The 72,089-nt window shown below is 43.8% G+C and overlaps 2 long non-coding RNA genes across 3 annotated transcripts; one reads left to right on the forward strand and one right to left on the reverse strand.

Annotated features, from left to right (window-relative positions):
• Positions 1–4,631: 4,631 nt before the first annotated feature.
• LOC124249431 (uncharacterized) lies at positions 4,632–20,124 on the reverse strand. 2 transcript variants are annotated; one of them, XR_006891391.1, is made up of 3 exons: positions 19,655–20,124; positions 18,667–19,521; positions 4,632–7,183 (listed from the first exon to the last, which is right to left on the reverse strand). It is a non-coding gene; the product is annotated as an uncharacterized LOC124249431 (long non-coding RNA). The 2 variants fall into 2 exon arrangements; XR_006891390.1 differs by having other exon boundaries at positions 19,719–20,123.
• Positions 20,125–22,602: 2,478 nt separating this feature from the next.
• On the forward strand, positions 22,603–45,588 carry LOC124249432 (uncharacterized). Its single transcript, XR_006891392.1, has 5 exons — positions 22,603–22,680; positions 31,944–32,052; positions 36,926–37,123; positions 43,810–43,930; positions 45,357–45,588. It is a non-coding gene; the product is annotated as an uncharacterized LOC124249432 (long non-coding RNA).
• The last annotated feature ends 26,501 nt before the right edge of the window (positions 45,589–72,089 follow it).

The following is a 72,089-nucleotide window of genomic DNA, read 5'->3' on the forward strand; positions in this document are numbered from 1 at the left end:
TTGTAGTATTTCAAACTTTTTCATTGTTATTATATTTGTTATGGCAATCTGAGATCAGTGATCTTTGATGTTACTGTTGTAATCGTTTTGGGACACCATAAATCAAAACCATTGATAAATGTTGTATTCTGACTGCTTCACTGACTGGCTGTTCCCCATCTCTCCCTCTCCTTGGGCCTCCCTATTCCTGAGACACAACAATATTGAAATTAGGCCAATTAATAACTCTACAATGGCCTCTAATTGTTCAAATGAAAGGAAGAGCCGCACATCTCTCACTTTAAATCAAAAGCTAGAAATGATTAAGCTTAGTGAGGAAGGCATGTTGAAAGCTCAGGTGGGTCAAAAGCTAGGCCTTTTGTCCCAAAAGTTTTGAATACAAAGAAAAAGTTCCTGAAAGAAATTAAAAGTGCTAACCAGTGAACACAAGAATGATAAGAGAGTGAAACAGCCTTGTTGCTGATATGGGGAAAGTTGTAATGGTCTGGATGGAAGGTCAGGCCAGCCACAATATTCCCTTAAGCCAAAGCCTAATCCATAGCAAGGCCCCAACTCTCTTCAATTCTCTGAAGGCTGAGAGAGGGGAGGAAGCTGCAGAAGAAAAGTCTGAAGCTAGAGGAGTTTGGTTCATGAGGTTTAAGGAAAGAAGCAATCTCTATAACATAAAAGTGCAAGGTGAAGCAGCAAGTGCTCATGTAGAAGCTACACAAGATATCCAGAAGATCTAGCTAAGATAATTAACGAAGGGGCTACACTAAACAACAGATTTTCAATGTCGACAAAACAGCCTTCTATTGGAAGGCTGCCATCCAGGACTTTCACAGCTAGAGAGGAGAAGCCAATGCCTGGCTTCAAAGCTTCAAGGGCTGACTCTCTTGTTAGGGGCTGATACAGCTGGTGGCTTTGAGTTGAAGCTAATCCTCACTTACCATTCCGGAAATCCTAGGGCCCTTACGAATTATGCTAAATCTATTCCACCTGGGCTATATAAATGGACCAACAAAGCCTGGATGACAGCACACCACTTTACAACATGGTTTACTGAATATTCTAAGCCCACTGTTAAGACCTACTGCTCAGAAAAAAAATCCCTTTCAAAATATCGCTGCTCATGGACAATGCACCTGGTCACCCAAGAGCTCTGATGGAGATGCACAATGAGATCAATGTTGTTTTCATGCCTGCTAACACATCTATTCTGCAGCCCATGGATCAAGGAGTAATTTCGACTTTCCAGTCTTATTATTTAAGAAATACATTTCATAAGGCTATAGCTGCCATAGATAGTGAGTGATTCCTCTGATGGATCCGGGCAAAGTAAATTGAAAACCTTCTGGAAAAGATTCTCCATTCTAGACACCGTTAAGCACACTTGTGATTTATGGGAAGAGGTCAAAATATCAATGTTAACAGGAGTTTGGAAGAAGTTGATTCCAACCCTCAGGGATGACTTTGAGGGGTTCCAGGCCTCAGTGGAGGAAGTAACTGCAGATGTGGTGGAAATAGTGAGAATTAGAATCAGAAGTAGAGCTGAAGATGGGACTGAATTGCTGCCATCTCATGATAAAACTTGAACAGATGAGGAGCGGCTCCCCGTGGATGAGCAAAGAAAGTGTGTCCTTGTGATGGAAACTACTCCTCGTGAAGATGCTGTGCAGACTGTGGAAATGACAACAGAGGACTTAGAATATGACATGAACATAGTTGATAAAGTAGCAGCAGGGTTTGAGAGGACTGACTCCGATTTTGAAAAAAGTTCTAAAGAGCATAAAATGCTATCAAACAGCATCTCACACTACAGAGAAATCTTCATGAAAGGAAGAGTCAATTGATGTCTCAAGCTTAATTGCTGTCTTGTTTTAAGAAGTTGCTACAGCCACGCGAACCTTTAGCAACCACCACCCTGAGCAGTCAGCAGCCATGAACATCGAAGAAGGACCCTCCACCAGCAAAAAGATTACCGCTCACTGAAGGCTCAGATGATGGTTAGCATTTTTTAGTAATAAGTAATTTTTAATTAAAATATGTACATTGTTCTTTTAGACAATGCTATTGCACACTTAATAGACTATGTATAGTGTGAATATAACTTTTATATGCACTAGGAAACGAGAAGATTCATGTAACTCACTTCACTGTGATATTCACTTTATTGCGGTGATCTGGAACAAAACCCACAGTATCTCTGAAGTATGCCTGTATTCAAGCATGGAATACTATACAGCAAGAAAAAGGAACAAGCTACTAATACCTGCAATAACATGGATAAATCTCCAAACATGTTGACTTTAAAAATCTGGCACATGCAAAGGAGTACATATATTAAATGATTCCATTTATATGAAGTTCAAGAACAGGTTGTTCACTGTAAGGAAATTTTAACTCAACTTAAAAAAAATCATTTCTTGAGTATCAGCTATGTCCCTGGCACTCTTTTGAGGCCTGCTCTGGTAGCATTCCAGGGGTACAAGGGGATGCATTAGAGAACAAAACAAACAAGATACAGCCCTTGTGGTCCTTTATTCTTGCAGGTCAACCTGATATGTTCAATGCAAAGGACAAGCTGATAATTCTCCTCATTGAAGTTGTTGACCTCCTTCAAGGGCTTGTCAATGCCAGGACTGGTGAGTGCTCAAAACACTCGGCCAGGTGATTGGGATAGCATTGGAATTTGGTTAAGCGTACTGTGAAACATTCCAACGATGTTTGCCTTGCCTACTGATAAGCAGGTGCTTGGCACAGGGGATGGAGCACAAGGCTTGCTTTATCTCAGAACACAGACATCAGGGACTGTGAGAAAGAGTGCTCTGGAAGGAGGTCCCCTCCCTGGGGCCGGCCCTGTGCTGGGCATAGAGTGCAGACTCCATATCAAAGAAGGTTGAGTGGAGGAGGAGGGCCATGGTCCAGGCCTGTAGAAGAGATGGAGCGGATGGCCGCATCCCTTGGTCAGTCTCACCAGCAGCCAGAATCAGGCATCTAAAACAGAGTCATTTAGCAAGGCACTTTATGGAAGAGAGAGGCTGTAGTAGAAAACCAAAATTGCTCCAGAGTATCCAGAACAAGCTCATGTGGAAGAGGCCATTTTTCATAAACATATTCATTTAAATTGGGATGAGAAATTGAATTGGGAGCTTTGGGGTCAAATGCTTAGTATAAGAAATTTGGGGACATTTTGCAAAAGCATTGCAACTCTCCATGATTTACATTACTAGTAGTAAATTATCATTGCCAAACATGCAAAAGGAAGCTTTGTGGTGCTTGGGCTACAGTGCGTGTCACTTAAGGAAGTTATCATGCTCCTGATTTTGACAACTGATGAATGGCATAGGAACTGACCGGGTTACTCTAGTCTCAGGCAACAAAAGTAATGTGCGTCTGCTGACTTGTGCTCAGGCCAGCCCACACCAATCTCCCGGAGACTGTGCCCAAATCTTCCGTACGGTCTTCATCAGCCCTCACCCTCTCTTTATTAATGCCACACCGCAGCCAGCCTGATGAATGGGGGTAGGTTGGAGAATGTGGGTCATGGAACCCGGGACAAATCACACGCAACTCCTCACCTCTCTATAATTTTTATTCTCTAATGAAGGTCAACATACAAGGGAAAAATGAATGCAAGAAGGGCACCTTGAGTGTTAAGGGAGCATGATGGTGCTGATTGTGGGCTGTGTGAGCCATTAGTCTTCTCACGTCAGCCCTCGAAGAGCAGTTTCCTTCTTGCAACACCACAATGCCTCCTCACTCACCCCTACTTGGTAGTGAATACATGAAGAGGTACCATTTTTGTGGATTATGTTGTCCTTTATTATTAAAGTTTAGTTTCTAGCTATCTGATTTATTTTGGTCACCAAGTTATTTAGAGCATGGTGGCATGCAGGTCTTTAACCATTTTTATGCCTTTTCTAATACTGCATGTCAACGTGCCGAAGTAAGCATTTTAGAAAAACACTGCTTCAGAATTTGAGAGATCTCTGGAGTGGTTAATTAGTTCCAAGGATGTTTACTGTAGCTTTAAAATAGCCAAAGAATATGGGATGAATTAATTAAATAATAGAATGCCATACAAAGGGATGCAAATCAGTTATTGAAATAATGTTGTAGGTAAATATTTATTGGGATATTAAATGGAAAAAATAGGCTATTTGTACAATGTAATACTGAGTGTGTGTGTGTGTGTGTGTGTGTGTGCATATGCATGTATGTGTATAGATCTGAAAGGAAAATAAAACAAGTTATTAACTGGTTATCTTGAAGGGGTGAGATGATTAAGTTTTAAAATTTCACTGTTTTTGCCTATCTGTATTTTCTAAATGTTCTATAACGAATATCTGAGTTATATAGTAAAAAAAGTTACTTTAGAAAGAAAGTGAGGCTGGCCCAGAGGCATGCTGGTTAAGTTCAGCATGCTCTGCTTCAGCAGCCTAGGTTCATGGGTTGGGATCCCAGGTGCGGTCCTACACTGCACTCATCAAGCTATGCTGTGGCAGTGACCCACGTACAAAATAGAAGAAGTCTTGGCACAGACATTACCTCAGGGCTAACCTTCCTCAAGCAAAAAGAGGAAGATTGGCAACAGATGTTAGCTCAGGGCCAATCTCCTGCACCAAAAAAAAAAAAAATTAAATTAAATTAAAAAATAAAAAGAAAGTAACCAAACATATCTAAAATTTAATAAACTTAAAAAAACAAACTAGCAACTCATGATTCTTTCCATGAAAAACATTACTAGGGGCAGTCTTAATTTCATGTATTTATTCTTTTTCATAACTGTGTTTAGCTAAGTGCATGATCACATGCACTTTTATTTTTACACCTTTATAATACTTTCTGCATAAATTAACTCACAATATAAAGCAAACCTTTGCCAGAATGAGTCACAGCTTTTGAAGTTGCAAAATAATGTCACTGTCAGGGAAAACCCAGGTTGGTGAGTCCTTTAGGCTGCTCAGCTGTGGACAAAGACACAATGCTTCACAGCAAATTTGTCTTTGGGGAGAAGTGTTATTTACAGGCCTTTTATGGAGTAGTCATCGTGTTTTGTAATCTGGGATTCAAGTTTAAGATTGCAAAAAAGCCTCCGCCTGAGGCACCCTACATGGCTAGTTCTAATGTTCTCAGGTCTCAGATCCAGGTGAGGTAATTACAGTCCTTTTGCATTGAGGATTATGGGACCTCGTTCCCCACTTCCTACTCATACCTTTAAGGAATGTAGGGAAAGACTAAGACAGTCTAGAAGGAAAGGACAGATTGATCTTTTTCTTTAAGATCTTCCCCTCAAGCACCTCTCAGCAAGACCCTTTTGGCTCACCCTTAGGTCCTTCAGAAAAACTATGTGGGAAGGCAGTGTGGAACTTGTAATGATTGATTTTCCCATCTAAAATGGTCCCGGGTATTCCTCTCAATCTTTCACTGTTACAAATTATAGGAAAAAAGAGAATAACACCAGTAGAAATGAGCCTCTGTTTTGCCACTGACTGGCTGAGTAACTAGGAAAATCACCTCTCGCTTGTAAAACGAGGCAATCTCTGTCTTCCAAACCCCTGGGCAGAACTCTAGGAGGCCGAGGTCATTCGCCGGCTGGTGTAGCTCCACAGCACCACCGTGATCTGATGGGTAAAGTGCACTCCAGATACATAATATGTGGCGTGATGAGAACTTCTGGTGTTCATAGGGCACCCACATATTTGAGGCTTCATTGAATGACTTTATTTTCTTTCCTCTGATGGACACAGATTTTCTGGCCTCCAATAACAAACAGCATGGCTGAGAGGGCAGCAAGAAGGGCATATACCCAAGGAAAGAAAAGAAAGAGGTCAGCAGCTATGGAAGGAGGAGCAAGTGAGCCACAAAGGGAATGTGAACCTGATGCCAGCTAGAAAGCAGAATGTGAAACCATGTATGGGGAGTCAACTTTGTGAAGGGTGCCATACATCTGTTTTGATGATATTAATATTCGGCTGTCCCGTGAGATGAGAACCTCAGCTCAGGTCACTTAAAGTCTGGTAATTGGTGGATCTTCAGGAAGCCCATGTCATAAAACTTGTCTTCAAACTGAGGGTTATTCACAGTCCCAAAGTTGATGCCCCTTCCCAATCCTAATCACACAGGTTAACTTGAAATCTCTCTAGAAGGTGAATTCCTGGAAAAAGTACTGGAGTTGATCAGAAGTTCTGGGTTTGACTCTTAACTCTGCTAATCATAGTCAGATCATTTACATGCAGAGACTCAATTCCCTCGTTTGTAAGATGGGAGGGTTAACAGCACTCTGCCTGCCTCCCTGAGTGGCCATGAGGACAGGCTGAGAATCCAATGAATGGAGGTGAAGGCTGTGCCACTGGAATGAGGGTTGGCACTTCCCCATGCATTGACTGTCATGCTGTGCTCAGGGCAGGCGCGTACAGGTTAAGCAGAGTGATTATAGCAAAGGTGATGCTGCTCTCTACATCTGTCATCAAGAGATCAGGTTGCAAAACAGCGATCTTGTTTCAGTACCTGTTTCTTTAAGTTTCAAGGAACAGGATACACAGCTTCCTTTCCCTGCTTTAACCCTGACACCCACCAGGCCCAAGCCTCATACCCAGCCTGTGCAGCCCTTGGAGGAACCTTTGACAGCCACAGCCAATGTCATTACTACTGTCCTTTTTCTGCTCCATATCATGAATACAGCAATCAAAGGGGCTTCTTGTGCTTGATGAGCTGTTTTCCCAGCACCTAATACTTGGGAGTACGTGCACCAGGAAGGGTTCTTTGGGGTCTTGAGTGCTTATTAGTTTAGTAATTGGGACACTCATGGTTCTTCCTGCCAAGCATCCAAAGATGTGACCGTAAAGTCTTTCTATTTCACGCTGGTGGCTCAGGAGGTGAGTCCTGCTGGCACATGCGGCCGGAGCAGAGGGGCTGGAGGTCACCCTGATCCTCGCTCCTAGGGCCCTCACTTCCCTGTCCATGATCATCAGGCTTGCATTTCCATGTGAATGAGCCAAGGGAAGAGAGGATTTCCAAGTTTTATGGGTCTTTCATTCTCTTCCTTTCTTTAAAAAGTTGGACCAGAAACTCCAGTCCTTTCAGCATTCTTCCTCTCCCTGGAGTCCCGCGGGGGCATATTACCGCTAATGGGGCTTCAGGGTCTGCCAACTCAAATGGAGAACAGGTCCGCGCTGCATCGGTGGCCTAATGAGGAGCCCTGAATGGAAATGAGAATCGGACACGCATTGAAAATATTCCGCTCTCAGCCAGCCGTCCTCCACCCCTCGCCATCCCAGGGTCCTGAGTCCAGTGCCAGCAGAAGGTGACCTGCCAAACTGATACCCCGTGTAGCTTGGGGAAAGGCGCTCAAATGGGACCCAGAAGCACACTCTGAACTCATTTTCTCTCTGCTCAGCAGCTGCCAAAGGGGGCCCGTGGAAATGGGAACAGGGTTCACATGACTGGGCAGAATGAGGAATCTGGGGGTTAGGGAGCAGGAAGTCAGACACGAGGCAGGGCCTGAAAATGCATCATTGTGAATTTCACTCTACTCGAAGCAGAGATTGGGAACTTTTTATCAGCATCTATAGTGGAAAAAGCACAGAGTAGGGGAGTAGCAGAGAAAACATGGTCTGAGGCCTGGTGTTGGGGCAGGTTGGCTGCAGGAGCTTGGTGAGTTCTCTCCGAGCCTCGGCTCCCTGGTGTGTGGGATGGAGGTGGTAGTACGCGCTTTACCTGCCCAGCAAGCCCGTCGGGTGGACTTCTGAGACGCTACTTGTGGAAGGGCTTTGTTAACTAGGGGCCCATCGAATGTGAGGTATTGTTAGATGATTAAAGGTCTTTTTAGGCAAATGAATAGAAATCTGGAGGTGGCAAAGCTAGGTAAGCAGCTAGGGAATGGGCTAGGTAGATGAAAGTGGGCAACCCTCAAAATTGTGAGGATTCAGCTAATAAAATCAACACTCAATATTAGAAGGTAAGTTGTTCAGGCCAGACTGAAATGGAGCAACTCAGCAGTAGCCAAAGCAATATCCATGTTGTTCAAGAGCATGTTGACAAAAGTGCATCGCCAGCATGAAAGCCAGCAAGGAGTGGAGCGCTGATAGCGCTTACCCAGACTGTCCGGGGGAAATGGCCAGGAGACATTCCTATGTGGAGTTGTGCCATCATGGCTTCATTCCCTTTAGACCGCACAACTGGTTTCCTCCCTTGGCTTCATGTTCACCAAACCCCTTTTGATCCTGTCCTCACTTGTGTGCAGATTTCTCACCAGGGGCAAATGTGCAGATCGAAGAACTTTACAATTTTCTGTAAGACCAGTACATTTTTTACTATAATTCTTTATACATCAGTCTCTTATGACTTTGATTCAATATAAATCTTTTCCCTTTGGGTCCAGTTTGGGGCACTGACATGACTGAGCTTTTAGACCTGGAAGGCTGAGGGAGGACCAAAGCTCAATGTGGTGAGATTCCCAAGGATCTGCTAACTTGGACTATTTCTGGGCATCCGATTGGCATCTCCTGGGCTATACTGCTTCCCTCTACATGACAACAACGTTGATAGTCTAAAAAGCTGACCTGGACCAAGGCTAGGGCTGGAGGAATGGAAAGGAAAAGAGAGTCTTCAAAAAGGCCTTGTTGATAATATAGCTTTGAGTGAGGGCAAAGAAGCAAAAGAAGCCAGGGATCAATGAAGTCTCCACGTTTTAGCAGTAGCGAATCGGGATGGGGGTAAGGAAGAGAGTGTTCCTACTGACAATACTGTGAGGAGTGTAAAGTTGATAGAAAGTCGACAAACACCACGTCTAGGTTACCCTTCTCCCTCCTGTACTCATGGAGTCATCACTAATCAGTGTCAGCTTTCTTCCCTTCTGAGAACTGTCAAAACCGTAGAATCCTTCTCAACCTAAAACATTCCAGGAACCATTTGAAGAGGTCAGATCTAGTAGCTGAGATGAAATCATGAGATTCATCTCAGAGCTGATAGGTAAAGTAGTAACTCACCAAATATTCATTGGTTGATTGTTGATAATAACCTCGGGCAAATTCATTTAGACAAATTCCTGACTCCAGGAAAAGAAAAAGAGTGGTTGATCTTCTCTGATGTCTAATCTCTAATAAGGACCACATAAAGTATGGAAAGTATGACATTCCCCAGGTGTGCTGTGTCTGACCATATTTCCTGTCTCAGTAGAGGAGAAGAGAAAATTTTGACATAAGCAGAAGCTAGCGGTAAGCTCAGCATATATCCAAACCCTTGCTTGTTTGAGACACAGTTGTCTTCCTAAGTTTAGAAACCCAGGAAGCTATTATACACCTCTCTGATAAAGGTGATCCCTCCCACTACCCCCATACACACATCTCTACCATTGTCTAGTCCATCTAAACTAGACAGAATGCTCTGAGCGTCTGCCATCGACCCCTGCTGAGGAAAGTGACCCTAGGCTTTTCTTTCTGCCTGAATGGCTATGGTTTCTATCGTTTGTGATGTGAGATAGTAACCCTGTCCTAGCTCATTACAACAGGAATGGGGCCCCAGTCAAAGGCAATCAAGTGTAGGATGACTATGATGCAGAACACTCCCCTGGATAGTGCCTTGGGGAGAAACTCTATCCAGTGGTGGTCCTCCATATTGGATAGAGACAAGTCAATCACATTCTCTCCCGGGGAGTGTGAGAGGTGCTCACAGAGGAGGCGGGTCACGGGAGCTACTACAGTAACTTGAATCATGTCCAACTGCTCTACTGCTCTCTGGGATCCAGTCTAGACCTACTGTGCACCCCATTGTGAAAGCTCTGGAGCAGTATGTGGGACCCAGAATGACTGCGGAACTGCTGAGCACTTGGCTCGCCCCCTTACTTCCCAGTGAATTCCAACAAGAAACCTCCATCACTTAAGATAATCTAGGTATGTCTCTCTCTTGTAATCTCAAAGAGCTTGACTAATATATCTTCTGTTGTGAAATGCAGAGCATTGAAAGGTCTCAAAGGTATTTTGAGATGTCATTTGAAAACCATAAACTATTCTGATAATTCTACCTACAAAATGCATCCAATATTTTAAACCTCATCTAAAGCAATTAAATATTTGGAAGATTAAATAAATCATGAGAAGCCTATAAACTTTGATATATAGACATTTATATAACACGATATTCTGTAAGTAAAGCTATTTGACGTTTCGTCACTTTGAGAAATGAACAAAGGCTACTTAAGGCAACATGAGCAGGTGGTATGTGTTCAATATTTTCTTGGAAACATCTACCATACCTGTAACTCCCTTTCCATTTGTGCTACTATACCCTGGTTCAGGCCCTTGACGTTTCATACCTGTATCTCGCAGTACAGATGTAATGGCTCGTTCCCTTGATCCTAGTTATGTGTCCTCCAAATCGTCCTGCCTGCCAGGATAAACCTATCATCCTTTAGAACTATATTCATGTCACTTCTTGGCTCAAAATCTCTTTGTGCCTCCCCATTTCCTATGGTGGCTCGTTTATGATCTTTTTTGGGGGGGAGTGGTTCCCAGGAACTATACCATCTAGCCTTGTTCCCTGCCATTCCATACCCTCTTCCATCCCAGTCCAGCCAACGATTCATAAAGATGCTCTGCTCATTCCTTTGCCTCTGCCCTCCCTCTTGGTGTTTCCCTCCCTTGGTATGGCATCCCCCATTCCTAAATCTATCTCATTCTATCCAAGGACTAATCCATGTCCTATCTGCCACATGAAGCCTTCCCTGTCACTTCCAACCCTACTGAGCTCCCCCTCCAGGCGCTTCGCAGAGCTTATCCTTTTAGCTCACAAATCTACTCTGCCTCGCAGAGTCATTGCTTTTCTGTGTGGGCCATTCTTAGCTCCTGGACTAGACGGTAAACTCCTTGGTTTTGAGCATGAGAAAACTATTGTTGACATTGAATAGATATCCTGAATGTTACCTGCCACCCCCAGGGACAGCTTCAAGCAGCAAGATTGCATTAGGAATCTCATTTTACTAGAAGAGAAAGTGGAAAACGTGTTTTAATGTCCCATAATAAAAACTCCTGAGACAATTCGTACTGCCAGAAGGGCTAAGACTGCTGCTATTAGCTATAAATAGGACTTGTAAGAAAAGCACCCATGAGACATGGTGCCATTACCAGAGGCCAGACGTCAGGAATCAGACTGGATGCTAGAAAAGCATTGAACTGGGCTCAGGTGCTCTGGACTCCCCTAGACCTGCCACTCACTCGCTGTGTGGCTTTGGTCAAGTTCCTTAAGTTCGCTAAGCCTTGCTTACGCCATCTGGAAATAGAGTAGGGACCTCTGAGGTTGTTGGCTCTAGCACTAAAATCCTGGTGGTCGTTACTATGCCTAGGCTTAATTTCACACTGAATTAGAAGGAAACATGGGGATATCTTAGGAGGTGATCTGGACTATGCGGTCTACTTCAGAGTGCCCCCGACCTTCTGTCCTCAGTTCTTGGTCTCATCTCTGGCTAGGGAAGCAGCTTCCCAGGTAACCCAGGGCGTGCCTGACTTTAGCCCCACCCTTGGCCTTGTATAATGGTTCCAAAATGCTTCCTGGTTCCTGTAACACTTGCTGGTTGGCTTATAATAGTTTCTCATGCATGAGCTTGTTTCTTCTCATTTAGTTAACCTTGAAGTTGAACGCAATTTTGCTTTGCTACTTTCATTCTTGGCTGGTTGTTGAGCAGGTTAAGACTCGTGGAGCCTTTTATGTAGCGGAACCTGGATTGTTCTGTCCTAGGAGCTGCACCCCCGCCCCCCATGTGTTCCTGCCAGTTTGGGTCACAATCTCTTCTCCTTCTTCTAGTGACATTGCAGAACACCTCTGTGGCAGTAGCCACAGATCTTGCTCTATGAGTCTAAATCCCATAAGGAGATTATCAGGGGATCCAGTGGCTGAATGACTGGGCTCGAATTCAGTGGAGATTTGGTGAAATTTGGGACATTTTTTTTTTTCTGTTTAGCAGCCTCTAAAGCCATTCTAACCTCAGTAGCTTGAACGACAAGCCCACCTCTCAAGCTTACAAAGTCTGCCTTGAAAGTCACCATTAGGCCACTTCATGTGTAGGCCCGCAGACTCTAGGGGGATCTAACTGGTAATGCTGAAGGAGCACTGGGTGTGAGGGTGCCTCTTAATTTCAGGCATATCACGTCCCATGCTAATGTGGATTCAGTGACCTCAAGTTTTTAAATCCAAGTCTGGGGTGTGAGTGGGTGCTCTTGAGAAGTGCTGCAGGGGGCCAGGGGTTCCTGCAGTAGTAAACACGGGCTTGGGGAAATGGCTAGAAGAGTTTCTAGGACTCCAGAAGGCACTATCAGTGAGTGAAGGACCCTGCTCGATTCCTGTGACATTAGACACCTTGCCTTCTTTGTTGAATATGGGATTCTCTTTACTAAAATAAAAATAAGCAAAAGAAATAAAGAGAAGTAGACTTTCAGAGGCGATGCGAGTTCGTTGTCAGATCATGCTGATGAACAGTGAACCGAATAGAGCCTCCCTGTGAAGCTGGAAAGGCGCTGCTGAAAACTGCAGCCTTGGGCACAAGAAGGGTTTGGTGTCAGTCATTCTTCTTCCTGGGACACGTATAATGAGAAGCTTTCAATTCTTCTTGAAAGAAAGTAGAACTGAAAGAGAAGAGTGCTGAGTTCTTAGCAGCTTGCAAATCCCAAATCCACTGAAGAACAGCTTGCATTTCTCAAGTGTTTTCTACGTACTGAGCACATACACAGGGTTTGAGGTAATTGCCCTATTTGCTAATCCTCACAGCAATGCTGCAAGGTTCCTGTCTCTGTTTTACTGATGAAAGAAATGATGTCCCCAAGTTTGCAGAGCTGGTAAATGGCAGAGCCAGGGGTAAACTCAGGTCCTTGTCCTTACTACCTCTCAACCCCCAATTACAAGAGCTCTCATTGCCCTGGTTATATTTATTTGCCAAAATTTTAGAATATTGTAGCCAATCTATTCAGCCGCAGCAGCAGTCACATATTTTTCAGAGATTTATATTCCAAGAATGAAATCAACACGGCAATGCTGCGTGCCTCAGCACTGTAGTCTTGAGGACTCTTAGATCATACGCTGTTGTCTTTTAAGGTGTTTCAATGGCTCCCGCTGCCAAGGCTGAGAAACTTCATCATTGACTGTGACTTCGTGGACCCTCAGCTCCCTCTGACCTCAGGCTCCTTGCCATCCAATAAGCTTCTCTACACATCCATGTCCCCCCAACTAGGGCAAATCGGAACTCCTGGATCTGCTGATACCACCTACAAATCCCAGGATTGTGCTACTGGGGCCATTTCTCAAGACAGTTTCCTCCACCATGGTGGGCCCCTGCTTCTTGATGTTATGGACGTAATACGATGCTGAATGAGGACATCCCTGACAGACCTACAGTCTCCCCAAGCTAGACCCAAGGAAGTAGTTCTTAGGTTCCTCCAAATACATTTGGCTGTTTCTATGGACCCAAAGGGATTCTACCACAAAGATAGAGCAAGGATTCTCACATTGAAACCCCTGCCCCCTCTCTGTGTCCCACTCTCCAGTGACTGGAAGAGGTTTTCTCCTTCATTCGGCTGGGAATTCCAGGTCCTATCCTGCTTCTCTCAACACCATGGCTTAGAGGAAATCCTGAAATCAGACGTCCAAGTTCTGCCCTTGATATGTGAAGGGAAACTTTGGAAACTTAAAAATCCCTTTATTTCTCAATAAACCCTGGCTTTCAAAAGGAATTCCTCTCCATGACTCAAAATCTGAAACTGAAACCGAAAGATGGGCAATGATTCCCTTGTTCTAGGGCATTTCTGCTTAGCACTGGTGCCTATTCCTGATCTGTTTGTTACCTGTCTGCAACGATTAAGTACAGGAATTGAGGGTGTTTAGAAACTTTCATAGAAATTTGACAGAAAAGTTTTATGTTTGCTGAATTTAATAAAAACATTATACTTTCTACGTTTATGTTTGTTCTTAATTTATTTTTTCTAGTAATTCATGCTTTGATTCTATTTCACAAAATGATGGATTGGAAAATGTTTAAAACAACCCTTTACCACAGAAAGTTTGAGAAGCGCTGTTCTAGGCTATATCTGAACTTCTCCCTTAAGGGATGGCATGCCAGGGTCTTGATGGATGGAGAGCCATCGACAGTGGAGAACTAAGTATTTCCTAAAACAAAAATACATTGGTTTACTATCTCAAAAAAAAGATCTGCATTATGTAGCCATTACATTAATTCCTTTGAAAGAAAAAAAATATACCTTCCAAAAAGAGAAGACTACGTTGTATATAGTCAATGAGGTATTTCAACCACTGCCCATTGGCCTATCACAGTTGGGTGAGGACTAACTCCTAATGGATATAAGACTTGAAAACAGTGCATTGTGAGGCACTAAACCATGCCTGCAATTCACCCACTGTCAGGTGTGTTAGCTGGGCTACAAGCTCAACTGCAGCAAAATGAGTCTCAAAAGTACAATCCAAAAGATAAAATTAATTTCCTTTTCATGTCTTGGTCCAGAAGTTGGCAGTGCAGGGTCAGTGGTATCGCTCTGCCATCTTCAACATGAGGTTCCCCTCACTGGATCCAAAGGAAGCGATCCGCTCCTCCCTATCTCCCAGCCAGAGAACGGAAAAGGTACTGGGGAAGTGCAGACCCAATCAGTTCCTTCAAGGGCAAGACAAGCAGCCTTTCACTAAATGGCCAATTGCCCAGTTACAATTCTATTTCTATTAATCACAGGGAAAACAGATAAATAAGTAAGATTCTGCCACACCATAGAATTTTACTAGGCTGAAAATTTTTTACAAACCTTGAGCTTTTCTGAACTTGTCAACATCTAGGCACTCATAATTTTACACTTGGAAACCTAAATAATAGTTATTCTTCCAGAGCTTTCTCAGTTAAACACAAATTTATATTGCACTTAAAATTTTCTAATTTTTCTTGAAAAATTTCCCCCAGATATTTTGATAGTATTATGGTCATGAGATAAACAGCAAAGTTGATTCATTATAAAAAAAAAAAAAAGCTGCAGGTTACCAGAATTGATTCAAGAACATATATAAAACCTGAGCAATTGTTAGCCAATAAAGAAATTAAATCTCTAATAAAAAAGTCTTCCTACAAAGGAAACCCTAGTCCTGGCTTGCTTCACTGGAAAGTTCTAACAAATATAATCCCAATCCTGTGTAAACTATTCCAGAGAATAATGTATAGACAGACAACGTGGGGAAAAGCATCCTAGGCAGGAACAGCATGTGCAAAGGCACCAAGTTAGGCAAGAATACAATGAATTTTGGAAATAAGTGGTTCAGTACAGCTGGAGCTCAGGGGACTTATTGGAGAGAAGCAGAAGACGGGGCTGGGAAGTCAGGCAGGAGTAAATCTTTTTAAGCCATGCCAAGGACAATGAGGAATTTTCTTTTGTCGTGTAAACAATTAGGATCCAATTGGAAAGTCAGATCAGACCTGCACTTACGTACAATGAGGGTCTGTGCTGTGGATGAGCCTGAGATACCACTTGATATTTATGCAGGAAAAAAGATGTATATATAGAATGAAACTTAATACCAACATCTACTGAAAACTTTTTGCTAATATCCTAGGAACAAAATTCCCACAACCTCTATAACCGCCTTCGAAAGGTGTCTCAGTCACAAGTCTCTACAAGGATTCATCTAAGCCTCAACCTGGGATGGCAGATATGCTGAGCACAAGCGGCCTCACCTTACTCCTAGGCCCATGATATTTATGATAATAATAGCTAATATTTATTGAGAACTCTGTGCCAGATACGTTGCTAAGCACTTGGCATGAATTATCTCAACTAATCCCCATAAGAACCCTGTGAAGTAGGTGCTGTAATCTACCTGCATTATATTGATGAGAAACAAGCCTGAAAGTGATTAGGTAACTTGCCCAAGGTTACCCTGCTAATAAGTGGCAGAGACAGAACTTGAACTTCTGTTTCTCTGATGACAACGCCCATGCTGTTAACTACCATGCTGTCCTGACATGGCCGACATCACTAATCGATCATTGCATTCTTTTTTTACTCAGCCCAGACTGGGCCTCCCCACTTCTTTTCGCATAGTGCTCTAGGAAGCCATTAAACATAGATCAGAGTTGGCATATGAGATAGGACTGATGTCATCTCAGATGCATCCTCAGATTCTGATTCGGCACTGCAAGCCTGAACAATATAAACAGCTGACCTGCTACCATGGATTGTATTCTAGAACCTTTACTTGGAGTTTTTACATTAGAAGTCTTCCCAGACTGCTTTTCCAAGCTGATCCGTATCGGTCATTTTGTTGGTGTGGAAAAATGACGGAAGGAATTCAAACTATCCATAAGATGTCAATGTGAGTTTGCTGCCCATAAAGAATATCTTAGATGAGAAAATCGTAGAAGTGATTCCAGAAAGAGGCTATGGCTTTATGTTCCACGTTCCACATATCTGGATTGTTTGAATTAACGTAGAAGCTGGAAGCATTGTTGAAGACTCAGAGTTGACTTGGATTTTGGAAAAGATTAGTGTATTCCTAGATATTTCCTATAACACATTCAATGTATCTTGTCATTCCATACAAAGCAGTAAGAAGTCGAGTACCACATCAGTTTTATAGGGCCCATCTAGGCAGTCACCTCCACCATAATGCAACTGCTTTTCCGTTTATCTCCAAACTCCACAACAGTCATAGTTTGTCACCAAGTATTTACAACGCACAAATGGCGTGGTGGCGTGAGGTGGTTCAGGAATTATGAATAGTAATGCCAGAGCTCGGAGGAGGGGAGAGGTCTGCCTGGACCAAGCAGCTGCCTGATCCCTTGTGAATAAAGAGGGCAACAGGAATGACCCAACGTCGATTCTAGATTGGTCCTAGAAGGGCAGCTGGGTGCTCCAGGAGCAGCTTCAATGGGTAGCACGGCCATTTCTGTCTCAGTGCCAGAGCAGGTGGGTAGGTGGAGGAGCAAGTCAAAGTCTAGGAGCCTGTGGGTACCAGGTAGGCAGAAGCTGATACCGGAAGATGTGCCTACACAGGCTGGAAACCCAACCGGAGCTGGGATGTGAGGGCCAGGCCCTGGTCCCAAGGAGGAATGATGACAGGAGTCAAGCCAAGTACCAGGCTAGACACTCACACTAGGTCTCCCTGAAAGTGACCTAGGGAGAATTCAACAACAGTTAACTCAGGTCAAAGTCCCTAACATGTGGACAGGGACAACGTGTGGGAGTAGCGGGAGGCAAGGAGAAATTGAAGCAATTTAGGGAGAACCTGGGCATTCAGATCCTAGGACACTGGATCCGAAGAGTTGACAGTGCTACGGACTTTGGGACAACATGGGAGCTCAGCTCCCACAGCATGTGGGGCAATGGCTCTGATGCATGTCTCATCTCTTCTAGGATTGTCTCAGCACCCAGGGAAGGTCTGTAAGGGACCCACTGGTGTGGTGACAAGGAAGGTAATTGACATATGTCATAAAGCTGCCAGTTTTGGGTGTTTAAATATCCCATCTCTTTTAATTCTCAAAATACCTCAGAAAGGTTAGGACCTGCCCAAGATCACAACTAGTAGATGATAAGGCCAAGATCCAAATTCTCTACCCCTTCAAGCTGCCTCTATGAGGACCTGGCCATGCTGCTGGGAAAGACAGAGACAAGAGACACTGAAGACCAGACAAAGGGGTCTGATTCTGTCAACATCTCAGGGGTTTTCAACCCTGGCTACATGTCAGAATCTTCTGGGAAGGTTGAAAACACACACACAAATACCGCCCCCTGCCCCAACACATGTCAGGGCCATCCCCAGAGATTCTGGTTTAATTGCTCTGTGACGTGGTCTGAGAATTGGTGTTTTTCTTTAAAAGCTCTCCTGGTGTCTCTAAGATGCAACCATGGCTGAGGACCCTCGGCCTTCCTTGTTTCTGGCCCTTCGAGGCAGTCTACGCCCTCAGGCCTGCTGGCCATGGGGGCCAACTGAAAGCCCAGGGTCCCTTCCTTCCCTGCCTTTTCCCAGCTGACCTTTACTTTGTTCTTATCCCTCTTGGCTGTCAGATCCTGTGCTGTCTTGGGCAGAAACACCCAGTTCCTGTTCAGGCTGTGGAACCCAACCCCTGCTCTCTGCTATGGACAAGCAGGAGCCCTAGGGGCTGGACACAGGCCAGGTGCTGTGTCTTAGAAGCCAATGGTGCCGGGGTTCTGGGAATCTCACAGTGGGATGCAGTGCATGGAGGGGAGAGGTGAGGTTCAAGGGGAAAACAGAATGAAATCCAGGGAGAACATTCCAGAGAGTCATCATCAAAACAGAGGACCTAGGCAAAGAGATCCAGGAAAAACAGCACAGAGAGGAGAAGTCTTTATAGCTGAGGTCAGGAGGTAGAGCCTGGAGAAATTCTGTGCATGCAGCTGCTGCTCACCAGGAGCCTGTTGACCTAAGGTGGGTGAGGTCACCATTCAGCCTGGCCTGGACCCAGCTGTTTATCTGCCTGAGCTCAAGGAATCTGCACGATGTTATCCTTGCGCTGCCTCACCCTCAGACAAAAGGTTTGGCTGAAAGGACAGTGCAGGTGAATAAGGGAGCCTCAAGCAGAATTTCAGAGGAGATTAGCCGATGAGACTGTGGAGGCCTCTTTGTCTCTCAGTGTGTTGGTCCCTGTTGCCCACAACAGTTGATCTTGCTGAATTGCTAGAGACTTACCTGAATCAGCTCCATCCAGATCTTGCTGAGAACTCAGAAGACAAATATACACTTACTCTTCGCTTATTTTATCACGAGAAGGGGTCTTCTGCCGGCAGCTGTGAGCTGGCCAAGGAGAGCCCCACCCGGGAGGGTTCAGACTGCAATGCTCTTCCCCAGGCCAGAATTCAAATCGCTTCTCTGCCTTCATAGCTTCTTGCCGACTTCCGTCTTCTGGGGTTCAGTAGTCTTCCATTCCCAGCCCTGTTTTGAGCTAAACTAACCGACTCTTCCTCCCCTGGAGAGGCCAGACTATGGAACACAGAGGCCTGTGGACCAGGTGTCTAGTTCAGTTCTTGCCAAACGTGCTTATCATCAGAGTCTTAAAAGCACAGATTCCAGGCTGGCCCAGCGGCGTAGTGGTTAAGTTCACCTGCTCCATTTCAGCAGCCTGGGATTCACAGGTTGGCCGAGCGAAAGGCCAGGTGGGCCTCATAAAGCTGGGCGAGGCGACGTTAACCTAGCTGCTATCAGCCAGATTCCCAGCCAAATCAGCCACGAGTTAGCAGTCATTCCCAGCAGGGGGCGCTAGAGTACAGGCTGCGGGAGAATTTTCATGATTGCTCAGCAGGTATGAGGAGCTGGCAGAAGAAGGGGGATTTGAGGGGCTGTGGGTCCCACAGTTTCGCGAGTGTCAGCTCAGAAGCAAAGACATGAAGACATACTTTGGTCTTCACACCCCTCAATGTCCTTGCCTGGGCGGGAAGCTAACGGGCGCTTGCTATACCGGTTTCCCAGTGACAAAATTCCCAGCTGGCCGATAGGTAACATTTCAACAGGCACTGATGTGATTTGGGACAACTCGGTGTCAGTAACCTGCAAAAAAAAAAAAAAAAGCTGTTTGCTTCCCGTTTTCCAATTCATTGAGAATTCTATGCCACTGTGATGCCAAACTTGATGAAATATGTAAAAAAGAGCCTTAGCATAGTGCCCTGCACTCAGGAAATACCCAGAAAACTTGAGTTCCCTTTCCTCAGTCAGCTCCATTTGACAGTCCGCCTCCAGCCTCATACCAGGGTGGAGCCGTGCCCCTCAGAACTGAAGTGCTGTTGGCCCCACAGAGCCCGAAGCCCCTCTGGCCAGAGCCGCTTTTGTCCCAGCGCCTTTGTTGTTCCCGATTTCTCCCTGTGAGGCCTAGGCAGCTGCCAGGGGCCACCCCAGGAGCTGGAATCTCAGCTCACAAACAGAGCATTATCCGCACTCCTTCTTCTGCCCCCTCCGCGCCCGGCCTGCTCGCCGGGGCCCCACACCCAGACTCCAGCCATGCTGCCGTGCACAGTCTCGCCCCCGACCCCCCTTCTCCAACAATCTGTTTCTAATCTGCGGAGGACCAGTCACCACGCTCGGTTTTCCTGCCTGGGCTAATCTACGCCTCTGGGCCCCGGCGTCCCCGGGTGTGTAACCCAGAGGCTTGCACGGAGGTGATCAGATTGCAAAGAACAGTATGTTTTCCTCCTGCCTCTGCTTGTTTTCTTCAGGGGCAGGGGCCAGCCAGCTGAGTTGTCTTTCTCTTGCTCCAGCCCTCCCCCTCCCTCCACGTGGTCTGTCTGCAGAGGGTGCGGGGCGCAGAGCCCAGGGAGCATGCACAGCTCAGTGGGAGGAAGCCCGAGGTGCAGGCAGGTTTGCTACAGGGAGGCAAGATTCTGCTGCTTGGCTTGCTGGCTGCTGCTATGCTCGCGCTCGGGAGAGCAGAGAAGGCAGGACAGCGGCGGGGAATTCGTGCAGACCAGTTCTGGCCAGTTCTCTTACAACGTTTTGTTCTTGCTTTGCTGCTGCTCTTGAAGTTTTTTTCCCCTTCTCTGTGCTGAGCTGTCATTTCTTAGTGCAGCCAGGCCCGTATGAACTTCTGGTTCCTCTAGGCAATAAACACCCTGGTTTCCCCGGCCACACTATCGCTCCTTTTCTCGTTTTCTTACAAAATGCACTTTAAAAAAATTAGAAAAGTGGCAATGTCCATGATAGGAGCAGGATTTAAATGCTTAAAAGAAGAATTTAAAGTTTATTGAGCCTGCTCCTTTCTTTGGCTTTGTTCTCTTCTTTCTTGTTCTTGGCAGCATTAGATAAGAAATCAGCGGTGGGGCGATAGCTGAAAAATGTTCACTGTTTCAGAGCAGTATAAAAATAAATATTTTCAATAAAAACTTGAAACAGTTGATAATTAAAGCACAAGCATGTTTATCTCTAGAAGGGGTTGGAGCCCTTTCTGGCCACATCATATTTTCCACAGGAGCTGGTACCAAGGTGACTAGGAATGAAGGATGTGAGATGAGCCTCCCCAAGGATCACGAGGCCAGCTGGCGGCCAGCTTGCCTCTGGTCCACTAGTCTCAGCCTGCTGTCCTTGGCTCCTTAGACTTGTCCAGGCAAACACTGGCCCACTGACCAGAGATGGCCGCTTGGCTTGATTGGTGCTCAGCAAGCCCCACGTCCAGCAGCCTCGTTTTGACCATGCCCACACATCCCCGGAGATGCTATTGAATGCTTCACCTCCCTCCTGGAAGCAGATTTTTTCACTTAAACCAGTTTACTCCAGGAGAAAACTGTATAGTTTCACTTTAGGTGCAAAATCAGTATGACTTCTGTAAATAAAAAGTAAGCATAAAAATAATGACGGGGGCCAGCCTGGTTGCATAGTGGTTAAGTTCATACACTCTGCTTCCGCCGCCCAGGGTTTACAGGCCCGGATCCCATGCGCGGACCTAGCACTGCTGGTCAAGCCCCGCTGTGGCAGCATCCCACATAAAATAGAGGAAAATTGGCACAGATGTTAGCTCAGCGACAATTTTCTTCAGCCAAAAAGACGGAGATTGGTAACAGATGTTAGCTCAGGGCCAATCTTCCTCACACACACAAAAATAAAATGACAGCATGAAACCAAGAAAACAATGTTCTTAATTTTTAATACCTTACGTGTAGCCATAAATATAATCAATTTCTGAAAACAAGCTCCTCAGTGAGAAAAATGAAACGGTTTATAATGTTTCCCTAAGAAAGGAATATTCGGCTCAATGTGCTAAGTTTGTGAGGACGATGAGGCACTCTATCTATTGGAGGCAGTTACACAGGCACAGTGGCCAGGCTGCTTGGATTGGAGTCCCAGCCCCCACTAAGGAGCTGGGAGACCCAGGGTGAGTTTCTCCATGTCTCTGTGCTTGGTTCCTTGTTTGTCACATAGGGCTAATAGTGGCACCCCTCTCAGAGTTGTTTCTGATGACTGCATGAGTAACACGTGTAAAACACTTACTACAGGGCCAGGCCCGGCACTTAGCAAGCTCTCATTGAATGTTAGCTATCATAATAATTCGTAGTCATAGTGTTAGCATTCGCAGCGTTCATGGATTTAGAGTTCCTGCTCGCTAGAGTATAGTGTTGGAAAGACTGAAAAAATTATTAAACTGTTTTCCCTGCTAAGATTGGTTACTGAGAGTCCATTCCTAAGCAAAATTATCAAAGTGACTTTTGCCCAACAAACTTCTTCTTGAATAAGGCCTCTGAGGCAATCTCCAAAATCTAGTCTTCAATATATCGAGTTACCTGGTGATGTTTGGTAATGTTGTGATAGAAAATGGGCTCCTCATCCACTCCCTGCTGAATTCCAGTCTAGAAAAATCCTTACAAAGATATTTTATTTCATTTTCTGAAGATCCCTAGATAATATTCCAAACAAGGAGCTAGTTATTCAGATGAGGGCATAACCATCTGATTCAGATAATGAAAATATTTTCTGATATTTGAAATTAGTTGAATGCTTGGGTCCATTTAGTTGAATTTCTGGGTCCCTGATGTACTATCTGATGCCAGCCATCACTCGCTGAAGATTAACTATGTGCGATGCATGAATCAATTATTTCATTCTCATGATAACCCAAAGATTTAGCTACTCTGTCTCTATTTTACAGCTGAGAAAACTGAGGCTCAGAGAGGTCAAGTGACTTAAGGTTACACCATGAATGATGGGTTCAAGACTGGAATTCAGGTCAGTGCCTCAGCGCCCGGGGCCTGCTCTGTGTCTCCGTGCTTCCCTGCCTCAGTGGGAGCTGCGGGATAATCTGAGACTGCAGCTCTGCCTTAGTCATTTCCATGAGCCTGGACCTCAGAGCAGCACAGCAGGGCGGGATGTTCTGCCCCCGTAGACTCCTTCTGACCTAGTCCTACTTGGAAACCCAGATGGTGAGCGAAGAGGCCTTGGGCATGGGTGTGTGTAACAATATGTGCAGGGGTAACCAATGGCCCCAAAGCCTGAAGAGAAACCACAGTGCCCCCTCCTTTGCCTGGAATTGCTTCCTGCCTTCTGCCCCCCCTCCCATTGCTGGTAAAACCTACAGTTCCACTGTAGCCACCACCTTTCCTGCCTCCTTTTGTGTCCCGGCAAAATCATCTCTTGTTGGCCTATCTACCATGTTTGGGAAAAACTGAGTAAGTCTCTAAGACACATGTGAATAAATGATAAATATAGTTGGAAGTTTCTTCGATTATGAGCTCCTCAGGGGCAAGAACTTTCTCTGATTTATCTCTATCTGACTAGAATCTAGAATAGTGCCTAGCACATAGTAAGTGCTCAAAGAGTATTAGTTACAGGCATACCTTGGAGATATTGCGGGTTGGGTTCCAAACCACCACAATAAAGCAAATATGGCAATAAAGTGGGTCACACAAATCTTTTGGTTTCCTAGTGCATATAAAAGTGATGTTTACACTATACTGTAGTCTGTTAAGTGTGCAATAGCATTATGTCTCAGAAAAATGAACATACCTTAGTTAAAAACATACTTTCTTTCTAAAAATTGCTACCCCGTTATCTGAGCCTTCGGCGGGTTGTAATCTTTTTGTTGGTGGAAGGTCTTACCTCGATGTTGATGGCTGCTGACTGATCAGGGTGGTGGTTTCTGAAGGCTGGGGTGACTGTGGCAATTTCTTAAAATAAGACAGCAATGAAATTTACCACATCAGTTGACTCTTCCTTTCAGCAATGATTTCTCTGTAGCGTGCAATGCTGTTTGATAGCATTTTACTCACAGTAGAACTTCTTTCAAAATTGGAGTCAATCCTCTCAAACCTTGTCACTGCTTTATCAACTAAGTTTATGTCATATTCTAAGTCCTTTGTTTTCATTTCAACAATCTTCACCAGGAGTAGATTCCATCTCAAGAATAGTAAATCCTTTCCAGAAGGTTTTCAATTTACCTTGCCCAGATCCAACAGAGGTATCACTACCTATGGCAGCTATAGCCTTATGAAATGTATTTCTCAGATAATAAGACTAGAAAGTCAAAATTACTCCTTGATCCATGGACTGATGAAGGCTGTGAAAAGAGGCATGAAAAGAGCATTAATCTCATTGTACATCTCCCTCAGAGCTCTTGGGTGACTAAGTACATACATTGTCAAGGAGCAGTAATATCTTGAAAGGAATCTTTTTTTTTCTGAGCGGTAGACCTCAACAGCAGGTTTAAAATATTCAGTAAGACAGTGTTGTAAATAGATGTGCTATCACCAGGCTTTGTTGTTCCATTTACAGAGCACAGGCAGAGTAGATTTAGCACAATTCTTAAGGGCCCTAGCATTTTCAGAATGGTAAATGGGCACTGACTTCACTTCAAGTCACCAGCTGCGTTAGCCCCTAACAAGAAAGTCGGCCTGTGCTTTGAAGCTTTGAAGCCAGGCATTGACTTCTCCTCTCTAACTATGAAAGTCCTAGACAGCACCTTCTTCCAAGAGAAGACTGTTTTGTCTCCATTGAAAATCTGTTGTTTAGTGTAACCTGGTCATTAATGATCTCAGCTGGATCTTCTGGATATCTTGTGCAGCTTCTACATGAGCACTTGCTGCTTCACCTTGCACTTTTATGTTATGGAGACGGCTTCCTTCCTTAAACGTCATGAATCAACCTCTGCCAGCTTCAGACTTTTCTTCTGCAGCTTCCTCCCCTCTCTCAGCCTTCAGAGAATTGAAGAGAGTTAGCGCCTTGCTCTGGATTAGGCTTTGGCTTAAGGGAATGTTGTGGCTGGTTTGATCTTCTGTCCAGAACACTAAAATTTTCTCCATATCAGCAAATAAGGCTGTTTTGCTCTCTTATCATTCGTGTGTTCACTGGAGTAGCACTTTTAATTTCCTTTAAGAATGTTTCCTTTGCATTCATAACTTGACTGACTGTCTGGTGCATGAGGCCTAGCTTTTGACCCACCTGAGCTTTCGACATGCCTTCCTCACTAAGCTTAATCATTTCTAGCTTTTGATTTAAATTGAGAGACATGCGACTCTTCCTTTTACTTGAGCACTTAGAGGCCATTGGACGCTTATTAATTGGCCTAATTTCAATAGTGTTATGTCTTAGGGAATAGGGAGGCCCAGGGAGAGGGAGAGACATGGGGGAACAGCCAGTTGATGGAGCAGTCAGAAGACAAACATTTATCAATCAAGTTCACCATCTTACGTGGGTGCGGTTTGTGGCACCTCAAAACAATTACAACAGTAACATCAAAGATCGCTGATCACAGAGCACCGGAACAAATATAATAATAATGAAAAAGTTTGCACTATTGTGAGAGGCACCAAGATGTGACACAGAGACATGAAGTGAGCAAATGCTATTGGCAAAATGGTGCCAATGGAATTGCTCGACACAGGGTTGCCACAAACCTTCAATATGTAAAAAACGCAATATCTCTGAAGCACAATAAAGTGAAGTGCAGTAAAACAAGGTGTGCCTTATGCCTGTTATCGAATGTTTGGCACAAAGGGGCAGGAGGAAAGTTAAGAAGAAGCGATGAGTTTGGGTTTCATTTTTAGTGCCAATGTTCAAAAGTATTTAAAAGAAAAAAAATTTCTACTAACCCCAAATATTTCATCGTACCCCTAGGACATCTCAGCTCCGAGAAGACCTTCCTATTACATTTCACTCCTTTCCTATTCCTACTTCATTCTGGAAGTTCTCTTGTTATTGGGAAAAGTTTTACAGGCAGAGGGCTGGGTGTAGGGAGATGGGCAGGCACAAGAGGCAGGAGTAGAAGGAAAATAAGGGATGCGGCAAAGAAATACAAAAGTGTAAAATGCTTCTCTCTCTTCCCATGCACTCTCAGGTTGCCAGGAGGGACGCTAAAGCCTGTCATCAGCCCTTCCACCCTCTCTGGGGCCATGGCCTCGGTAAGGGGCTGCAGAGACCTGGGCTCTAATGCTTGAGGAACACTGAAAGTTGTGATTATGATTGTCACTACCCAAGGTCACACTTCTCTCTGACTCTATCTGATTTCTTTTAAGTCTTGACTGTTCCTGAGTGCTGGTGTTTCTTTTCAAAAGAATTGAGATATGTAAACTCAGGGGAGGCTTGGGGAGGAAGCCTCTGAGGAGAGCTGGGTTAGGTTTTAGAGGAAGGTGGGAGAAGGGAGCTGTCTTTGATGGGAGCACTAGGGAGGGAAGGGTCTCTTTGGAGGTGGTCCCCAAGGACTGGCGACAGAGGTCCTTGTGGGGAAACTCATCCAGGGAGGATGGATGCTGTTCTGAGAAATGAGCTCACAGGGGCCCCAGGAGAGTCCTGAGGGGCCCCAACTTCACGTTGCCATGGACAGTCTCATTGTACCATTACAACAGATTTCCTTGGACATCATCTAACTTGTGACAGAAGAGCTCTTAGAAGGGGAAGGAAGACTGGCTCCAGCCCTACTGAGTCATAGTGGTTGACTTTTGTTGCTGTCTACCATGTTTCTTTAGAGGTACTCAGGACTGTTCCCCACAGGCCAGCTCTGAGTCAATTTTTGGTTATGCAATTCAGCTTTGCATTCAGCTTGGCCATAGGGTCATTGTGTCCTCCAATTTTTGCCATGTGTCCTATGGACCCATGACTCTCCTGGTTTTCCTTGACTCCTGAGCACTGTGTGCTTTGATGTTTTCCCCCCACAAGCAATTTCAACTTTCTCTTTTCTCCCAGGCCAGTCAAGGCTCCCTGTTATTTCAATCCAGGCTCAATATCACACTCACTCAGGCCATACTTTTTGAGCCTGGTGCTGACACTCCCACAGCTAATGAGAGAGCTCTCGCCCTCTAAAACCTCAAAGTCTCAGCCCAGCCCCGGGCACAAGGCAGGATCAGTCTTGTGTGGATTTTGAGCTCAATGGTTGAAGATTTTAGATACCTAAAATCAAATTCGCATGTGATCCAGGCCACTAACACTATAAGAGCACATAGTGGCAACCCTTGGGTGTGTTGCTGAGCACATTACATACAATACACATACCTACTAGACCCCTTATGAAGACAAGCTTGGACATATTTACTAACTCCTTTGGAACCCTAAATTCAGACCATAGGAAACGTCTCCCCAAATTGGGCCCATGGTCCATTCTACTCAGGCAATAACTGTAGCAGCCCACATCTACTATACAGTACTGGCATGCTGTTAAGCACTTCTTAAGCATTTTCTTATTTATATGGCTGTTCTCATAACAATCCTGTAGGATGGACGTCATTATCACCATTTTACAATCTGGAACTTGGAGAAACAGCATAATTTGCCCAAGGTCCCATATCTTGCAGGCTACATAAAAGGACTTGACCCCAGATCTGTCTGAGGCCCAAATCCAAACTTTTAACCAATTATGCTCTGGGGCCGAGGTTTTTTAGGGAGAATCATACTCTTTGCAAGGTTAACCACATAAGATCAGAGTTGAACTCCCCAGCACATTGTTCAGTTCTTTCAACAACCGTGACAGTCTTGTTGTTTATAAGTTAATTAAATTCCTCTTGAATCTAAATCTTCTGCTTGCACAACATCTCGAGTAAATGGCTTTAATCGGGTCAGCGTGTACTGTGTGCTTTCTCTCATTTGAACTGATGCTTCTGTCTTTAATCTTTAAAGAGCAGTCCTTAATTCTAATACTCCAAGATTTGTAAATTCCAATTTCCCCTCATAGAAACTCTTGATTTTCTTTTGATTTATTATCTCATGCTGTAAGACCTCATTTTTCCAGGCCAAAAAGTCATGTTTTCAATGTTTTTGGAAGGCAGCCATCTCCCACCTCCCTTCCAGATCCGGTGCTCCAAGAGAACCAACAGTTCTAGGCTGTTCCCTGACTGCCTTCTGTTTCCCACCACACTTAAAATTGAAATGCCCTTCCTTTTTCCCCACCTCTTCTTCATCTCCTCATAGCCCAAATGTGCACTCCGTGACTGGCTCAAAGATTACTGCCTCCTCGAAGCCTTGTTTGATGCCCCTCGGATGGAAGTGATTCCCTCTAGTGTGGAATAACTACAGAACTATATACCCTTAGATCCTTCGTGTGGTACTCTTTACTTTGTCTATTGGATTTTATTTACACTAAATATCTCATATTTCTCCTAGATTGTAGCTACTTGAGGGCAGAGTCTGTAGCTATTTCCTTAGATACTCACATATTGGTTCAAGGCATGAATGCATCACTTTGCTTAACTTTAATCTGAAAACACTCTACCTTACACACAAAATGAAGATTGCACTGGGCACTCTTTCAAATTATATATCTTCCAGAGCGTTTCTCATTTGTCTCTTGTGCCATTACTACCATCAAAATCCCAAAGTTAAAGATATTTTTGTGGCAAAAGAAATTGAGCATCCTAATTCATCTCTCCCAATATTTAAAGTCTGCAGTGTGTTGGCCTGAATTTCTGACTCATGCTGGAATGTGGAACTGTCAGTCATGGCAACAGCTCTGGTGAGTGCTGGCTAAACCTTCATTCCCTGCACTTACACTGTGAATATTTTGATTAACATTTTTCAAAATATATTGTGCCCCCACATGCATCTGATGCTGTACAGAATACTGAATGGCACAATCTGCAAGCAATTCAAAGACTAAGAGCTGCCTTTCTGATCAATAAATGTTGTTTTTAGGGAGACCTGAGGTTGTGGAAAGAAGAAAAAGAAATCATGATTATCTAATAGTTCCTGCTGCAGTCAAGGTACCTATGTGAATACTTTCTTTTGAGGAAATTATGGTGCTTGCAAATAAGGACTTTCAACCCATCTTAATTTCTATTCTATTTTCCTACCATATAAAAGAAATTCTCCTGTGTCATAGAGACCAGGATTCCAGAGTCACTCCAGGAGCAGCAGAACTCAGAGGTTATTGTGCACAAGTCACCTAAGAGGCTTCTCGTCAAAATGCAGACTCACAGGTCCCACCTCATACCCACTAATTCAACATCTCTGGGGGTGAGACCCATAACCTGTGTTTTTAAAAATGCCCTTGTAGGATTCTGATCAGCAGTCCTGGGATCAGACTTTGAGAAAAAGTTGGAAATGGTAAAGGAGAAAGGTGGTGAGGGAGTTACCCCAACAGCCGGGGCTGACAGAATAGAAAGGTGCTTACTTTCCGTGAGTTGTGGGGTCAATGCCTGCCCCCTGCTCAACACCAGCACCCCTTGCCTGGGTCAGAATGGGGAACAGAAATGCACAGGCTGACTGTGCAAGAAGACCAGGGGTCTTGTCCAACCAGCTCGGAGATTTTGGGGAAGCACTTCACCTTTGAGACCATCATTCGTAAAATGAGAGAGCTGGACCTGATTTTCTCCACGGTGCTCTCTTAGCCCATGAGTTCATTCAGTCAAGGCCCAAGCACGGCCTCTAGAGCATCGCTGTCCAACAGGCATAATGCGAGCCACACATGGAAGTGTAGATATTCTAGTAGCCATATTTCAAAAAGTGAAAAGGAACGGGTAAAATTAAGAATAAATTTGATTCAACCCAATGTATCTGAAATACTATAATTTCAACATGTAATCAGTACAAAATTAGTGAGATATTTTATATTCTTTTTTGTACTAAGTTGTGGAAATCCGGGTGTATTTTATACTTCAGCACGTCTCAATTCAGACTGGCCACATCTCGAGTACTCAAAAGCCATCTGTGGCCATGCAGCTATGGAGCAGACTTCTAAAAGCCACGCCCATGGGCTGAATCTAACACGTTGCCTGTTTTTGTATGGCCCACTAGCTGAGAATGGTTTTTACATGTTACATTATTGGAAAAAATCAAAAGAAGAATAACGTTTCATGATACTTGAAAATTATATGGAAATTTAAGTTTCAGATCCACAAATAAAGTTTTGTTAAAACATAGCCATGCCCATTCATTTACATATTGTATAAGGCTGTTTTTGTAAACAGCAGAGTTGAGTAGTTGCAACAGAAACCATATGGCCTGTAAAGCCTAAATATTTGCTGTCTGGTTCATTACAGAAAAAGTTCAGACCCCAGAGAGAAATCTTAAGAACTGTCCCTGAAGGGCTGGCTGCTTCTGGCTCTCCGCCATATAAACAAGTTTGCATATAAACAAGGCTTGGCTAATGCTTGGCTTGGATGACTTAGCAAGACTCAATCCAAAGAGATGGGGGGCTGGACAGTAGAAGTTCAAGGGGCCTGCCAACAACATGGAGACTGATGGAGATGCTGTAGCAGAAAGGAAAGTCAGGCAGACCTAGCACAGGGCCTTGGAGCAAAGTGGGACATCCTAGGTGTCAGGATACTAGACTAGACAAGGGCCAGGCATGGAAGTTGCACCCTGTGGAGGAAGGGGCTCTGAAGATGCACTTGGCCAGCTTTATAAGTCTGACCCATTTACCTGTGGAAGGATTTAGATTTGAACCTTAACTAAAATGAGAACACATAAGAGCACCTGTCTGCTCTTATTTCTCACTGTCTTGTCTTTAAATTTCTATTCTTATCTGGTGATGAGCTTATTCCACCTCTTTCAAAATCCATTACTTGAGCCACATCCCCCTAGCTGCCCTCTGAAGCTCTGGATCCGGGTTCTGTTGGTTGGTTGGTTTTTCTGTTGCCCTGGCTGGGAATGTGAATGACTGAGGGGCAGCTCAGCCCAGGACTCTGCGTTTGGGGAGCCTTTCCAGGACTATAATTACCTGGGATGTAGCTCCGTCAAAGGACTGTTTTGATCCATCAACCCCTTGTCCCTGCCCAACCCTTTCAGTTCCTGTAAGTCACCTTTGGGTAAAATAAAGATAACATTTATTAATTTTTCTCTTTTAAACAATTGGAAAAATATGACCAAGCCTTTGGGGGGAAAAATCCTTTCCCTGACCTCTTAGATCCGTTTCCTTGCAAGTTATAAATTCCTGGTAGTATTTCTTTAATGTGGTAGCATTTTTTTTTTTTTTTCTGTATTATTCCATAATTGCTCTTTACCCTTTTGACCTAATCATTTCTGCTTTTATTCATTAAAAAAAAATTCTTTTCAAGCACTTTCATGTCCTTAAGCTAGGTTAGTCTGAAAAATAGCCCCGTGTTGTGAGAAGGGTGTTATTAGTTCCATTTTTATTTATTTTATTTTTTTATTTTTTATTTTCTTTATTTTTTTTTAAGATTTTATTTTTTCCTTTTTCTCCCCAAAGCCCCCCGGTACATAGCTGTATATTCTTCATTGTGGGTCCTTCTAGTTGTGGCATGTGGGACACTGCCTCAGCGTGGTTTGATGAGCGGTGCCATGTCCATGCCCAGGATTCGAACCAACGAAACACTGGGCCGCCTGCAGCGGAGCACGCGAACTTAACCACTTGGCCACGGGGCCAGCCTCTAGTTCCATTTTTACAGATTCAGAGATGGAGGCCAGAGACGTCAAGAGATTTGCTCAGGTTCGCACAGCTCATTAGTGGTCAACCTGAGCTAAACATGAAGTCTGACTGCTGGGCTCATGATGTTTCTGCTACATTTTACTCACTGCCTGTTATGCTTCCCCTCTTCTTTCTTTCTTTGTCTCAATATTCCTTCCTCTCAACTCATTTTAGCTTTAGTCCACATTTTCTCCACCCTCCAGGTCCTCTCCCTCCCTCCCAGCCCCACTCACCTCAAGGACTCTCTGAAGTAGCCACTCCCCCCTGGCCTCCTCAGGATGTCTTCTTGCTGGACTGATGGGGCCACATCATGTCCTGAGACTCTATCTTCTCCTCTTCATGCCCTTGGTCCCACATTCTGCTCCTTTTCCACAATCTTTTGAGACATGATCCACTTGATTATGTGGGAAAGAGGGTGACTCTTGTCTGCTCTGAGGGAGAGAAACAAACCTGAGATGCCCAGAGCTGAGGTTCCCAATGAGAACCTTCAGCCTTAGAGCACCCTCAGTGAGCTCCCAAGACACTGGGAATTTTTCAAAGCCTTCAAAGGTCAATGTTAGTTTCCTTGGTTGTTTTTTTAATCATAAAATGTTAGAGCTGGAAGACAGTTTAGAGATGTTCTTATCTATCCTTCTCATTACAGATGAGGAAACTGAGGCCCAAAGAGATATCCAAAATTCAACCCCCATCCAGTGTTTCAAGATTTGGGAATGAACATCATAAAATCCTGTAATGTTAGGACCATTTCACTGGTAAGAGTTGGGACTCCTTTGTTTAATTTATCTTTAAAAACTCACCAAATCATTGCTTGCCTGAGTTACTGGAATATCATCACACAAAATGAAGGGCCAGGAAACATGAGGACCAAATTGTACAAGACTGTTCTTCTGAAACTCATCTCTGTCTCTTTTTGTAGTAGCCCCACCCTGAGTTTTCTATACCTCTCTGAAATTACTTATTCATTCAGTCATTGAACCAACATTGGTCAAGTCAGGCAATCTCTATGTGTTGGATATTTTTCTAGATCCTATGGATACAGAAATGAGTTACAATCCTGCCCTTACAAAGCTCACCATTTGCTCGAAGAAAGGGACACACTGGCAGGCACCATAAGGCAGCACAGAGAGGTAGGCTCAGGGTGCAGAGGAGCACTCAGGGCAGACACCCCACCCAGACCTGGGAGCTGAGGCTGGGGGGGATAGTCAGGAAAGATTTAGACAGGAGGCCACAGACTTCCAGGTGGAATTTGGAAGGATGGGTAGAAATGAACCACTCTTTCATTCATTCAATAAATATTTAAGGAGTACCCTGCACCAGGCAGTGTGATAAAGCATTCCAACTTCAGAGCTGATGAAAGCATAAAAAGTCCTTGACTCATTGGCCCTCGCAGTTTAGTCAGAAGTCAGACAATAAAAAGTGAACAAATACTACAAAGTGTGATAGGCTAGGCAGAAACGAGAAGGGTGCTGAGATAGAGAACAAGGAGGGGGCATATTAGAATGATGAAGAAAGGCCTCGCTGAGGGGCTGATGTTAGGTAGGACCTGAAAGATAAGAAGTAATTAACCATGGGAAGCCAGGTAAGAACATTTTAGACAGGGGGTCTAGATGTACAAAGGTCCTGAAGCAGAAAATGGCCAAGTTTGTTTTAGTAACTACAGAAAGGCCTCTGTGTCTGGTGCAAGGTGGATATGAAATGGGAGATGCATGACATATAGTTGGGGAGGAAAGCTGGGGCTGGTACATCAGGACTGGGTAGGCCAAAGTGAAAGTGGGCAGCAAGGACTTTCCAAGCAGAACAAGGAGCCGGGGTAAAGGCCCACAGATGTGGAAACAGTTGGCAGTTGGAGGAACTGGTATGTGAGCATAGTAGCCTGCAGCATGGTGGCATAAACTCCATGTACAGCATGAGCCAGTCAACTAGAGGCCTTGGTCATTCCTAACCGGGGTCTAATCAACCTTTCAAATAGGCTAACGCCATTGATTGTCTCCCTGGATCATTCGGATGGCCATCGTTCCAGCCTTTCTAATTAGTTGCTGGAGGCAAAACTTTAGAGAACAAACTAGAGACAGTAGCTCAGCCAGTCTACCAAACTAGGTGGAAGCAAACTCTGGAGTCCCTATGAGATAAACAGAAATTCAGAACTGAGAATGGCAAGGACAGCTGGCCAGCAGGGAGACAGGCAAATGGCCAATGGTTCATGTTTGGATGACAAGAGAAGAAAGAATAAAATGCAAAAGAAAACAAGGGCTCTCTCTTCAAAGAGTTGGGAAACACCCTCTGCTTCCCTTCCCTTCCCAGCTGGGGAGGGCGGCAGCAGCCGGACAAGAGGTCAGGAGGAAGCATTCAGTCCCGGACACCCTGCCTGCTACCAGGAGACCTGTTGGGGTGGATGCCACTGGGCCGGATGCCGGAAACGGGAGACACAGGATGTGGTGCCCAGGGCCCTGCCAATGCCAGGGCCTGCCCCAAAGAACTGGATGTCAACAAACAGAAACCCATTCAGATGCTGCAGCAGGCGGGGTTCCCATGGCAACCAAGGGCTCCCCAGCAACTCCACATCCCTTCTCTTATGGACTAAACTTTCCATGTGATCACTTTGGGTAAAGTTGAGTTTGGATAAGAGGTGCTGGGAGGGGGATGGATATTGAAGGGGTGTTGAGTGTGAGAAGAAATCTGGTTTTCATATTAAGTTTGAGAATTAAAAGCCAGTGGATCTCTAGGCAGAGATATAATCAGGCTGCGATTTTTGGAGGCTGACTTTGCTTCCAGCTCTGGCATTTACCCAAGGCTCTTTTATAGCCAAAGGCCACTGGTCACTGCTTCCACTGGCCCTTCCTGGCCATCACTCTTGCTTGCTAGAAGGGATGCTCTGCTGCCCAATATTGTTCCCAAGTCCGAGCTGGCTGAAGTCCTTCTGCCCTTTCAGTGGCTGACAGATTAAGGGAAAAAGAAAGGCACCCTGGGAATGTTAAAGAAGGTCCAGTCCTGGGCCCCACCTCCGAGTTTCAGAGTCGTTAAGCCTTCAGTGGAGTTTCAAAATCTGCACTTTTCACAAGCACTCGAGTTTATGCAGCTTTGATGGGTGCTGAACACACGCTAAAGACACACTTTCTCAGGGCCCACCTAGGTTGGAATATAGCTAAGGGATACACAGGCTTCCAAACATATGACTGGGATTCAAGCCTGGAGGGCAGATGCATTGGAGAAAATGTCCTCCTGTGTGAGGAGAGGTCTTTCCTAACCAAGGGTGTGTACTCCTCAGAACATTTGGGCCAGCCAAGTATCCTTCAGCATCTTTCAGCTGACACTAAAACTTTTCAAAAGAAGGAGGTCCTCGTTCTCCTTCTGGTGAAGCATGTGCTTCGTTCCCTCTTCCAAAGCGACTCCAGAATTTCTAAGAACAGCAGGGTTCACGCAGTGCTTGACTGAAAGTGGGTTCACTGGCTGTCATTTCTGATTCAAACAATCCAAAGAAGACCCAGGGGAAGTCACATGAAATGAACCAGAAAATGAACAGAAATGAGCATGACCAAAAAGCTGGGAGGAATTTCTCTCATGTTGGAAATGGAGGAAATGTTTGTGTTGACCTTGCTTTCCTCTTAAGCACTGATTAGTTTCAAGTGGGGTTGTTTTTATTTTTGTGTGCAGTGACTATTTTTTGCTTTGAGCCTCATCTGGCTCTTGGTTTCCCCGCCGTTTAAAGCAAGGAAATTAAGGAAATCTTCAAAGGAATATTTTAATTCTTAAAGAAATTGATTGACAAAGAATACACAATGAGGAAGAAGTGAGAAGAGACTTAATCTCTGCTCTAGGGACAAAGATGAGGGGTGACTTGCGGAGGAAATGTGCTACTGTCATATATTAAAAGTTAACATGTAGAGATTTCCCTTGATGGACCATCCACTGCTTGACCCCCATGTGTTGGAAAACTAAGCCCATGCTTGTGTATCACCCTGTATACGTTCATTGGGGCTGGCTTTAACAAAGGGAAGGGTCATGTCATGTCTCTTTTGTATCCATCATAGTACTCAGCTTGGTGTTGCCCATCTTAGTAGGTATTCAACAAGCTAGTGTTATTTGGTGGACTCTAAGAAGTAATTTTGATCGTTTTAAGGTCTCAGTGAGCTATCTTCAGGAGGCATTTCCTGGACATTGCCCCTGGGATGAGACGACAAAGAAAGAGACTTGCGCTGTTTCTTCTGAGTATCACTATGAGCTTGCTGTACCTGTAGTAACTCTCCAGAGGCACACAAGATTTTGAAGTTCGGGATTCTAAGAAAAAAAATCATATTGTTCTAACCTTTTAAAACTTCCAGAGTCAGCAAAAGAGAGGCAGAGTGGTCAGCCACCAGAGAGTTTTGGCTGCGGGATTTTTGATCCACTGTCTCCAGGTCTTTTATGGGCAATAATAGCTTCATAGCATCTTCCTTCTGCTGCTGGTCCAAGATGAGCACCACATAGTCAACACCAGGGGAGAAGCACAAGAATTTATTTAAAAAACATCTGAATGTGTACATACAATGCAATACTATTCAGCTTAAAAGGGAATGGAATTCTGCCGTATACTACAACATGAATGAACCTTGAAAACATGCTAAGTGAAATAAGCAGTTTCAAAAGAATGAATATTATAATTCCACTTATATGAAGTACCTAGAGCAGTCAAATTCGTAGGAACAGAAAGTAGAATGGTGGTTGCCGGGGTGGAGGGAGGGGCGAGCTGAGAGTTGTTATTTAATGGGCATAGAGTTTCTGTCTGAGATGATAAAAAAGTTCTGGAGATGCATGGTGGTGATGGTTGCACAACAATGTAAATGTGCTTAATGCCACTGAGCTGCACAATCAAAATCAGTTAAAATGGTAAATTTTGTGTCGTTTACATTTTACCACAATAAAAACCCATCTGAAGCAGGAAGAAAAATGATGTCCAAACAGTGGCTGAAGTTTCTGCCGCCCTTCCTGCACAAACAGCTTGCTCCAGCCCTATTATGGAATGGTTGCCCTTTTCCAACTTGGGAGGCAGAGGCTACAGTAAATGTTTTTTCAGTGGATGTCATCGCAGGGCCGTGGACTTTGCTCTGACCTTCCCATCTGCCTCGGCAGTTCTGATGCCTCCTCCTCTTGAGGGTTCCACTAAGGCGGAGGAAGGAATGAAGAAGAGGAAGCTGGCTGAATTATGGGGCATTTTCCTGGAGAGCGTATGGAGCAGACTTCCTATGAGACATATAGGTTCTTGGAGTCACCGGGTTTATGCAATGAGTAACTGAAAGCACTTCTCTCCGGTTCCCTAAATAAATGATAGGCTTGTCACCTCCCCCAACAACGAGATTTTTGGAGATAATAGAATCAAACTTCAATTTAACATTTCAGTAGCTTTCAAATTATGTTGGTTGCAAGCCTACGGTAAGAAATGCATTTTACATCATGACATAATGTGCACTTCATATTGTTGAACTTGTATAACTGAAATAACAGTTCCGCCAAATAATACTTATTACATACGGGGCACTGTAGTGTTTTATCTTCTCTTCTCAGCTCCGTTCTACTTTATTGCATTTTTAAAATGTTGATTGCAAGTCATTAAATTTGTTTCGGGATTCTCTAATGGTTCCCGATCTGCAGTTTGAAAAATACAGGTGAGATTCTCTCTGCTGGAAAGAGGAGTCTTCAGGCAAGTCAGTTTCTCTTCAGTCCTCAGAGGAAAAGAGCCTGTGTGGCAACACAGAAACCGGTTGCGAAACGAATGTGCACGAGCCACGGGCCACCAGCATGGCTCAGCAGGCGAGGCCTGGATCATGTGTCTGACCTTCAGCAGAAGCAGTGAGTATGGGCGTCAGCAAAGTTCACCCTTCTTGGATACCATCACAAAGAACTATCAGATCAGATCTAATTTGAGCCATCGGGGCAGGGGAGAAGGCAAAAACAGGAAACTTGGGAGATTTGCTAAACATTTCACTAAGGAGAAGAGTCTGCGGGCTATGAGACAGTTTTTCAGAGGGAAACTAAAAGTCAGGCAGTGTTTGAGGGCACATGTGATGTCACCTAGACTTTTCAGAGCCTCTGGCACCCAATTACCCAACCCGCTTCTGACTCCATCTTTCTTTCTATGTTCTCTTGGGAGCTGGGAAACAGAATATTGGAAACTCTTGCCTGGTTTCTCTGCTGTTTTAGGGTTTTTCCTGTGCGTGTTGGAGAATTTTGAAGGAAGGTAACCCATCTGGGGGAGATGTACACTTACTGGCCTCTTATGGTCCAATCCAGGATGACAGGAATTGGCATTCATTGAGATTCTGTGGGAAAGCACAAATAAGGTTGTGACAAGTACTAGGTGCCATAAAGACACCTATTATTTTTGGTAGCTTATGTTGAAATGATTCATTTTCCGGGGCTCAGAAACTAAACTAAGAATTTAAGAAAAAAGTGATGCCTATCTGTATAGACTCCAGAACACTCTCTAATGTGGTATAAATGTTCAAGAAAGTCATCCAACATACTTTATTTATGGCATTCTCAGGCTTCTAAAGTCAAGCTTCTGTCTCCCTTCTCTACTCGCCTTCTCACAGATATGCCTAATGACATAAAAGGGGGAGACCTATCTGTGCTACCTCATGCAGGTACTTGTACAATAACAAGGTTGTGGCTTCCAGAATACACAATGGAAATTGCCACCATCAGAGTTCATAGGAGGCAATATGGATACCAAACAGTTCAGGTTGCCATCTCCTTTAGTTTCCAAGGGTAGAGTGTTAGGCTGGAACAATGTTTAAAGATCACCTTCATCAATTCCTTCAACACGTCATTGCAAGTCATCTGGGGTCGCTGGGAATGGCCTTCACTCCCAATCATGCCAGCTCATCCTTTCCATTTTCTAAATTCCAATAGACAGGTTGGGTTTTCCTTACCACAGAGTTCAACTCATTTCTGTTTTATCCATGTGGATAGTATTCCATGTTTCCACCTAGATTGTCACTTCCTTCTTTGGCCTTCCCCTCCTTCTTCCCTGGCACATGGCATTGGACTCTAACTGCTTATCAACTGACTCCACAAAGTCTCTACGTTGTGTGTGTTCATTCAGAAAGGAGAACCAAGCTGAAGAAGTTGTCTCTGAATCTCCTCCTAAGACAGAGTTCAGCCAGAAGGGAGAAGTGCGAATTTCTGATGAGGAATCTGACCGTGTGAAAGAGACTTTGCTGAATTTACCAAGATATTGCCTGTAATTAGCAAAATGTGTTGGTTATGACACTTTCAGCTCCCTGAAATAGAAAATGCTCATTCAAACAGGCTTAAACAATATGAATATATTGCTTCACACAACTTGAAGCCCAGAGATGGCTTAGGTTCCAGGAGAGAAATGATTCAGTACTACTCAGTAATGTCATTAAGGACAGGGGATATTTCTGTCCTTCCATTCTGCTGTCCTCAGCATCAGCTTCATTCGAAGGTTGGTTCTTTTCTATATAACAACATGGCTGTCACTGGATATCAAGCTATGCGCTTCTTATTCATATGCAGCAGGAGAGAATGAATGAAAGTAGACTGTCTTCAAAGCCCTCTCCTTTAGTCTGATTAGGCCAGAATAAGTCATGTGTCCATCACTGGCCCAAAAGCAGTTGCCAGAAGAATGCTATATTCTGATTGGTGTAGATGCAGGCTTCTTAATAGCAATACTATGGATATTTTAGACTGGGTTATTCTTTCTTGTGGGGCCATTCTGCGCATTGCAGGATGTTTAGCAGCATCCCTAGGCTTTACGGCTGCCCATTACCACCAGTCATGAGACATTACCAACTGTCCCTTGAGGGTAGGGTGAGGGCAAATTCACCCCTGCTTGAGAACCACTGGTATAGACTAATCAAGTTACTTATTGACTCTGTGCCTCCATTTTCTCATCTGTAACATGGGAATCATGATAGTAGCTCTCTCGTATGATTATGGTGAGAATTAAATGAGTTAATTTATGTAACAATATAGAATATAGTAAGCACTCTATAAATGTTAGCTATTACTTTTATCCACTACTTTTAGTGCCTGGAATGTAGGAGGTACTCAATAAATATTTTCTGAATGAATGAATGAATTTAGTAAAAAAGTCATTTGTATCCATGTAACATTGACGTAGTTCAGCAAAATAATATTCTGTAATGCCTCTACTGCTGAAAAGTTCTGAAGTTAGGATTATACTGAGTTTGCGGGGCATTTAATTTCTTCGCTTGAGAAGAAATCTACTGTTCCCATGGGAATATAATGCCTTAAAATATGTAAAAAGGTAAAACCTGGTGCCATTCAGAATTTATGTGGCCACTGCAGTATGAGAAGGGTAAGCTAGCAGGAATCAGGCCTTCGGTGGACCTGCTCATCCGTTCATTTAACACATGGAGCGAGTCCTTCCTGCCGTGTGACCTGGAGACCAGGACTGAGAGCATTTCCTTAGCTGAATGCTGTAGAGTTGGAAATGCAGCCTGAGATCTAATGACTAAAGGTCCTGAGAGTAGTATCTCGATGACATTATTGAAAAGTTTTATGCAGGTTTTCACTATGTTACTATTGATAACAACAACAGTGCTTATATTTGAACAGTGCCCCATACAGTTTTAAAAATCGCTTTCACTGCCTCTCTCAGAGTGTTACTGGATGAAAGGGGCAGTGAATCCGCATCATAAAGATATTTTATCTACAGAAGCTGAGCTTAAGGAGTCCCGAAGAGAACTTAAATGGCCACATGAACTGGCTTCACCAGGGCGGAGGAAGCCAGCTGATGACCATAAAGCCCTTCATGTGAGGACGGTGGTGGCATAAGTCTTCTTCAGGGCCACGTGTGTTAGGGGTGTGTGTGAGTGTGTGTGAGGTGTATGTGAGGTGTGTGAAGTGTGTGAAGTATGTGTGCTATGTGAGTGTGTGTGAGGTGTATGTAAGGTGTGTGTGGTGTGTGTGTGTGTGGTGTGTGTGAGGTGTGTGTGAGGTGTGTGTGTGGTATGTATATGTGAGGTGTGTGTGTGGTGTGTGTGAGGTGTATGTGAAGTGTATGTGAGGTGTGTGTGAGGTGTGTGTGTGGTGTGTGTGTGGGGTGTGTGTTTGTGTGGTGTGTGTGGTGTGTGTGTGTGGAGGGAGCTTGTAGGAGAAGCTAAGGTCTCTTCTTCACAGTAGGAAGTTGTCTTAGTGCGCTTGGGCTGCCGTAACAAAATACCACAGACTGATTGGCTTAAACAACAGGCATGCCCTTCTCACAGTCCTGGAGACTGGGAAGTCCCAGATCAAGGTGTGGGCCAATCCAATTCCTGCTTGGCCTGAGGACAGCAACCTTGCCACTGTGTCCTCACATGGCCTCTCCTCTGAGCGTGCTCCGATTGACTGCTCTGGCCTCTCTTCCTCTTATAAGGACATTAATCCTGTAAGATGGGGCCCCAGCCTTATGACCTCATTTAACCTTAATTAAATTACTTGCATGAAGGCCCTGTCTCTAAGTACAGTCCCATTGGCAGCTGGGACGTCAACATGTAAATTTTAGGGGACACAATTCATTCCATAACACAAGTCAACAGAAGATATGAATTGCTAAAATCAAGAAATAGCATATTATTTAGAAACACGGTGGTAAATGTAAGAAGTAATCGCTAAGAGTTAGAACAGATTGCTCCTGGGGCAGAAAACAGGGCAGAGAGGACTGAGGCGAGGGATTGTTTTTTTTATTATAAGCCCTGCAGTCTATTTACCTTTTATAATATATTACATTTATAAAAATAGAAGTATGATTTAATTTGAAATAAAAGAAAAGTTGCTACTAATAATTATTATCTACCTTGAACGTTCAGTTCCTCTGTGAAGTTTTGTTTGACTGAAATTTGATTGGTGAGGGTTGGGAAGAAGAGGAGTAGCCGAGTGCCTTGTCTTTGCTTGTCCAAGCTGGGGCACTTCTGAGAATGAAAGGGAGCACTGCGTAACAATTACGCGGGGACAATACGTGCAAAGTGGGACAACCCTGGATAAACTGGGATTTACGATCAGCCTACTTATGAAGTCACTATGGTTTGGCTTTATTAAAAAACAATGGGGAGGATTATTTCAGTGCTATGAGGGCCAAAGGATAGCTATCCTTCTAGCATTTGTGGAGTAGCAGGTAAGCCAGTCATCTCAAGTGACATCCACTCAACTGAGTGGCAGCATTCAGGGACGTGGTCCCTGATCCCTCTGCCAGACACCCCAGGGCAGAATTCTGCACCCCTCCATACCTCCTAGATATATTCTTCATACCTTTATTGAAGAACTTACCATACCCCTTTGTTACTGTGATTTTCTTGTCTACGTACCTGAGCTCCCCTTGTGGGCCCCAACCTCCAATAATGGACAGAATTTTGGAGAGGAAGGACTGTGTTTATGTCACCTGTTTCCCCAGATTCCATCATAGTATGATAAACAGCAGGTGCTCAAAATGTTTACGCTGAATAAATACTGAGTGAAACTACAGTGGGATTACAGAAGATTTCTTTTAAAAGGAGCACAGGATAGAGAAAGGAGAGCAAGCTAATACTTTTCAATGTCAAAAGGAAATCAGATATATCTAGAAGGTCAACCATGCACAGGATAAAATAACATACTTAGGTTATTGACTTGTAAGATTATTCTCTGGGAGATTGCTCTAATCTTGTAGCTAGAGAGCACTTAATTTGTTGGTATCCACTGGAAGGTTAGATTTTCTTCTGTTTATTTTATCTTTGATGACAATTAGGGTGAAAAGTTATGGTGAATACCAGTGCTAAAAAATTTAGAAGTAAAAACATTCACGAGAAGCTTAAGAAATAAAAGTCACGAGGGGTCTTGGATTAGAACTATGGGCGGAGCTGTGTAATTTGACAGTAAGAAGCAAAACAAGCTGAAGCTATAGGGTCATTTTGACAGATGCCAACAGGAATTTGATTTAAAATTTAGTAAACATTCTTCCCCAGAACTCCTAGTAAACTGGATATGGTATACTACTTCAATAAATGTTGGAACGTGAATGCACACCCTAGAGTCAACACCACGGGCAACAGTGAAAAAATAGGGGCCTTCACATCAAAGGCTGGAAAGAATGTAAGCAGGTCGCCATCTTGATGCTATTTCAACGGTGAGAAGGAGGTTCTAGGCCATGAAATAAAAAGAGGAGAGTGGGTAGAAGAAAGGAGGATGAAAATTATTGTTCACCGATGATGTGATTGTCTACACCACAAACCAAGGAGAGTCTATTGGAAAAGAAAATAATATAAAAGATATGGTTGGTTAGAAAATAAATATACATATTTTAATACCTTGTCCTAGCAGTAGCAAATTCAAAAATGTAATGAAAAATGTGCCATTTATGGTAGAAATTTTAAAAAAATATAAAATACCTCAGAATCAACTTCTCAAAAATGTGTGACATGTATATTTTAAAAATTAAATATAAGCTATATTTAAAAGCAAGGGACAAATCAGGAAAAAAATTTATAAGTAAATGACAAATCAAATTTTCATGCCTCTAGCATATAAATAGTTCTTACAAATAAATAAGAAAAGGGTAGAATTCCAATTAAAAATTGACAAACGGCAAATGATTCACAAAAAAAGAAGTAGTCAACAGTCTGTTAAAAATGCTTGGCCTCATTAACAATCAAGGAAGTGCAAATTAAAACAGTGAAATGTTACTTGTGGCTAGTCAAATTGTAACCTTTTCCTAAAATCTATCAGCATTGATAAGATGTGAAGAAACTGGCACACTTACACGTTGCTGGTAGAATGTAGTTAACTAGTTGTGATTTTCCTGAGGACAATTTGACAATATATGTCATAAACCTGAAGCCATCCTTTGGCCCAGAAATGTCACAATGTCACTTCTAGAAATATATTCTAAGGATCTAATCATAGTCATGGATGTATACAAAGCTTTGCTATGACAAAGTTTTGATAAGAGAAAACTACTGGAGACAACCCAAATGATGAACAACAGGGGCTGATGAAATAAACCATGGTCCATCCAAGGTAAGGAAACCAAGCAGCATTCCACGTGACATTACAGAAGAGCATTCCAGAACACGGAAAAGTGTTTCTCAGGTATTACTTAAAAAGGCAGTCTACAAGATGTGTGTATTAATACAACTCTATTTTGGTGAACAAACATGTCTTAGTGATCGTTCCACATCGGTGCACAGAGAGAAATCCACCTCATTTTTTAGCAGCTATAAGATGCTCCAGTTTATGAAAGCACCATGAATATTTAGCAAAGTCCTGTTGATGGACAATTAGATTGTTTACAGTCATTTGCTACTAAAAACAGCAGTGCAATCATCCGCATATATATAAACCTATTTATATATACCTGTTTACTTACACGCGCAGTCTTAGAAGTGGATTGGCTGGTTAAAAGGCACTTATATTTTAAAGAAATTTAAATTTTCTTTTGCAAGTTTGCAGAAAGACTTTGCACCAGCTCTTCCTTCTGCCGGATCAGTTTTTTCCTTAGATCCTCACAAAGCTGTCTTCTTCTTGTCATTCAGGTTTCGGCTTAAATGTTGCTTGCTATCATGTCACCCTGCTTTGTCTTTACCATGGAACTCATCACCACCTGACATTTTATTTTTTGCTTTATTGGTTCATTGTCTATTTTCCCAGTAGAAGGTAAGTTCCTTGAGAGAGCTCAGTAAATAATTGTTGGAAAAATGAGTAAATGAATGAATGAATGGTGAGTGGGTGTCATATGTACCAAGTAAAAACAAGGCCACAAAATGTTAGCTGCGGCTATTTCTTAACAAATCACTTGCCCATGAATGTTGGTGACAGGGTCTATTTCTAGAGAACCTGATCTAAGACATTATTTCTGAAATTGGGGTGCATCTTGTAATTGATGGCATATTAAATTTGGTGAAATAAGTTAATAGCATTCTCAACTGGGTTGTCTTTGTACTTTATACTAGCTCCGAAAATAGCACTGAGCACATGTAAACGGAGTTTATTGAATTTGCATCGGTCTCCCTCACTCAGCTATGAGATTCCTGAGGCCGTGCTCTGCATCCCTTTATCTGTATTGCACAGGACCGTGCCTGGCTCTCAGGAATTGCTCTGTAAGTGTTCGTTTAATGAATGAACCAAGCAGAAGGAAGGAACATCCTTTTTCTCCCCCCTGCTGAAGCAGAGACTGCATCACACAAGCTCTATCTCAAAATACACTTATTTTATGGAAAACTGACCTAGCCATGTTAAAGGAACAAGGACCATTCTAAGGGGAGACTCTGTGGTGTGTGCACACATTTCAGATTTGATCGATTACTCTATCCTTAATATAGATAAAGAATATTTCAGTCTGTGGGGCTATTATCGCATCACTGAAAATGATAGGTAGGGTTTTCACCCAGTTTAGAGAGGAATTTTGGAGACAAGCAGTCTTTTACCAGAGCAAATGAAACTAAGGATCAGCAAGACTTGATCCTATGTGTCCACCAATCAGGAGAGATGTGCCGCATATAACGTGATGCCACCGTGGTTAACAAACAAGCCTCAAACAGACAGGGAAGGAACAGGTGACACTGAGAGCAGGCATTAATTTGTGTTCAAGCCGCTCTTCACTCAGGCAACTTTTATGTAGAGCTTTCCATAGTGTGAGAACATCAGAGATTTACTCATTTAACAGTGGTTAATTAGTTTCCTGAGGAATGCTGGTAGGTCCGTCAGCTTATGAATAAAAACTAAAATAACCATCATTTACTATGCACTTATTACGCACCAGGCACTATGCTAAGAACTTCCTATCATAATTTTATTTAAATTTTATAGCACCACTATGAGGCAGGCACTGCTATTATCCTCATCACACAAATAAGGAAACTGAGACTTAGTGAGTTCGAGTAGTTTTCTCGAAGCAAGGAGGCAGTGGAGCACCTTGAAATTCCAGGGCCCTTTAACTCCAGAGTCTCCGTTTAATAATGAAAGCACCTATCTATGCTGGTGAGTGATTTTTCGCTTGTTTGTTTTTCGTTCTACTTTTAGAAGAGAGAGAGGATGAATCAAACTCTTTTCATAGGTACCTTACATGTTTTTCTTGTTACAGATCTAAGCCCGCCTTGCAAGTCACTGCCGTATACAAAGTCCATGCCCGCTGGCCCAGGGTCTGAAAGAAGCCAAGCACAACCTAGAATAAAGGCAATTCTGTAGTTGACATGTTCTTTTTCTCCTCCCTGCCTTGTGTTGCTCCTGGAAATCAGAGCCTAGTGCTATTTGCAGGACAAGGATGAACTCCAAAGCTTAAGTTTTGTTATCTGTAGCTTAGGTAAAATACTTAATTTTAGAAACAGGATACAAAGTTGTGTGTGTACCATGATTGCAACTCTTTAAAAATGTGTGCATTTTGGGGGGGGGGGGTGTTTGGGGGACAAAAAGAAATAGGCAAAAATGCTCCCATTAGAATGACGGAATTATGGTGATTTTTGCCTCAATTTTTCAAACTTTCTGTAATCTTGCGTTATGAGTTCATTCGCTGAGTTGATTATGTAGTGATTGCTTACCTTGTGTAAAGCTCTGTGTTAAGCAGTGGGCATACAACGGAGAACAAAGCAGTCCCTGCCTTCTCAAAGCCACCATCTAGCAGAGAAGTCAATTCAACAAAAAGAATAGGGGCTGGCCCAGCAGCATAGTGGTTAAGTTCGTGCACTCCATTTCGGCAGCCCAGGGTTTGCAGCTTCGGATCCTGGGTGCAGACCTACACACTTCTCATCAAACCATGCTGTGGTGGTATCCCACATATAAAATAGAGAAAGATTGGCACAGATGTTAGTTCAGGGCCAATCTTCCACATCAAAAAAAAAAAAATTAGAATAAAATTTGACAAGTGGTATGTAGGAGGAAGTTCAGTCTGTGGTAGGGATACGTACAGGGATAACTGACTTGCATAAAGGACTTGGAGAAGGCCTCCTGGAAGAAGTGAAAAGGAAGATGAGACTTGAAGGCCTGCAAGGGTGGGGAGGAGGTGAGGATCTTCATAAATTAAGGAAGTAGCATACTGATGTGAAGGCCTAAGAGGCAAGATGAGCTGCAAGCACTGAAGGAAGCAGAGAGCACAGGGCACAGTGATAGGAAGTCGTAAGAGACGAGACCAGAGAGGCATGGAGAGGTAAAGCCATTCAAGGCCAGGTGAGCCGTGGGACTGAGGGTGAGCTTTATTCTGAGGGCGTAGGAAGCTGCAGAAGGGCTCGAAGGTCAGGGCCACCACCTTTGCATGGTAAAAAGATCTTTATGCTGATAATGTGGAAATTGATCAGAAGGGGGCAAGCCAGGAGGAAGAGAGACCAGTGGGAAGTGGTGGCACATCCAGAGGAGAAATGATGCTGGCCTGGATGAGGGGCAGTAGGGGAGAGAGAAGTGGACTTTGGGAAGTCAGCTCAACAGGTGATGAACTGGATGAGGGAAGATTAGGGAAAGAGGTGGTCAATGACCCCTCCAAGAGGCTTGGGCCACAGGACAGGTGGTGGTGCCAGCTGCTGAGAAGCAGAGGAAGGCAAAATGAGGAGATCAGGAGCACCAGCCAAAGAAATGGGAAGAAAGACAGGAGACTTGCTGTCATTGAAGCTAAAGGGAAAAAAAGGCGTTTCGGGAAATAAGGACTGGTTATATGTGCTGAGAGGTGGAATAAGACAAAAGTTGAGATGTGTTTGCAAGGGAACATTAAATGGGACTCTCATTTTTCACAGTGAGGTTCTAGATACCTATGCTGGGCTTGCAAAGGAGGTGTCTAGAAATTTTGCTTTTTAGACCATTAGCTGATCACCCCATACAAGAGGTTAAAGAGTCTGAGAGAGGCGAGAGGTGTTTTCTGAAGAGTCATCTGTATGCTGCAAGTCATAAGTGGGGGTGAGGGAGAAAAGGAAGTGCTCTCCCTACTTTATTCAATCAAGTGAGCGGGCCTTTGATGCAACCACTTGGAGAGCTTGGTATGTGTCCCCTGTAGCTTGTAAGACACAGAGGACTTAACTGTCACATGCTAAGGCATCTTAAGGCAGGCAGCTCTGGCCAGAGCCTCCTGGTGTGTGGGCAGAGCCAGGAGAGGTGGCGGTGTCTGACAGTCCATGCTCCTAGGATTTGTCAGAGCCAAGGCTTGAAGAGTACTTCCATGAACCACATGTGGGCCAAAGGAGACAGCCTGCAGGGCTTCTTAAACTCCCCTCAGGATGGCCTCTGGGGGTGGGAAGAGAGGAGAAAGAAGACAGAGGTATTCTGAAGTACTTCTGGCTATGGAGGTGGGGTGGGGGTGGGGGATCCTAAATAACCAGCCAGAGATGCGTTTGTCCATTCAAGGGAACTGCAGAAGAGGGATCCCTGCAAGGAAGACTTCAAGGAATCCCCCAAGGGCCCCAAGAGAGAGGGTCTGACTGAAGTACCCGCTGCATCCAGATAAAAACATTGGCAATCCATCGTTGGAGCAAAGTGAGATTTTTGCTGACTTTTACCTCTCTCTCTCTCTCCTCACTCCAATCTGTGAGGGAGCAGAATCTGCTGCTTTCAAGTCTAGGAGTGGGGAAGGGAGGTAAGGGATTGTCAGCCAAGTAAGGAGAAGAGCAGCCAACCATGGCCCCTTACCCAAACAGGCTTCCCACCAGGAGCTGCCCTGAGCTCAGGGAGGGGAGAAGAGTTAACATTAAATAAAAGTTAGACCAGACATTTTAGTATTGGAAATCAAGATGTTTGTGAAATTCAGAATGACCGGAGGGGTTCTTATTATTTAAGAGTCGTCAGAAGAGTCATGGGCCTATCTATTCTAGAGTCATCCAAAGGGTGTAGAAAAACTAGCCCCAGAGAGCAGGTTTGAAGGGGCAGTGGGTGTCAGAGGAAGAGGAGATTAGTTGCACCTGTAGGGGAGGAAGAAATTTTCTTCTACCCTTCTAGGTCCTTCTGGCTGGTCTAAGACTTGAACTGACATGAGATGGAATAATGAAAGAAAGTCAAACAAGTTTAATAATACGTATAGATGGGAGAAACCCAGGAAAATTGAGTAACTCACCAAAGTCACCACCTTAAATATCATCTTCAGCTAAAGACACAGGAGGATGTTGGGGGTAGTCGTTTGGGACTTCAAAGGAGAGGAAGGCAATTCACATGGAGATGGAAAAGCAAATGTTTGGTAGACATTTGTCTGAATTGCCTTGCAGAGACAATGGGACGTGGAGAGGACTTTGATCAAATGGGCCTTGCTAGGTTCCTCCCTGTCTACCACACCTAGTACATATTATACTATAGTTATCCATGGTGACAGCTCCTTCCTGAAACAGGCCTTCTGTCTTAAATTCTTTTAGGCAGTTAGGGGGAAGGTCAAAGACTTTATTCCTGAGTCTTTTGTTCTTCAAAATAATCAGCTCAAAATAATCCTCAAGTGAAAGAGTCACATTTTGGGGTGGCAAATTCTGCTCCCCTACACACCCTTGTATGAGTAACGCAGACCTTTTCCAAAACAGTTTCAGTGGAGTCATGGAAGCCAGACTACAATGGGTTAGACTGAGTTAGAAGGAGCTGAGAATGTGTACGCAGCAAACGAGGACGCATTTTCAAGAAGTGTGTCTATGAATGGGAGAGAGAGAGGCAGGAAGTGGATCATGGGGGATAGACAGAGACTTGTTTTAATAAATGGGAGAAATCGGAGTATGTGTAAAGACGAGTGGAAAGAAGCCAGCAGAGAGGATGATGATCAATGTGTGGTCCCTGAGCAGCCCAGAGAGGGTGGAGTGCGGGATGCAGCTTCAGCCTTAGATGGGAAGAGCGGACGCTTCTTCCATTAGGAACAGAAAGGGACAGGACGGGTAGGCATGGAGACAGGCAGAAAGCTGAAGGAATTTTCATCTGATTACTTCTCCATATTTTCTGTTGAGTAGGAAGTGAAGGGAGAGCTAAGGGTTCAATTGTTTCAGGAGAATGAAGAAAAGTTGAAATAGCCATCTCAGGGAAAAGGAGACACTCGTTTGTGAAACAATGTTGGATGGCCTGGCTGCCCTGAGGGTCTGCCTGAGGCTGGAAAACATATTTAATTGAATATTCATCTAACTGTCTGCTTGAACCTCAGGAAAGACCCACATGTAGCAACTACCGCTGCCAAGCCCCTGGAGTTTGGGAATGTCTGCATGAAAATGAAACTATGTGCGGATTACACTGATTCAGAGCGATTGCTCCTTCTGAGATACTTCCAGAGTTTCTGTCCCACATGAATCCACATTGCTATCTCTATCATTTGGTGATTATTTTTTTTTAAATAAATGGCTGGTATCTGCCAATGAAACTTATAACCTGAGCTTGTGAAAAAGACACGAGAGATCTGTCACCTGGTTACAGGCCGTAAGACATTGTGACCTTCCACACTTTTTGCCACTGGGGGATATGGCTGCCCTCAGTCTTATCTTCCCAAAAGTCAGTGACAAAGCATTTTAGGGAAATAGATAATGACGCACGGGCCCCTGTTCTCAAGTCTACTGACAGACTTCAGATCCACTGAAGCCAGATAAGGCCTGTAGGAGGGTGGGAATGAGAGCACGTGAAAGGAGAAAATAGAGAGGAGTAAATATGTCACTCTAGTCTCCAAACTCACGGTTTCAGATAGAGGTCTAGCAGATGTGAATTTATTTTCATGGAGAATATGACAGAGTATTTTAAAACAGCATTGCCCAGAAAAGATATGCGTTCTCTCTCTTATTCTCCATGGTGTCCACGAGGCCTAGCACAGGCCCTGTACAGAAAGGATGCTCGATAAATAATTGGACAATGAGTGAATGAATGGTGCTCCAGGGCGAAGGGCTGTTCTGCTCCTCCGCTCTGCTTCATGCGCACAGTCATGGAAGGCAGCTTTTCTCCTCTGAATATGTGTGAGAATTTGCATGTTGAAGAAAAATTAGCATTATTTTTGGCAGAGAATTTCTAAGGCTGACGACATTGAAACCAATAAAAGATGTACGTTGACCCAAGGCAGGGGAGAATGGATTCCGTACAAGGACTGGGGAGAGAGTGGGGCAGGCAGGAGACCCGAGAAATTCAGGGTTCCAGGTCCTTCTGAATGTCTGTAAATCAGGCAAAAAGGAGTTCGCCCAGTGGTCACTCTCATTCGTCCATGCTGGTTTTGCTGGGGTGCAGCTAACATGAACTAACTGGTGTCGTGACAGCTACCAGTGAGCTGCACCCAGGAATTCTCCTTGCAAGAATATACAGCCCTTACTGGCTGGGTGAGCCTTGGGAAACACATTAGATGACTCATCCTGTGCTTTAAGGCTGTTTTGTCTTTGCTGGAATCCTTGGCATATAACTACTGAAAGATTTTTTTTTAACTTTACTTCCATTTGTTTTAAATGGAATCCATACCCAGCACTCACTGTCATCCATGCTCTAATGCTTGAAAAATTCATCACCTCGCCTGTCTGTAATGAGCTGTTTTTCTTTAATTAACTTGTTTGTTCATTTTTTTCATTTTAAATCAATGGTCAAAACTGAAATGGTAAGCCCTCCTCTAATCTGACATAGGAAAAAGGAAGTAAACAAACATTCTTCACACACTAAGTCTCTGAATTACACCTGAAGGCAATGGAAGATGGGATTCCATAAGCCTGAGTAGCACCCAAAGAGTCCTGGGCGATGTCGGGGCTCTCCAGGGATGGTGTGCCCTGCTGCTTTGGAGGGCGGAACGTGGGAAGAGCTTTGCAGGGTTTGCCACAGAAGTGGATTTGCATATGTCAACTTGGTTAACCAGGAAGTTTGTTTCCCAGAACTCCCGTCCCTGTATAGTCCTGGGTTAGCGTTGTCCGAAAGAGAAATCTGGGAGAGACTTAGAAGGCTGCAGTAAAGCAGCGTGATGAACTCTGGAAGTCATCCAGATTAAATGTGGTGGCAGATGCACAGGTGCTGGCAGATTCCAGTTTGTTCTTGCTGTCACCAGCTCCACATTCTACTCTTCTTCCATCTCCTGACCCTGCTGACCAACAGTGACCATTACCAGATGCCTGGCAGTGGAGGAGCAGTGTCCCATGGACCTCCCAAGAGCTTTCCTTTTTTCTTTTCACCTCAGCAGTGGGATACGCTTGTCTGTGTTACGGACTCTCTCTCTGATCCTTCAACTTCCCACCCGGACCCTCACTTTCTCTTTCCACCTATAATTATGTGAGATCTAATTTTTCATAATAAATCCTTTATCCTATAGTGCATAGCGGTTCTCCTTCCCTGTCGAATCCTGAGATACCTGGTGGGAAGGGATTATTAATTACCAGAGGGTTCCTGCTGGGAGAGGCATTACCGCTCTGGAGTCAGAGACACTGGGTACCAATGTTAGTTCCACTGTTATTAGCTGATTTATCTTGGACAAGATATCTAAGCTTTCAAACCCCTTTTATTTTTTTACTTGTAAAATGGAGCCAATAATATTAGCTACCTCATAGGGTCAATGTGAGATTTAAATGACATATTGCCTGTAAAGCACTTAGCCTGGTCAATAGTTAATGCTCAGTAAATGTTAATATTATTGAAGGAGTTTAATGTCTGAAGGGGAGTCAGGTAGCAGAGGCTGAAATATATGGAGAGAAGCAAACGATTGAGTGCAGGTGTTCTAGGATTTAAGGAGAGCTGAGATTGGAGAGACAAGCAGGAATTAGCAATAGGGAGGCGAGATGAGAAGAATAGGCAGTTCAGGACAGAAGCCGTGAGTACTGGCGGTCTAGACACCAGGGGCAGACTCTTAAAGCCAAGGTTCAGAAGGGGCATTACTCACTCTCAGCCTAAGGCCCCTCTTGCTAGGTGGGCAGGGCAGGTCTCCCTGGGTTCACTGTGTGGAAAGCTGCTATGTAGGGTCTGAGGGATTTTCTGGATCACTTTGCTGATGCACAGAGCTCACCCTGCTCCAAATATTGAAGTTGGCTTTTGTGGTACTAGAAGAAACCCAAGATGGCCTGAACTCACTTTGGTCCCCTCCCAGAGTATCATAACATCCACAGTGGGGGAAGGAGAAGTGATGCCATACAGAACCTAACACCCCAACCTCAGTGAAAAGAGCTGAATTGAGGGTGAAAGGGTGTGTGGGTGTAGCACGAGATGACAGCTGGGTAAGCAACCAGTTCATAACGCCCATCTCTTCAAAGGGACCCACGCACCTATCTTTGGGTTGGAAGAGTGCCTAGACTAGAGAAGGAATAAGCCCACACTGCCCTCCTCCTGAGCAAACTGCACTAGGATTGTGTTCAGTTGGAGCATTGCCCATGAGCAACAAGAAGCCTGATTGGAGAGAAGTGTAGATGGGTAACTTTAAAGGAGCCTCTGGATAAAACCTGGGATAAAGGATTTATTATGAAAAATTAGATCTCACATAATCCTAGGTGGAAAGGGAAAGTGAAGTTCCGGGTGGGGAGTTGAAGGATCAGAGAGAGAGTCAGTAACACAGACAAGCACGTCCCACTGCTGAAGCGAAAACAAAGAGCTGTCTTTGGCTTTCCGAAAGGTTTCATGTGAAGACAGGTCTGAGATCAATGAATGGAAATTATGAGAGGATAGGTTCGCCTCAATGTATTCCCGTCATAGATAATAATTTGTTGTTAGTGCCGTGGAGTTGATTCCAACTCCCAACAACCCTGACGTACACCAGAGCGGAACCATGCCTGGTCTTTTTGCACCATCCTCTCACCTTCTGGTGCTGTATCACACAACGCTCTGCTGCTATTCATAGGGTTTTCATGGCCAATCTTTTCAGAAGTGGGTGGCCAGGTTCTTCTTCCTAGTCTGTCTTAATCTGAAAACTGCTGAAACCTGTCCCCCATGGGTGACCCTTCTGGTATTTGAAATACCAGTGGCATAGCTTTCAGCATCACAGCAACACGCAGCTGCCACAGGATGACAAATGACGGATGGGTGGTGTGGTTCCCTGACCAGGAAGTGAACCTGGGCCTCAGTGGTGAGAGTGCTAAATCTTAACCACTAGACCACCAGGGCTGGCTACTGATAATAATGGTCAGTATTTATAGAGCACTTCCTACGTACTAGGCATTGTTTTAAACAGTCTACATATATTATCCTGTTAAAATCTTACATTATCCCTGTAAAGTATTGAGGTACATAGAAATCAAGTAATCTGCCCATGTTTCTAGAATTTGAAATAATAATAGCACTAGGACTCAAAGCCAGGAAGTCTGTCTCCAGATCTGTGCTCCAGACCACAGCACACTGATTTACAACAGAGGGAATTCCTGCATTGGGCAGGAGTTTGGGCTCCATTATTTCTGAGCTTTGTTCCAACTCAGATCCTCTGAACTCTTTCCAGGGCCAGAATGGTTGGTATTCACTGCAGTTCAACAAGTAGTTATGGAGCACTGACCATTCACAGGGTTCTGGGCTGGGCTATAGGGATGTTAAGATAAATAAGACAAGATAGTCCCATAATAGATAGAGGTGCAGAGAACTTCTGTGGTCCACAAGGAGAGCATCACAATCTTCTTTCCAAGAGCTGGCAAACTTGTTAAAAAAGTAATATTTGCTTTTGGATCTCCGATCCCAGCTCCTTTTGTCACCCTCTCCTCCCTTTCCCAGTGTCAACCAGCAAACTCTCCAGCCGTCTCACTATTGAGAGGGTTCCTGACAGTGTCTGGCACTGAGAGGTTGAGCAGCAGAGCGATTGTACCATAAACCAGGAAGACCTGGCTGAAAGGCTCAGCTCGGCCGATGATGAGTGGGATAAACCATGTGTTTAAGACAAAGCAACAGAAGATATCAGCCCTCCCTCCATACCTGCCAGCTCAGGACTCATTCTCTCCTATTTAACCTAAAACTGTCAGACCTGGAAAATGAAAGGGTATTGGGTAATCCCCTGTTGAGCCTTCTATTCTCACACATTAACATTGTTTGTAGAGCAAAGGAATGGAAAGACATTTTTGAGGAAGGGCATTAATATCTTTTTTCTTTTTACTAGAGCTAAAGTAGGAAGAAGACATATATAGGATTGTCCCAGGACTAAAGATAACATTTGTTAAGCCCTTCCTACATGCTAGGCATCATTCATGAGCTTTCCTGGTATTAATTCATTAAATCTTTAGCACAATCACCTGGAGTCAATGTCATCAAATCTCCATTTTACAGATGAGGAAATTAGACACAGAGAAATTAAACAACTTGTCCGAAATACACAGGTAGTAAATGGAGGAGCCAGAATTTGAGCACTAGCAATTTAGCACTCAAAAGATTGCTACCTTAACTGAAACTAAAAATGAGCCAGTGAGAAGAAATTAGCCTGGAAATCAGTTAGTCGGCAAGAGAGCCAGAATGCACTGTGTTACCAGTGATCACCATTTGGGGGAGTGTCCCTGCAGTTCCTGCAGCTCCCAAAAGGTCACAGAAAAGATCCTCAGTGATCCTTGCCTGAATGCACATGGCCATCAGTGGCACTGAAATGAGCCTTACAGGGCTAACATCAAAGTGTCTGCAGAGCTGCATTCTTCCTGCAGGCTTTAAGGGAGAATCCCTTCCTTGCCTTTTCCAGCTTTTAGAGGCTGCCCTCATTCCTTGACCCATGACCCCACCAAACTGACCAATGTTTCCATCCTCACATCTCCCTCTCTGACTCCTCTGCCTCTCTCCTCCATCCTTCAAGGACCCTTATGATTACATTGGCCCACTTAGACAATCCAGGATTATCATCCCATCTCAAGATCCTTAAATTAATCACAGCTACAAAGTCCCTTTTGTCATGTAAGGAAACATATTCACAGGTTTTGGGGATTGGGAAATGGACATCTTTGGGAGACTATTACTCTACCTACCGCAAATACCAACTATCAGTGAGAATGTGGAGCAACTGGAACTCATACGCTGCTGGTGGGAATGTAAAATGGCACAGCCATTTTGCAAAACATACACAACAAGACTTGTACACAAATGCAACTTTATTTATCATGATCATGACCTGGAAAAACCCAGATGTCCAGCTATAGGAGAACAGATAAAAGAAGCTGTGGTGTATCCATACAATAGAGTATTAGTCAGCAAAAAAAAATGAACAAACAATGGCTACATGCAACAACATGGATGAGCAAAAGACGCCAAACACAGAAGCGTACATACTGTGTGACCCAATTCATATAAAATTCCATAATAGTCAAAATAACCTGTGATGATATAAAGCAGATCAGTGATTGCTTGGGACCCAAGATGGGAGGAGGTTCGCTATGAAGAGGAATGAGGGAATTTTATGGACTAATGGAAATGTGTTATATCTTGATTGTGGTAGTAGTTGCATGATTGTTAAAACTCATTGAATTCCACCCAATAAATGGGTACCTTTTGTCGTATATAACCTATACCTCAATCAAGTTTATTAATGTTTTTTCTGGAAAGGCTATCACCTGCCCTCCCAAGGACACTAATTGCTTCTAGGAATTTCTTCCTGCCTAGCAAGAAGTGCTCCAGTTGCCTTTGGGTTTCATTTCCTCTTACCTTGCCCTCAATGGAGATGAATAATAGCTCTTCGACACCCTTCAAGTTCTTTAGGGCATTGAGCCAAGAATGAGCCCCCTGAAAACCATCCCTTCAGAGAGCTTCCCAAAACTATAACTTGTCTCTGCAAATATACCCATTCTCCTTACTGTGAAAAGCTCTAAATTGCTTGCATTTGGAGAAAATACCAAGCTGAGACAAAAGATTGAACAGCAACGTGATCAAAAATCTAGAAGGAATCTTGATGTACTACTTCTAATTCCTTCTGCTTCCTCCGAGCTAGGACCCATTTCAGTCAGGCACTCAAAAAATGTCTATCAAGTTCTGTGTGCTATGCTTTGAGCTAATTATAATAATGTCTATGTCCCAGGGGCTGGGCTGAGTACTTTATGTAAATAACATAAAAATTAATCTTCAGAGCAACCGATGAGATAGGTACCATTATCCTGCCCATTTTATGGATGAGAAATTGAAGGCAGGGTGTTTACGTGACTCCCCATTGTCAGTGGAGAAACACGACTAGAACCCAGAGTTGTAGATTGCAGAGTACATAACTGTCGTTGTATACTGCTGATCCTTGTTCTCACAGAGCTTTCAACATGTTGGAAGGATGGCATAGAAGCCTAAAACTAACCATACAAGGCAGTGGGGTTCTAGCCTATTTGAAAAGGCTCCAGAAAGATCCTATTCTCCTCCCTCTTCCTAACCTGTGCTTTTTTCACCCAACACCCAAGTCCCTGGGGCCTTTGTGATTAAGCAGAATGATTCCAGAGCAATGGACTGCGTGCCTCACCAAATTCCCAATTTATAGAGGAGACCCAAATGAGATGCTTTTATAAAGAGTGTTTGGAGAAGGAAGCAAGAATATGGCATTCATTCAGTCAGTCATCATTTAACATCCATCTAAACAGCATGGAGCAGTTACTAAGCCAAGTCATTGTGTTGGTACCCAGGACACATAGACCAGACTTGGATCCTCTTCTCAAAGTCTAATGCTCTAATGGTTATCATCTCCTGTCGCGCTTTCCCTGTTGTTGGCTGAATTCCACCTCCCAATCTGGACCATTTATCACAGCCTGACACAGCCAGCCCTGCCCCTGGGATGACCCTCCAAAGCCTACTCCCCTGCCTGGTGTAGGATGGTAGGGGTCCCTGTGGATTGGCCAAACAATCACTCAGGAAAGAACACGTCTCCCCTTTCCTGCTCTCCCACATCCTTTCCAGTGAGCTGTAAGGAAATGGTGAAATAATGGGCTGGGATTAGCCTCAGGGCCCCTTAATAAATTGCTCCTACACACCCCTCTTACATTGTAATGGAAGGAAAATGAGTGGGATGGATCTTTTGCACAATTTCAAAATTGAATTGAGTTTAATTCTATAAAATAGATTCTAAGTTACATCATAAATTATGGTATGGGAACACAGAGATCTGAACCAAAGAGATGCGAACAGACTGTTCCTAAAAGTAAAAAAGCCTGATGTACAAACAAACATCAACAAATGAGTGGTTAGCTTCCCAGATTCTGGGAGGCTCCATTTTCCTGACAATGAAGAAGTCCTGGAAGGTGAAGCCTTGGCCAGAGGCTCCGACCAACATGACTCATCTGTACAAAGCCTGGAACATAGTAGGTACACCCTGTATGTGGTTTGCAGCTGTCCTGGTTGGTGACGTATGATAGCCACACGGAGTACACAGTGCCCTAGCACTCGGCACGGTGCCTGCTTTAGAGTAGGCATCCAGAATTTTTATTGAATGAATGAGCAAGGTGTATGGTGGGGACCCTTGCTCCACATAAATGGAGGAGGCCTCTGTGACCATTTAATAGGCACCACATAGCCTGTCTGGTAAAACAAACGCACGAACAAACTCTCCCGCCAGCCACAGATGGCTATACTAAAGTTTACAAATGCATTGAACTTTTACTGCATTTAGAGCACCATGTTAGGGTGAGGACAACAGTGAATAAGGAACAGTCCCTGTCTTCTAGAAGCTACATTTTAGTGTGCGCATGTGTGTGTGTACTTGGGGGGGAAGGGACAGATACGAATGTAATAAGTGTTAAGAAAGAATACATGGAATTGTGGAAGAAAAAAATTTATTCTTTGAAGAATCTAGAAAGGAAATGAAATTGAGCCAAGCTTGAAGGAGGGGTGGGGTGGGTATTCCAAGAAAAGGGAATATCTGCACAAAAATAGAAATCTATGGGAATAGAGAGCATATTTAGGAAAGGGCCAGAGACTCTATGAAAGACCGCTGAGCTGTTTGTCTTCACGGTGAAGCTGAGAGGGCCTCGGTGGTCAGGAAAGCAGAGTTCGTTGGGGACCTTCTCAAGCCTGAAGCATAGAAACTATTATGGTGCTCCCTGTGTGCTACTTGAAGTTTTAAAAGCACTAAGTTACAAAATAAGGTTAAGGAAGTCCAACAAAGTTCTGCCTTTGCCCATTTAGAATAGTTTGATCTTTTTTTAAGCCTAAATATCAAATTCTTTAAAAAAAAAAATTTGTTCCAGAATTTCTGATTTTGGGTATTAGACTAGGAGAAGCTTTGCCGCAGAAAAATGAACTCTGGAAACCCAGGTTTAACTCTCATGCATTTGGTTGGGCGGCCCCCTCAGGCAGCTCTCCTCCAATGGTGACTCAAGAGTCCAGGCGCCTTGCAAACAGTGGCTCTGCTGTCCACGGGGCCTCCTCGGAATCCTCTACTGACCTTGTACTGTCGGCTGTCTAATAGTAGGGAGAGAGATTACAGCACATTGGGCAAGGGTTCAGAAGCCAGGCCCAGAGAGGGCGCACACCACATCCACCCACATTCCATGAGCGGAGCTGGTCTGAGGGCCCCACCTACATTGTCTCTGTAGAAGGACTGGAAAACACAGAGGAACACGTGCATTCATCCCCTGTGGAGGCTGTAACAAAGTACCACAAACCCAGTGGCTGAAAACAGCATAAATTTATTATTTTACTGCTCCGTAAGTGAGAAGTCTGCCATGGTCTCGCTAGGCTAAAATCAAGGTGTCAACAGGACTGGGTTCCTTGCAGATGCTCTAGGCGAGAATGTTTCCTTGCCTTTTCTAGCTCCTAGATGATGCCCGTATTCCTTGGCTGGTGGCCCCCTTCCTCCATCTTGAAATCTAGCAACACTGACTCTCTTAGAAACGTTGATCCCTTACCCACTGGATATTGTTTTGATTCTGAGTCAACAGTTATGTCTTTGTGGTTGTTGTATTATGTCTTCATATTTTCACATTTTTTTTCACATTTCCAAACTTAGACTATGTGTGGTGCTTGATTGAATTCTACTTAATATGGTTCACCAAAATATTACCCCACATTTCAGCCCTGAAATGAAAAAATTCCCCATGAGCAAAAGATCAGGAAGACACAGGTCAGAGAAGTGAATCAAAATTTGTTAGGAGACGAGTAAGCACACTTCCACATTCTCTGGTAAAGCAACGACCAAGTGTCCTCAGACCTGACTTGGGTTTTGTTTTGTTGTGGAGACAGACAGTAAAATTAGAGGCAGCAAATCTAGGTGGAATGATTTGGTTTAACGGACTCATACATCATGAAGGACCATGTTTCAGTCTGCAAACATGGTCGGACAAACTCTCCTGGCTGATTTTCAAGAGGAGCTCTTTAAGAGGCTTTGATACATAACTTAATCAAAGAGAAAACAAAATATCTCTTTAATCAAATAGTAAATGCAGGCAAAATCCAGGTATTCTTTGACATACCTCAAGTTCAAGGTCAATATTAAATCTGCAAAAGCAGAAAAGCTCCCCAAAATAGCAGCTCCTCACTGCAGTGCTCTGTATAGCTGCCCAAGGCCCAAAGTAAATAAGAAGAATCTCTAAGTACTGAAAGTGAAAAAAGATGCATTTTGCTCTAGTTAAAAATAAAATAATTTTTGTGTATGTTTAATATTTCTTTTTTGCCCAAAAGTTTTTGCTGAATCAGCAAAGGGATTCAAGGAAATATAGTATTTGCAGCAATTTACTTGTGACACCTCTTTCATGGTGCAACACACCATGAACAAGAAACGTCTGTGGTAGACCGCCAAGTTCCCTTCCACCCGGAATGTTTTTGATTCTATGGCCCTCGATCAGTGGTGTGCTGGAATCAGCTTGCACCGGCTCTTAAGAGCCATTGTGCACATTTCTTCCCGACTCTGTGTTCAGTGACAACTCACTGACAATTTGAAATGGCCACAGTGAGAGTATTTACATCACAAAAAAGCGGCAAATGCTACAAATAAGGGCTTTACTTTTTACTATTTATTTCTGAGAGCCAGTTGTTAAGAATTTACCAGCACGCCACTGGCCCTCATCGACTTTAGGATATAATTGGGGCAATATTATTCTAACTTACTATTTGATACAGTATGGAACAATGCTATTGTTTCAGTGGGACTTGCAGATCAAGAGATATGATGTCCTATGGCATTTAGTAGTCCCATCAACAAAAAAACCAATTAGATTTCTACCTGTTACTTAAAAGGAAGTGCTTTTATTGGTCATTGCCTGTTGTCCTTGCTAGAATATAAGGACAGGAAACTTTTTCCCTTTTATTTATTGATATATTCCAAGAACCTAACAACATACGGTAGGAGCTCAATAAATATTTGTTGAGTAAATGCATTAAGATTTGCCTGAAGCAAGGTCACTGTCTTCCTGGGAGGTGATTCCACCAGGCTTTCTCTGTCATGAGTATTGCACATTCTCTGTGGAAAAGAGTTAAACTTGTCTTAATAACTCCTTCTTCTGCATTCTCGGAGTAATTTAGAGAATACCTGTATTACATGAGTGGCAATTACCTATATTATAGTCATCTCTTTTATTATATATAGGTGTGACTCTTCCTCTAAAATAGCAGCTCCAGGAAGTGGTCCCATGGCCAAGTGGTTAAGTTTGCACGCTCTGCTTTAGCGGCCCAGGATTTCACCAGTTCGGATCCTGGGTGCGAACATGGCACCACTCATCAAGCCATGCTGAAGCGGCATCCCACATGCCATGACTAGAAGGACCTGCAACTAAAAATATACAACTATATACAGGGGGGTTTTGAGGAGAAAAAGGAAAAAATAAAATCTTTAAAATAGCAGCTCCAAAAACCAGAGTCAATGTTTTTGTTTTGTTTTAATGTTTATTTCCTTTTTAAAAGCAATGTTTCCTTTCTTTTTGTTATTTGTTCTCATGAATGTATCCCACGGAAAGGACTTGTCTGCCCGTGACCCTTAGCACAGTGCCAGCCCATCTGCAATAGGTGTGATGACCACACCTGCACGCCTTGTCTTAGTCCTCTTTCTGTCCTCAGCCCTGGCAAGAGTTCAGGCTCAGCACATGCTTATTGAAGGAAGAGGGCTGACTTAGCTTTTGGAAAACTCTGGAGGGATGTTAGCAATACTCAAAGGAAAAAAAGCTGAATTTCCTCCTAAAACTTTGCGTGGTCTCTGCTTCCCACACGCAAGTAATAGGTATGAGCTTGGTCTTTGCGCCAGCCACCTGTCAGGGCATCTTTCTTAAAGAAGCTTAAGCGGAGGCCAGCCTAAGACTTTGCTTGGACAGAAGCTCTACGTCTGAGTGAGGCTGACCACGGCCTTGGTTTTGGCTGTCCCGTCTTGTGACTCAGAAATAACCTGAACTCCTCTGATGAAACAAGCTTCGAGAAGTTCTGCCAATCTGATTGACAAATCTTTTCCAGGACAGCCTGAGACACCCAGACTACGTAGATTGGCACATTGACAATGATGATCAAATTAGGTAGCTCTCCTTAAGTTTTCCTTGCACCGTAGCAGAGGGTATCCTGAAAACCTGGGCCTTGAGAAAAACATGCTTGGAGCATACTCTGGCTGCTCGCTAGCGCCTTACATTTCTAGTTTGCCAAGAGGCTTCAAGCTGCTGGCATAAGCACAAGTGCCATTATATTGCAACCACTATGAAGTAAATAGAAAGCTCAACGCAAGAGGCCAGCACACCCTGAACTGATTTTCTGTGGAAACTCCCTAGGGACCCAGGGTTGCATAAAACTCAGTGGGAAAAGACAGCCCAACACCGCCTAAACTCTCTTTACCCAATATAGGATTCTGTAATCTTTGAACTTGCCAATTGTTGCTTGCAGAATCAATCTACCATTCAGATGCTTCACAGAAAAGGCATTTTGTTGCTGTATGGGGCGGCTCCTTCAGGGATAGTTGAAGGTCAGAGAGTTGTATGTTCCAGAACTTCTGTCTTGAGCTTTGGGGCCAATTGGCCAAGAAACCAGGCAACATTTTCCCAGGCAATCAAGCTCAAAGCTTAAGGTGCTTGTTCACATTGGTGGAATATAAACTTATGTGTGTATTATGTATTTATGCATGGACTATGTATTATGGGACGGAGGATCCGGTTCTGAGGCAAAGGGAATGAAGCTGCCTCCTAGTGGGAGAGAGTGAAAAATTGAGAGAAACAGCCACTTAGAATAGGCTGGAGGAATTAGAGAGGATTTTGGACCCCAGACAAACATACAGACTCTACCCCTTCCTGCCTTTTAAAAATCTGACTTATGCAATGCCAAGGATCTCCTTCTAAATATCTGTACAGTCTCTTTGGGTAGCCCATTTGAATCCAGCAACTGAGATATGTTTTACTATTTCCTATATGCTCAAACATGTGTCTGGAATCATAGATGATGAGGATTATTTTAGGCTGGTTAATTTTAAAACTGCAGATGAGAAGAAGACTCCAAGGACTGGAGTTTGCTTGCCCTTTGTTGGGAAACATTACATTTGTAAGGGAGAGCTCCATCTGTAAAGATGCCTCCTTCTCTGTGTCAGGAAGAAGGGAGATGACCTTATCTCTACAAACTCTTAATGGGGAAGGCAAGGACTTAAGTCGTTACTGTCTGGCAACCTCATGTAACTGATTTAGGGTGGTGGCTTCTGGCCTTTACTTAATCCGATTTGATTCTCATCTAAAAATTGTGGGACCACCCAATGGCCAGACCCCACCTGCACTGACCACTTTAAGTTTTTTACGTGTTCTTTCCTTTGTCTTGTAAAGAGATGGCTCACATACCTATGCCTTAAATTTAGCCTTGCTCTCCACTCATGTTTGCAGCAGAAGCAGCAGCAGCAGCGGCTCCTCCTGCCCGTGGGTCCTGTCCCCACACACCAGCTCTGCCTGCCCATGGGTCCTGTCCCCATGCTATTCCACGTTATTCTCTAAATAAAAGAGCACTACCGCCAGATCTTGAGAGTCCAAGAAATCTTTCTTTCGACTCCTCGGCTCACCGACCCCGCATCAATAGAGGACGTCAAGGAAATAGTAAGCTGGATTTTTGTCCTCAGAAAATGTACGCTTAATTCAGAAGGAGACCAGCTTGTACCTTAGAGCAATTAGGAGTAAGCAAGTTTTCATCTTTGTGGCTCAGTTTATATGTCAACAGCCTAATCTTCGTTTGGCCCCCTCTGTCCACTTTTGGCATTCAAAGATTCTCATACTCTGGTTTCCCACTCATACTCCACCTAGACACATTTCTTGTCACTTCTTTCCTACCTTCTATGTGTCAGCCACTCTAGGAGCTGGCTTAAGGGTGGGCCCCTCAGGGATCCAATTTCTAAGACTTTCTAATGCCTCACTAGAAACAGCAAAACATAGAGAACAGGATTGTCAGAACTCCACAAGGAGAGGACATTATGTGGGGTCTTGTGATAAACTGCTAAGTTTGGGGAGTGATACCTCCTGGGGGCACACTTAAGTAAGAGGAGAAGATTTCTAAATTGTTTTCTAAACAGAGTGTGTCCATCCAACCGCAGAATTTTGTTGGAGTCAGAGGCTAAGGAATGGACTTGCTTGGGACAATTGAGAAGAGCAGCTGCCTGATGCCATCAGCGAATCCTCCTGGCCTCTCTCTAAACAAAATTAGAGGAAACTAGTTAAAACGGCCACCTAATTATTAGCAAGCTGAGAGAGGCTGGTTATGGGCTACTGAGTTATCTGTAGTTCTCTGGCTTTCCCATGCTGTCCCACGCCTCTGTGCTTTTGACAGGTTTGCCTGGAACCACTCCACTGATATTCTATCTCAAGTCAATCTCAAAACTCAACAAAAGCCATTCCCTCCTCTGGAAAATCTTCCCTGACTCCATCCTACACTCTAGCCTGGCCCGGTCTGTATTAGATGCCCAACCTTTGTGCTCCCACTGTTCCCGATGCACATCTCTCATCACAACCCTGTGTTAGAAAAAGCTATTGGTGCGCTGACTCTTTTTCCCTAGGCTAGAAGCTCCCTGCTAGGTACAGGTTGTGTCTCATCTTTCTATGTACCCCTGGTACCTCTCCTAGCTCCTGGCCTTTTCTGGTATTAGTGCTGTCTTAAGACTAAGGAAAAGAGAGATCACTGAAAAAGCCTGAGTAGTTGGATTCATGGAAAAAGACTTGGGTTGGGCCCTGGCCAACAGGTAAGTAGGATTTGAAAGGTCAAATCCTTCCTGCTAGTAGAGCGATTCTGAGCGTGCGTATGTGAAACAAACAGTAGAGGACACAAACCAGCTGTGGGAGGCAGCATGTTCTTCCTTATATCTTATAAAGATCTAACGAAGTTATTCCTTTAGCTCAGTCCTTGTCAGAATGTCAGAGAGATAAAAATATGGTGTAAATTTGCAGCTGGAATTGTGAGCAAACAGAAACCTTGGTTGACATTCCGGCTATGAAATCAAGGCTTCTCAGGAGCTGGATGAGTTCAGAGGACAAGATCTTTTGCATCCTATCCCCCTCCTCTGACTCCCCCCAAAAGTCTCTAAACAGAGAGGTCTTGGTGGGGGAGAAGGGGGAAGGGTAGTCACCAGCTAATTGCCCCTGAGGAACTCGGGTGGGTTTGGAAGCATTTAACTGTTCTTCTAAACTTTTTTTCCTTTTTGTTACGTTAAGGAGATGCAATAACCAACCACCCTGAACCAGACCAGGCCTTACCACAAGAGCTCCGCCTATGACCTTTGCCTTACTTTTAATGCTAGGACCTCTCTAGGAGGAGCTTAGGCCTTATTACCATAACCAGCAGTGTCTGTGGAAACCTGTTTCCAACTGAGCCTGCAGCAAGCGAATACCCACCTCTCCCTTTCGAATATTCATTTCCCATCTGCAATAAAAGGTCCCTGCTTCCCTTTGTTCCGGGATGCCATGACTTGGGAAATGATTCCACATGGTCTCCTATTTACTGCAAGTATAATTTACTTTGTGAGACAACTTACTTCTGGTGGAGAATCTGATTTAACTCGCCAGGGGGAACCCACTTTGGTTTTGGTAGCAATATCACAGCTTGAAATTGGAATAGCTAGAAGTTATCCAGAATAGTGGGTCCTTGACCTCTCTCCCCTCCCCTCAGCTTCCTGCTTGTGATCTGTTCCTTGAGCCCTGTGCTGAAGATTATTTTGCAAACAATGTGGGGTTTACTTTCAAGAGGGCTGCTCGGGCCTGTTATCTGGTTAAGTGGATAGAGGGCAGAACGTGTTGCGCAATACTTCCTTTACCGGTCTTTTGACATGGTTGATTCTGAAACAGAAAGATGTCAGATAACACCAGTACGTAGACTGGAGTTTTCCGTTGCTTGAGACTTTAGCAGGGAGGGGAGAGTCAGGGTAAGAAAAGGAGGAACACATCCCCTCTTAGGAGAAAGAGTGAAATGATAAATACGATGTCGCCATGAGAGATTTTGTTTGGAAAAACAACTTTTAGGCCATTTTTCAAGACAGGAAGCATTATATTCAAACGCTTAAACCGCTTCATCTGCATCTTCAGTACCCAGCGGATGAAGATGTGTTTAGAAAGCCAACCCTAAGCTCTACAAGAATTTTAATAACCAAAAACAGTGTCAATTAAATGGATCATAGACCTAAATGCAAAAGGGAATACTATAAAACTTCTAGAAGAAAACATGGAAGAAAATCTTTGTGATCTTGGTAAGGCCAAGATTTCTTAGATTCAACACAAAAAGGATAAACCATAAAAGGAATAATTGGTGAATTGGACTTCATCAAAATTAAAAATTGCTTTTTGACAAAAATGTCATTTACATTGATTAATTTATTCTAAATATTTATTAAATGTCTATTATGTGCACCTTCCAGGTGCTGGATTATGGCAATGAATTGGATTTCCTCTATTTTACTGGACTGTGGCAGGAAAATGAACATTCTAGAAAGATTTTCAACAAAGAAAAACAAAGCAGAAAAAACTTCACTAACCAAAACATCCCTACAATCCTTTTTAAGTTTTCATTTAAATATATGGACAGCATCCAATACGAGGAAATGATGGGAAAATGCTGAGAAATAAGAATGTGTACTGCCGTTCGGTATTTGTTGAATTTTGTCCTATTTGAGCAAGAATCTTGGGGATGTGGATGTGAGGTAAAGAATATTAGAGCTTTCAAAGATGGTCTGAGGCCACATTTCACTCCATACTGTTATCATACTATGGGAATTTAGCATCAGGCAATGCCAGATTTGAAAACTAGTTCCTTCCTCCAGGTATGAAATCCCGGACTCTAATGAAAATGCCTACCTTGTAGAGTTGTTGTAACGATTAATGAGGTAATAACTGTGAAGCGCATGACTGTGCCTCAATAAATGGAAACTGGATTGGATGATGATGATGATGATGATGATGATGATGGTGATGATGATAGAATCAAGACAGGTTCCAAAAGTTGACTGGGACTGAGTAGCTTGCTTGTTATTTTTGAGAAATGTGCCCTCTCCCCCATGATAGCTTTAGGGTCTATGGGAGGAATGGGGCACTTCCCTTCCTCCTCCCATGCTGTGCCCATGACATGTATCACTCACCAACACACCAGAGACTGGACTAGGCTTCAAAACTCTCTCCAGGCAGACACATCTGATCCACTTAGAGTTAGCACTGGAGATAAAACATAGTATCTACAATTCCTGATTTAAGGGTTCCGCAGACAGCCCCTCCAGACCAGGAAGAGTGACTGTGGGTTTATTTTTCCTTCTAAGTTAAAGACCTAAGTCTTTAGAGAGATGACTAAAGCCTAAGGAGGGATGACTAGAGGTTCTAGAAGGTGGTTAGCCACACTATAGTACAACTTCATTTCCTAAATAATCAGTCACTGGTTGATTTGTTTTTTTGGTAAACTATGTTTTGTTTGTTTTACACTTGGAAGTAAACTAGGAATCGTTTACTCAACTCCTGGGATTTCTTGAAAGTGGTTTTTAACTTTTTGGATTCTAGAGCCAAACACCCCTGTCCCACCTTATAATTAGAGATGTTGTTCCTCAGGTTAAGAGGCCCTTGGGCTCTAACTGAACAGGAAATAGCTCTATGAAGCAGAAAGAAAGAAAGGCTGTCAGGTCAACGGTTTGGTGATCTGACTCAGCTAAGGCATTGATGCTCAGAGGGGCAGAAACACCCCTCAGGGGATTCTCAACCTTGGCTACTGAGTAGAATTAACTGAGGAGTTTTTAAAACCCTGATGACCGGGGACAGCGGCCCTGAACAATGACATCAGAGGTGCCACAGGTGCTCCCCCGCTGTCAGTATTTGAGCTAAAGCTTCTCAGGTGATTTTAATGTTCAGCCAAGGTTGAGAACTATTGTCCTAAAGTGTTTTGGAAATTTGCAAGGTGTCCCTGGTAGCCCAATAATTGGGGCAGAGGTGTTACTGGCATTCTCTTGGCAGAGAGATGGGTTACATGTCGTTGTAATGGCTTATAATACCTAGTACAGTTCCCTCCCAATGAAAAATTGTCCCACTTCTTGAGTGTCCTACTAGATAGTGATATAGTTGAAAAATATAATATGATCTGGAACTTAACTCCATCTGACATATAAACACAAAGTATTTTTTGCATGTATTTAAGTAATATACGTTGAATTTTTCCAGGATGTAATCAACATATAAATCAAGGTAAGATTGTACTTTCTTCTGTTTAGAATCTTAGAACTGTTTAGAACGAGGAGCTGTTTACCTTGTCAGATAATCACGTCACCAATGGCAGCACCACTTGTGGTACTTGAGTAGTCAGCGTTTGTAGATGTGGTTGTCATCATGGTTCTAAGTACAGGAGCAAGCATCTGATGATCTCATTATGCTCAAATGTTTACACGTTGCAATATATATTCCTTGTTATAATATACATTCATGTCTCTTTATGAGAAAATACTGATTTTCAAACACTGTGTGTTGAGGTGGGTTATAAACCTGTGAATTTCATTTCAGGATAATAAATGTGGTCTTATAAAATATTTCTTATAAAAAGAGACCTTAAGGTTGAGAAGCTCTGATCTGGAGATTCCCTTTGTGATCTGTAATAAGGCACTCCTGGTTTGCTTCTCTGTTTCTTCAGCATGGAAGTTCCAGAAAGCCCAGCGACAGGAGTGTGTGTAACTTTGAGCAAATTACTTAATGTCTCTAAGCTTCAGTTAAATGAATAATAACAGTACTTGCCTCATAGAGCTGTCAGGAGAGTTCAATGAGATGAACCAGGAAAAGCTCTTAGCAACATGTCTGGCATGTAGGAAGCACTGTTTTGATGATGATGACGATGACAATGACAATGATGATGGTGATGATGATAAATTAAGTAGTACAATTCAGAAAGGGACCAAAGCTCTTTAATCTCTTCCTCAGCCACGTACGTCATCTCTACACTTCGCTTCTTCTTTTCTCAATGTTGAAACACTACCCGGAATATACATCAGAACACTCAGTCTGAGAGGGAAACAACTTGCATGATCTCTGCTTCTTCATTCTTGTAATTGTTTTGAGCAGTATCCACGGACGGAAACTCAGAATCTCTTTTTTTTAATGCTTAGTCTATGGTTATAGGTTTTTCATGGTGGCAGTGTGCTGGGAGCTCAGAGACTTTGCACCTGGAGATATGCTGCTATGATGAGAGACTCTTACGGTCTTTCAAAATGGAGCCAGCACCGCCTTTTTCTGTTTGTTTGTTGTTTTCACTCTCTTTTTCCTTCACTTACCACCCTTTTTTTCATCCCTGCGTCCATGTAAACTTGCGAGAGAACTTCCTTTTCTATGGAAAAATCTAAACTAGATGTTCTGTGCTATCTTATGAACAGAAGGACTAAAACTCTTCTTTAGGGGCTCATCAGTAACCTCACAGCCAGGATCATAGTGCTCCCTTCCATTTCTTCTACAAACCCTGACTGTGCTCACCTGGAATATTTGCTAGTAAAGAGACCCCATTCTCCTCAATCAGTAAGGACACTATCTTTTGTCACTGTCAGAATCCATCCAGGCTATGGCATATAAACTGTCCAGTTCCGTAAGCATAACAAGCTAGGGTCTCTGTCCAGGAGCAGTCCTGTATGTCATCCAATTTTTCACTCTAAAGAACTTAGGTATCACAGTAGGAGATGGTGGGGAGGGGTCCATAGCCGGCTGTGGATTTCCAGCTGAAGAAGCACTGAAAAGGTACATAGCATCCCATACTTCGGGGCAGGATGATACAGGAACCATTACAGATAGAGGAGAAAGCATCTAAAGGTCAAGGACACTCCGAAGTGAAGATTCTACAATCAGTATCTAACACCATCTAGTAATAGAATTTCTTCTTACTTAATGAGAGCTAGTATTTACTGAGGACTTATTAACAGCCAGGAATAGTATTAAGCCTTTTACATTCATTGTTTTAACTAACTCTTACAAAAGCCCTTCAAATTAGGAATCAAGACAATTCATTTTACAGATGAGAAAACTGATGTTCAGAGAGTTTAAGCTATTCAGCCAAGTCTAGATTCAGCCCTAGCATGTCTACTCCGAGGTTCAGGATATTAGCTGCCATGCTTTAGGTGACATTGTCTCACCTGAACATGTTGTGCATGCTTTTGTGTACACCTGCTCCCTTGCATATGCTTCTGGCATATCCATCAGTCTTACTCAAAGCCCTGTGGTTGACCAGAGCCCCAGGCTAACCAGACCAGCACTATCCAATTGAAATATAATGTGAGCCACGAATGTGAGCCACATTTTTAATTTTAACTTTTCTAGTAGCCACATTTTAAAAAGTAAAAAGAAATGGGCCAAATTAATGTTAATAAGATATTTTATGTAACCCGATATATCCAGTGTTACAATTTCAATATGAAATCAATATAAAAAAATTAATGAAATAATTCTCACTTTTTGAAACTAAGCCTTTGCGATATGGTGAGTATTTACACTGGCAGCACATCTCAGTTCAGACTTCCCACATTTCAATTGCTCCACAGCCATACACGGCTAGGAGATACCAAATCGGACATCGCACATCTATACTCATAGATCACAACCCTCTTAATAATCTTGGGAGTTCTTCAGAGGATGGAAAAGAAAGAATTGGCAGGATGAAGTACATGTTTCTAGTTATTTGGATCAAGAAAAAATAAAAAGAATAAACTCCACAATTTCCATCCATAACTAGTGATTGGCTTAGTTGTCCAAGAGCAGGTGAGAAGCTGAGTGATACAATCTATACTGTTGTATAATATGTGTCAGGTGTCTTCATGCTCTTAGAGGGGTCTGGGGCACAGGAAGGAGGTCAGGAAGCCCACGACAGCTCACTGAGGGCATCCACAAGGGTCACCATCCCCTCCTGGTCCTCCTCCTCACATTCGCTCTCACACCTGCCCCAGCTTGAAAGGCCAGCTGTATGAACCAGGCCTAAGGAGCGTGGTGCAGGCTCTGTCCTCCTCACATGGATTCTGACATCTGGAGAGCAAAGAGAAACCTCAGACCTCTTCTTTCCCCAGTCCCATGGAGAATCCTCTACCTAGGCGTTCGCAAACTGTTGCAGACATCAGAATACCCTGGAGGGCTTGTTAAAACACAGACTGCTGTGCCTTCCCCGCAGAGTTTCTGATTCAGCAGGTCTGGGCTGGGGCCAGAGAATGTGCATATCCCACAAGTTCACAGGTGATGCTGACACTGCTGGCCCAGGACCCATTTAAGAGCCAAGGCTCAACCCTAAAGAATCAATACATCATTCGACAACAAGAACAAATCTAAGAAAAGGCACAGGCACCTTTTTCACTCTTAATGAGACAAATATGATTTTTCCATAACTGATGTGTCTGGCTATTTCTTACCTTCCCTCCATTACATCCTCTAGTCCAGGAAGGGATGAAGTGATCACGATAAGGAGAGAAAAGACTGAAGAGAAGAAATGAGGGGGCAGGACTGTGATAGATCATGCGGTGTTCAGGGTGGTGGATTTCATGTGAAATCTGTACTCAGGAAGGTATAGGGCACAAAGCTGCCTCCAGTCCTCCTGGGCTAGGACAGAGGCACAGACTAGAGGTAAGTATGCCGAGTCACAAAGTCATCTCACGCAGAGATTATTTTCCTCCCTGCATTTTAAGATGGGAAACTGTGGCTGAACAAAGTGTGCTGGTGGCAGTAGCTAACACATTAAGAGTCGTGGACACCCCTTTGTGCAGGCTTATTCATCTCTAACCTTTCAGGGCACCTGGATTTGAAAAGGAGAGGCAGTGAGACTTGCTGAGTTGCAAGCAGCTGGGAATTTGGAATGCATTTCTGGAGATACATGCTGAGCCTAGCTCAGAACTGCCAAGAAAACTCAGTGGGAGGGAGGAAAAACAGTGCGATGACATGACGCCTTGTAGGTCCCACGTCAGCCGTGCTGAATCGCCCAGAGATTGCATTCCAGCTGCACTGCAGTGACCCAATGTTCCAGTAAACAAGGAGGGGAGGGGATGGACAGACTTCAGATCAGGCTACTCTGGAGCCTTTAAAATAGAACACAGGAGGCCAGCTGGGTGTGGCTGGAATGGGGGAGCTGCCTTTGTGCATTTCCTGGATCAGGGAGGCACACCCACATCACCCACCAGACATACAGAACACATCCTCACTTCCAGTGGGGCTCCGACAAATACCCAAAACTCAGATGGTCTGGTCTACAGTGGTCAGAAACTAGTGACCTCCTTTAGCATACTTCCCAGGAACCCCAGAACTTGAGAGTGTGCAAGGGGGACACTGATTCAGGCCAGGCCAGGCCACTGACTAATGGGGTCCACTCTCTAAGCAATACTTCTGCCTTCCAGGAAGGCAAACAGAGCTGCGGCAGACAAGCACAGTCATTCAGTCCATTTCCCCATTTGACTTCAAGGCATCAAACAACTGACTGATGGCCCTGTGATTCCTCAGCCTCATTCTACCCTCCCTGCCTCGCCCCACACCCTGCTGTTGTCTCCAGTCTCAACTTCTATTTCACCAGGCAGCAGATGGGCCTGAGGAACAATCAGAGCGGCTTAGTAAAAATATGAGGAAGAGTGACCTGGCTCATAGAACAACGTTCTGGAAGTACCTTCTCTGAGTGTCCATGTGCCTGGGTTAATTCAGGG

The sequence above is a fragment of the Equus quagga genome, chromosome 13 (assembly GCF_021613505.1).
Source record: "Equus quagga isolate Etosha38 chromosome 13, UCLA_HA_Equagga_1.0, whole genome shotgun sequence".
NCBI classification, from domain to species: Eukaryota; Metazoa; Chordata; class Mammalia; order Perissodactyla; family Equidae; genus Equus; species Equus quagga.